Genomic DNA, 54021 nt, shown 5'->3' with positions numbered 1-54021 from the left:
AATAGAAAATTCAACATCTGACTTCCTGTGGCCGGGCACAATCTAAAAACAGGCGCACTGTATTAGTGCACCTAGCTTCAGACTGTGTGTGTATAAGGAGTACAGGAACCATCACCACAATATCTTTATCTAAATGGAAGCAATTCAAAACCTGACACACTCTGGTCCTGAACATGTCTTAGATGAGGGATGTTCAAACTTGAATTCAGGAGGGTATTTTGCAAGACTGGAAAGATAAAGCCAGAATTAATGTATTTTGTTTGAAATATCACCAGCCACTTCCTGGAGTGTGGGTATCCCGGGCAATGTAACAAACACTTGTACCAACAAGAGATTTTTGAATGTTAAAAGCAACAATTCCTAGTACAGCTACAACTTTGGGGTGTGTAACTAATGCATCACAAGAAGAGAGTTTTATAGAGAAGATCCAGAATGTGCAAAGAGACTGATAAAAGCACCCTAAGCATAGGGAAACTGAACCCACTACTTTAGAACAAGACAGACCAAGCAGACATAAAAATAAAGAGATAATAATATATAAATAAAAATATAGATAATCAGAGGACACAATAACTTTAAAAGTTTTTATCAGTATACATGAAATAATAAACATACCAGATATTCACTTAAAAAAAAGCAGGAAAAGAGTAAGCCACAAATATAGAAATTCATCAGGTCAATATTACATAAATAATAAATAAAATTAACAAATCTAAATCCTGGTGCAGACATTGTGGTGTCGCAGGTGAAGCCGAAGCCTGCAACATGAGCATTCCTATAGGGACATCAGTTCAAGGGCCAGATGTTCCATGTCCTATCCAACTCCCTGCTAATGTTCCTGAAAAAGCAGCAGACGATGACCCAAGGATGGGCTCCTGCCACCCATTTGGGAGCTCTGAAAGAAAATCCTGGCTCCCAGCTTCAGTGTGGCCTAGCCCTGGCCATTATAACCTTTTAGGGAGTGAATCAGAGGATAGAAGACTTCTGTCTGTCTCTGTCTCCCACTTTCTTAAACTCTGCCTTTTAAATACATAAACATTATATACATATATATGTATATGTATGTATATATATGTGTGTGTGTGTATCCTATTACCAGAAAATTACAAAATGGAAAATGTGGTTGCTGCTGCAATCAAGATAACAAGGAATATAGCCACATAATATAAAGGCAAATGAATGTAGCTTTAAAATGCTTTTATTTATATATTTTTTATATTGTGTGGAACACAGATTGAAAGAGAGAGAGAGATTTTTTCCAGCTGCCAGTTCACTTACCAAATGTCTGTAATAGTCAGAACTAGTTCAGGCCAAAGCCAGGAGCCCATAACTCCATCCTGGTGTCCCACACAGGTATCGATCTTCACAATTTTTCCAAGAACATTAAGGAGAGCTGGATGGGAAGTGGGGCAGCTGGAACTAGAACCACTGCTCCGATAGGGGATGTTGGTGTCACAATCAGTGGCTTAATCTGGTGTGCCACAACACCAGCCCCACTTTTGCAAATCTTGAGCCCCTTTCCTATGTCATTTGTTCACTGGGTTAGACAAAGTATTCCTTCTTTGATCCATAAATAAGTTCAACATAATCAAATCCTTTCTTTCACCTATTATTTAGGGTTAGAGCAATACTGGTATTTTCTCAAAAGAAGTGAGGGGATTAGTTTTAACTTTTTAAAGATTTATTTATTTTTATTGGAAAGGCAGATTTACAGAGAGAAGGAGAGACAGAAAGATCTTCCATTCACTGATTCACTCCCTAAATGGCTGCACTAGCCAGAGCTGAGTTGATCTGAAGTCAGGAGCCAGGAGCTTCTTCTGGATTTCCCACATGGGTGCAGGGTGTCAAGGTTGTCCTCAGCTGCTTTTCCAGACCACAGGCAGGAATATGAAAGGGAAGTAGAGCAGCTGGAACATGAACCGGTGCCCATATGAGATCTTGGTGCATGCAAAACAAGGATTTAGCCACTGAGCCATTGTGCCAGGCCCAGTAGTTTTCATTTTAATTCAAGATGTTTTCTGCTTAATCTAATAGGGCCTATGCCTGAGGAAAACAATTAGAGCCCTTGGGAAAACACTAAAGCTGCACAGCTCTCGAGTCTTACATTTGTTGCAAAAGAAACAAAGGTTGTCCTTTCCCCTCAAGTAGATTGGGAACTGAGGTTGAAAGAATGATGCCACAGCAGAGCTGCTGTCCATGGTTCTGAATGTGTGCAGAGGGGTGGGTGGGATACGCTCCTCTTCTCTACCCGCCAGGCCCCAGTCTTCATGCGCCAGTGTAAAGGAGTACTCAAGACGTTCCACAGTTGTGGAAAAGTGCATTTTTACACAACATGTAAATATCTCTCAATAGATTTAGAATTTCATGAGTGGTGGCAAATATTCCTCCCAACCAGTTGGAGTGGTAAAGGTTTAACATTAACATAGGCCTTGTTTCCTTAGTTTAGGTGAATCTTCCCCGTGAATTCCAGCCTGCATTACTTCTGCAGAATAATGCATTGGTGCTGCTAGTGGAGTTCCTTCTGTAAGACACATTGCATGGTCTTACTGTGTTCACAATTCTCTGTGGCTGTTGTCCTCGACAGTTCACTGAAATGTATTGAAGTGTGGAGCTCTTTGTGCTTGTTCTACCCTGAGATAGGTTGTGTAGATGTGTGTCTTTCATCCAGTTGGACAGTTAGGAGAATTTTATTTTTCCAAATATTTTCTACTCATTTGTCTTTTACGTTTCCTTCCCTAACTCTCATTATGTGTAATTTTGTATTCATGGTAATAGCTCACAGGTTCATGGGGCTTTTTTTTTTCAGTTCTATTTTGGTTTTTGCTCTTCATGTGGAATATGGCCAATTGGTTTATCTTCATTTTTTCTGCTAGGTCCTCTGTGTGAGCAGATAAGTGACTGCATTCTTATACTGAATTTCCTGTTTCAGTGATAGACCTTATCATCTCCACAATGTCCATATAATTCTATCATCTTGACCTCTAAGTTACTATTTTTACTACATGAATCATGCACAGATTTTAACTCCCTGTTTATTCAGACAAGACCCAAAGACCCATCAAAGCTGACCTTATAGGGAGAAATGTCTTCATTTGCTAATTTCTAATAAACAGGCATTTCCTAAATGTCTAACAGGCCTTGCCTCATATTAGATCCTGGGGTACAGAGATGATTAAAATGGAAACACATTCACAAAGGAAGATGTAAGGCAGGTCTTCAGCATCGACAGACATGGGAAGAAAAAGGAACTTCTAGGTCACATTTGAATATAGAACCTGAGGGAATACATGATTCACAGTTTCATCAAAAAGTAGAAATCAGGAATAGACGTTTGATATGGTGGCTAAGATGCCTCTTGGGATGTGGTATCCCATATCGGAGTGCATAGGCTCTAGTCCTGGCTTCGTTCACAATTCCAGCTTTCTGCTGACATGTTCCTAGAAGGCAGTAAGTGACGATTTTGAGTAGTTGGGTAACACTATTGGGATTCAATGAATCCAAACAAGACTCTGAGGTGAGTGAAATGATTTTGATTCCTAGCCCAGGGGGCAACCTCTTGCCATAAGCAACAAGCACCCTGAACAAATTAACCATGGGGTTTTTATAGTAAGAGATTCAAAAACTACGTGACAGTGAGTAAGTACATATTGTGGCTAACAATGACACAGAACAGAAAGTATGTGATAGAAATTGACAATGTATAGGTTGGGGATCCTGATCATATCACTTCAATGTAGACAGTAATAAAGCAGCATGCCTCGAAGGCAGCTGTCTTTCCCGTAAATCTAAACCTCCAAGATTCTCCCTATCTCCTGCCTGCCTGCTGGAGTTTCAGGAAGCAGGAGCTTTTTCTCGTTACAGCATGCAGGTGTCTCTGGAGATTCCAGACTTCCAGGAACACAGCCACCTTTATAATTAACCCTTTTGGGTACCTATTACCAGTGTGGGAGACCTGTACTGAGTTCTTGGTTCCTGACTCGTACAGTAGATAAGCATTCTTGAAAGGAGGAATACTGAAATGTTAGCAATGCACATGTAATAGGGTTAAAGCCATTCTGATCTATTGCCTTTGCTGCTCCTGCTGTGTGGCCCATGGCCCCTCCCCAAGGGTCTTCACATTCCCCCAAGTATCTCAGCCACCGCCTCTGCACCCCAAAGTCACTCCAGTAGCTACTTCCACAAGCAAAGTAGCCATGGGGCACCACATAGCTGCTACATGTGTACCCACAAACAGCCCCTTCCATCCACTTTACATCTGAAGGAAAAGGCTCTCCTAACCAGTTTCCCATCATTCCCTCCAACTCCGTTCACCCTCAATGAATATAGAAGCAGTAGGGACACAGAGAGAAATGTGCTCATTAATTTATTCATGAGTTGATCAGCATTTCCTTTGCCAGAGCATGTTGTGTGTCAAGTCATTGTGAGGATGTGCTGGGTGGAACCAAGTCCTCACTATCAAAGTCCCAAAATGAAAACCTGGAAACAGAGGTGTTGCCAATCTGTGAAGAGCGGGAAGTCAGAGCTGCTTCCACGTGGCAGGAATCAGGCTGGGGGAGAAAAAAAAAATCAGGAAAGATATTCAGTGTGGGATCTCCCCTCCCCAAAAACCCCCATGACAGAGATTTTTTAAAATGGGCAAAATGGTTGTCCAAGTCTTGGTATCAGTAGAGGAAGTTCAACTGCTGGGCTCCCTGTGAAATCCCAAACTCAGAGCATGGAATCCTGAAACCACGCTGACCCTTTGGGTGGTGACCCTCATCAACATCATGGAACCAACCAAAAGAAGAAGTACTTGGGACACAAGGTCATTTGTCCAGGGCCCTCACACAGAGAGGCTGGTGTATAATCTGAGCCATAAGTGGGCCTGTGGGAGTCTTCACCCTGAGACCCAGACAGCAGGGATCTCATAGCACAAGGAAGCCAGTCAGATGCCCTGCTCTAGGTAAGGTCTGCCCACCCCGCAGGTTGCATCCCCCTTACCTAATACGGGGGAGAGGCAGGCTTTCCCACAGCTGCCTTTGCAGCACTTGAGATTACCATCGCACTGGCTGTCTGTCTCACACTGATTGGGCGGATTTAGCATCAAACATTCTAATTCCACCACTGGGCACTTCCCAGCCTTCTCCACTGCTGAAAACAGAGCCACGGATCAGAGACCTTGTCCTTGAACCCCACCCCTGCTGCAGCCTGCAGCCTGAGCAGGAAGAATCATCCCCTCCCCTCCTTTTCCCTCCCCTCCCCTCCCCTCCACCATCAAAACCACCACCTCCTTAAGAAGTCCTCTGGAGTGGCACCTGCCCTCCCCCACCATTAGTCCCCCAGTCAGTGCAAGTGACCAGCTCTGTCCAATGCTGACTGCATGACAAGTCTCCAAGAGCCCAGCTTTGCTGACTGCTCAGGGGGTCACCTGGGTACACTCCCAACAGGCTAGCTGCTTTGCTAGCCACATGCTAACTTCCTTTCTACCTGGAGCAGCTGACTCCTGAGCTAAGTTGCCAGCTGGGCATAGCTACCCTCAGGGCGCTGCCCAATGGGATCCCATTGCCCTGTCATGTTCCCTGAGTGCTGTGTCCTTAGACTCACCCCCACTTCACCCAGCTCCCCAGTTGGTTTACCTGGCTCCACGGCGTCAACAGGATCCACACATTTGACACTGCAAACGTCAGAGCAGCATTTCTGCTTCCCCGGACAGTCCCCATCACTCTGGCAGTCGGGTATCACAATTCTAAGGCACTTGACCTGGCTTTGAGCAGGGCAGGCTCCAGCTTTTGAAACTTCTAAAGAGGGAGTCAAGAGGTCAGGCAGGTGCTGGTGCTTTGCAGCCTGGTGATTCCACAGCAAGGCACCACTTTCCAGGAGGTAAGTCCCTCACCCCAGTGGCCTCAAGAGAAAGCCTGCCTGACCACCAAGAAGAATGACTTAAACCAGACATGTGAGCAGCAGAAGTCATAGATTCTGAAAGAAGACAGGCTCCCAGTCGTGACCCCCCCCTCCATCCAAGAACAAAATTAAATAAAGACAGAGGGGAGACAGGGAATGAGCAAGCGAGAGAAGTAAAGGTGAACAGAATAAATGAGAGAGCCATTGAGACCCAAATCAAGAGCAGAAACAGACAAAGGAGAGCCAGGAAGAGTCAGAGACAGTGTTTGGAAAGTCACAGAATTAGAGAATGTAGGAGGCGACTGGGGCAGTCAGTGGAGGTAGAGAGAGGGAAACCCTGGGCCACCAGAGCATTTCCAGGTGCTCAGGACTCCTTCCAGAGACCTGGGAGCCCAGTCGGCCCCATAGCCGACTCTCCATAGCTCAGGGAGCTCTCCCAGGCATCATTGAGAGAGGAGAGAAAACATGTCCACACCACTGGGCTCCCATCTTCCACCCTGCAGCCAAGATTCAACAGGATGCCAACTCCAACTCACCATTTTCTGCACCTTCCGCAGCCCAAGGTGCCAGGGTTCCCAGAGCAACAAGGACCACAACGGGGAAGAGGCTGCTGGACTTCATGGTACAGGCAGAGTGGCTCTGCCAGTCAGTGTCAGACCTTACTACTTATACCTTCCATGGTGGGTGTGGTCCCACTAGAATTTTTGGCCTCTCCCAGTTGCTAGTGCATAGGCAGGAAGCTTGGCCAGAGATTTAAAAAAAAAAAAGAATTCTGGTGCCAAGGAGTCAAAAGCTACTTCCTGTTCCAGGTCACACTGCACACGCACCGTGAGGCCAGCAGATTTGGGGCCAAGAGGAGGGACTGGCCTGGAAGGTGTCATTGACTGATCAGACCATCTTGGCTGGCACCTGAGTGCTGAGCGCTCTTGGCCTTGTATGTGGAGACGAGAAGACATCAATTACAAATGTGCTGCCTGGGCTCAGAGCTGAAACCAAAGACAGTCTGCTGAGGCTGTGTGTCGCACAGCCCTAATTCTCGCATTCCTGGACTCTCAGGGATGGTGCAACAATACCACTGTGCAACACAGTTCCCTTCTCAGACATTCAGATGACAGGTCACTCCAACAAATACGTATTGCCCTATACTAGTTGCACCGTTACACATACAGTGCTAAGGCAAATGTCTGGCAGTTAAGATGCTCCCTAGAGACTCGGTGTTGTGGCACAGAATGTTAAGCATCTCAAACGAATGCCAGTTCAAGTCCCAGTTGCTCCACTTCTGATCAAGCTCCCTGGAAAACAGCAGGGAAAGCAGTAGAATGTGGTATTTGAGCCCCTGCCATCCATGAGAGAGACATAGATGGAGTTGGCTGCTGGCTTTGTCCCGATCCAGTCCTACTTGTTGCAGCCATTTGGGCAGTGAATCAGTAAATGGAAGATCTCTTTCTCTCTGTCTTTGCCCCTTTCTCTGAAACTCAACTTTCCAAATAAACAACTGCATCTTAAAAAGTAAGATACCGTTTGGGATGCCCACGACACGTGATGGGGTGTCAGTGTTTGAGTCTTGGCCTGACTTCTGATTCCAGCCTCCTGCTAATGCATACCCTGTGGGGCAGCACGTGGTGGTGCAAGCACTTTGGATCCTTGCTACCCACAAGTGAGTTCCAGACATATGAGGAATGAAATGCAGATGAAAGCTCTCAAGCAGTCTCTCTCAAATATGAAAAAAAAAAAAAGTTTGAAATGTCCTCAGTGTCTCGTCCATTTCTAAAAAATGCAAAATAGCCATTGACAAGTGAAAAATGCAGAAGAGGGGGTTCTGTCCTCAGTCTTCCCAACTGTGAAATGGGGATGATGGTGACAAGCCAACCCTTCTCAGATGGTTGTGAGTTTCAAGATGCAAAAGGGCTCAGAAAAGAATTATTGAATGTAGCCCTTCCCAGGGAAGGGAGCTGAGAGGAACAAGAACAAAGCAGCTTACTGGCCACTGTGATGAACACCCAGCTGTGCTATAGTCTGAGATGTTAAAGGATTGCGTCCTACCCAAGTCTTCTGTACATATTTTGTAATTTTAAAAGTGTGATTGCAATAGATTAAGCTCATTCTGTGCGCTGCCCAGTCTCTGTAGGTTTCTTGTAATTATCTGTAGGATTCGACTCCTCAGACCACCACACCACGTCTCCACGCTGACTTTGCCATCACTTGGCCTCTGTTCCACACTCAAGAGAGTATCTGGAGTTTTCTAAATACCTGTTTTAATGACCAAAAAAGAGAGTGTAGCAGCTAAAGGCTTTTTTTTTAATCTACGACTGATAAAAGCCACTTTTCATTAGAAAAGAGCTCCGGTGACCCATTAGCAGAGGGTAATGGAGTGTGATGAGAAATCTTCAAGTCCTAGAATGTGAAGGTTAAAGGGACCTTGAAGGTCAAAAATGACAGTCTGTGACCCAAATCTAGATGGCTGCCTGTTTGTGAAAGTAAGATTTTACAGAAACATAGCCATATAGTCACTTGTGATGTGATTTCTGTGACTGCTTCTCAGTGCCCTGTGACAGTGATCAAAGCATTTACCACAAAGTCTGAAATACTTACCATCTGCTCCTCTGCAGAAAATGCTTGCTGACCAAACCCTGGTCTAGACCAAACTCCTAGCTTTCAGGAAAGAAACCGAGTGTCTCGTGAGAAGACACCCCCAAGTTGCCCCAAGAACTCATTGCACAGCACAAGCTGGAGCTTTCCTAAAACTGGTTCCTAACCTGCTGGTCCCCAGAACCGGTTTGGTTCCTCTCCTGACAGGCTCATTAACCAGAAATTGATTCATTAGTCCACCTCACACACCCTAGGTTGCTTTCAACTAAATCCTATAGTTACTCAATTCATTCCTTACGTGTATCAGGTTTTGTGTTAGGCCTTGAGGCCACAGCAGAGAAGACAGATGGAGCCAATGCCGTGAGGTCTCATGAGCCTGGCCTTGATCCAGCCTCCTTTCTGCACCTGGGAAGCAGCAGAGGAGGGTGCAAGCGCTCTGGCCCTTGCTGCCCACGTGAGAGGCCGTAATCTCTGCCATGGAGTAAGAGTGTTGCCTTTTCCTGTGTCACACAGTCCCTCACAAGCATTTGGCACGAAGTCTGATCTACTCAATTCGATACACATTGTTTTTATTTTACTCACGTTCCTGCACACATTAGGCACACAAGAAGTTGTCAGTCTTGAACTGCAGGCTTAATCTTTGGGTCTGGACTCATCTTTCTCTAAACGGACTCCTACTTCACGAAGCCTGTTGGTGAATGTCTATACACATACCATTTCCTTAGGTTCGTGTGGCTCCCCCCTTCTAACTAGCAGTGTGTCAGCAGGAAGGGGGCGCTTGGCAGTCAGTGGGACCTACACATACAGCATAAGCAGGTAGGGATTCTGGACTGCAAAAAGAACCTGACGTCTTTTGAGTTCTCACAATGACTGAAAAGGGCATAACATGAAATAATTGTCTAAAAGTCTCCATGACTGCTCTAGTGAGAGACAATGGAAGAAAAGGGGGTAAAATTAACATCTTCAGTAGTATATTTGTTTTGTTTATGAACAAGGGACTTTACATTTCACTTTGCTCAGGGTCCTGGAAATCACAGGGCCAGTCCTGTAGGGGTCAGGGTGGGGTGGGCGAATCTCTCACTCACACTAGACATCTCCATTCCCCATGGGTCGTTGCTCAAGGCAGGCCCAGGAAAGCATAGATCAGCTAGAGGAACACACACACACACACACATCAAAAAGACCTGCTGAGGAGATAGGACAAGCCATTCATCTCCACCAGAAGCCTGCAGAGAGGGGTGAAGTGACAGTGACAGAGGAGGAGTGAAGGATAGGTGAGTGCCCCAATAAGGAGAAAAGGAGACCAGGATCCATGCAGGCCTCAATCGGGGCAGTGGGGTGGGATGGAGTGGGGGTGCTGGTGGGCCTCAGGCATTGGAAGGGAGCAGGCAATGTTTTCTTTATTTAAAAGGTAGAGTTACAGACAGAGGGAGATGGATAGAGAACCCAGAAATAAATGTGTGCGTGAGAAGCATTTCCAAAATGGGCATCAGGAAAAGGAGAGTGCCTTCAGTCAGTGGGGTTAGGGAAGCTGGACATCCAGTGGAGAAGGCTGAAGCCTACCGACCATCATTCCAGTCCCTTACCGCTCACCCTGTACAAAACCACCTCAAGGAGAGTCAAAGACCAAAATGTAAGACCTTTGGAAGAAAATGTAGGGGAACCACTTTAAGACATTGGTTTGACATTGGTGTTCTGATGAGCCCCCCAAAACACTGTCAGCAGAGAACAAAACCGGATGAAGTCATAAAAAAACAACTAAGAAGCAAAGAACAACAAATGCTGGTGAGGATTCAGAGAAAGGGGAAGCTTTAACACGTTTGGTGGGGATGGACGTTAGTATAGCCAGTATGAAAGTTCCTCAAAAACTGAAAATTAGAAGCACTTTATGATCCAACTATCCCACTGCTGGCTGTGTATACCAAAGAGAGAACTGCATGGCCATGTTATTGCAGGCCTATGTACAATAACCAATATATGGAATCAATATTGTCCATCAATGAACAATGGGTACAGAAAACTAGTATATATATAAAATTTGGTATTATTCATACATTCAACAGTATAACATCCTGTCATTGGCACAATACAAATAAAACTGTAAGATACTATTCGGAATAAAAAGAAAGGCACAGAAAGACAGGTGCCATCCATTCTCATACATATGTAGAAGCTAAACAAGTTGGCTTCACTGAAGGACAGAGCGGTGGTAACCAGGTGTTAGGAAAAATAGGGGCGACACTAGAGGGAGGCTTGATAATGGGCAAAATACAGTTACTTTACAGGAATAAGTTCTAGTGTTCTCCAGCACTATAGTTCACAATCTTATATACATTTTATAGAGCACTTAGCACAATGAGCTGATTGTAATGCATAGTTTAATGTACATTTTTATAGAGAACAAGGAGAGGAATTCAAAGTTTCCCACCCCAAAGAGAAGATAAGCATTCAAGGTGAAAATGTAATTGCCATGATTGAATACACATTGCAGTCATGCATCAAAGTGCCTCATTGTACCCTATAATCATATGTAATTATTATAGTCAACTAAACATGAAATAAAAAGCAGACCAAGATGGGAAGGCCATCGGTTCATGTCTGGAGCACCAGCCTGGAGGGGAGGCGGATGGCCTAACCACTTCCTTCTTAGTATTTCCCCACCCAGGACAGTTGCAACTTTATAAGATTTGCACTTGCTTCCCACCCATTCATATTCCTCATAAAACTGGGAAAGGTAAATTGTCCTTTCAGACTCAAATATTAGTGGGTATGGGATGCTGGCAAAGCAGAAGCTGGCCAAAGGTTTTAAACCACACACACAAAGCAGAAGAAGTGCCCAATCAGGGTCGGGCTTGGGTGTCTCTGAAAGGTAGTTGGTGTGTAATTCAGCTTCTACATTCCCTCAAAAGCTTGTTCCTCAAAAGTCTGTTTCCCTAGAAGGTATCTAAATATGCTCAGGTTGATGAAACAGGCATTAAGTCCTGAGGCAATGCCTCCAGGGTCTAGTCAGACAAAAGGAATGCAGGTGTTGGGCAGGAGGAACCTGTGAAAGAAAATGGGGAGGGTGAAACGAAATGCTCAAACTCCAGGACAAAGGTAGAAACGGCCTAGGCAAAGACTCCCCCAAAATCTCTAGGCTCCAATTCTTTATGCCTGGATCACTGACAGTGATTTTGCAATAAATAAATAAATAAATAAATAAATAAAAGTAACCAGAAAGTGCAAAAACTCGTTGAAATCCATGTACATGAATGGTATTCCAAGAGTCCATAAAAAAAAAAATAAGGTTGATAGGCATCTTCAATATCTCCCTCTTCCTTTAGTGATTTTGGCCTGACCATGTCTGAGTACAAAGTTCTGTTCGGTTCCTTTTCTAGTTAGAGCTGTTTATTTACCATGTTGATTCCTGTAACTCATGTTTACCTGTCCGGCTGCTTGGAGCCTGGTGAATGTTTCCCCTGATCCCTTGCGATCTATTGTTGAAGTAGTTTGCATACCATTGTTCAGTTAACTTATTTAAGTTTTACCAACCTGTTTGTCCTGCAAAAAATTGGTATAAGAAGCCCAGAAAAGTTCAATAAATTGTGTATTGGTTTGTCTCACTTATGCATCCCCTGGATGTCACAGTCCCCACTAGAGGGGGATCCCAAGGCTTTGGGCTGTCCTTGGCTGCTCCCAGGCCACAAGCAGGGAGATTCACATTTATAATATGATAGGCATCTACTCCCATCCTCTCAAATGCAAATCCAGGAGGGGGTTCCTTCTTGGTCATTCAACTGACTAGAATTAAACCTTTGACCCAATGAATGGGGCCAAAGAAATGGATGTCCTGATTGACTTAAGACAGTGTCCCCCAGCTATAGTACAGTTCTCAGCAAAAGAAGAGGCGATTGTCCGGGAGTGAGCTAGGATAGTGAAAGAACGCTCAGTGGTGAAGATGAGAGAGGAGTTAGAGTGGGTAGTAGGCAGTTAGGGTATTCTGGGTCCCCGAGCAAAAGAGAATTTCCCCACCATGTCTTGAACTCACTCTCCCAGGGACAGGGGTGCTATTAGCATATCAATTCCCCACCAGAAGTATCGGCCATTACCTCCGGCCATTGTGGGAGGGTCTCAGGCCGATCTCTTTATCATTGAAAGGAGAGCAGGAAGAAGTAATACACATCTGCCTAAGGCCTGGAATGTCCTAGGTCTGGCACCTCTGTGGCCTTTTGTCCCAAGGCCAGGTACCATGGAAACCAGGAATTTTCTTTGTTCATGGAGAAACATCTTTGAGGGAAACCTTTAAAAGGTGCATTCCCCACCATTAATACGGGTTTTTCTTCTTTGCCTCCTGCCACTATGGCAGAGGACTAGGGTTCTTATTTTCCTGCCACTATGGCAGAGCACTGAGGTCCTTTTCCTCCTGCCACTATGGCAGGAGGTAAGGGTCTTTTCTATCTCAAAACCCCCTCCCGTCACTAGGACGGGAGTCTTCTCTTCTCAACTTTTCTAATAAATCTTGCTTTAAAACTAAACTGTGTCCGCATGAAAATTCTTCTTTCCTGCGAGACAAGAATTTGAGGTTGCTGCCATACTCGGAGTCAAAATTCCTGCAACAAAGACAGTGTCTCCTAAAGCTACCCCTTTGGGCTGAAATCCACATAATCATGAATTCTCCCTGAAACATTTCCCAAAACACCAGTACCTGCGGAAAACACACACAGGTTGTCTCCCAAGGAAAGCCGACCCAGTGTTTCCCGTGGGACAGAAGTCATGTGCAGGGGGAGAAGCTGATGCTACCTCTTCTTGCTGTTCAGTACACACAAGTCTCTTTGTAGTCTTTCCAGCTTTAGTATGAGTAAGTTTAATCACTTTGAATGTACCCAATATAAAATGATAGAATGAAGAAAGAAAAACTATCAATAAACCTCCTGTTTACAAAAGAGAGGTATAAATAGCCACGCACAGGTGGCTACCAGCCCTTGATGGACAATCTGTATCCCATGAGGCAAGGGTGTGAAGATGTCCTGCTGGGTGATGTCGTGGCCTCCTTGTTCAGCAAGCATGGACCATCCCACCCTGCTCTCTGGAGACCTCTCCCCACCTGCTACCCTCCGCAGCCCCAGTCTCTCAGCGGAGCATCACAGAGCTGTCCAGAGGGGAGGAAGTATGCACCAACTCAGGATCTCACTTCAGATGATCGCACGGGGACCCGGGGATTGACGCGAGCAGTCACTGGCTGGGGTAGGTGAGGCTTAGGCTTACTTCTGCTTGGTTCCTGGTCTGTTTGCTTCAAATAAGAGCATGAACTAGGGCCCGGCAGCATAGCCTAGTGGCTAAAGTCCTTGCCTTGAACGCCGGGATCCCATATGGGCTCCCGTTCTAATCCCGGCAGCTCCACTTCCCATCCAACTCCCTGCTTGTGGCCCGGGAAAGCAATCGAGGATGGCCCAAAGTCTTGGGACCCTGCACCCATGTGGGAGACCCAGAGGAGGCTCCAGGCTCCAGGCTCCTGGCTTTAGATTGGCTCAGCTCCAGCCATTGCAGTCACTTGGGGAGTGAATCATCTGATGGAAGATCCTCCTCTCTGTCTCTCCTCTCTGTATATCTGACTTTGTAATAAAAATAAATAAATATATTTTTTAAAAAGCACATGAGCTAGTAGCCATGTTCAGAAACCCTTACAAATCACAGCGGTCTTTTTTTCATTCCGTTTGATCTTAGTGTACACTTTTAATCCTAAAATTCACCTTTCTTAGATTCTGGAAAATATCCTCTCTTGATCTCTGAGTGCTGCATCTCTGCCATTGACTCCATTTTCTTTTTGGGAATTTTGCCTTGACATTTTGGGAATTCTACTGGGTATTTACTAAGCCTTCTGTCTCTGTTTTTTTTTTTTTTTTTTTCCCTCTCCTGTTTTTCTCTTCTTCATTTCTCTGTGCTGTGTTCTGGGTGAATTATTCAGTAATAGCTTCCAATTCACTAAAATTCCTTTCAACTGCATTCAGTCAAGACCCTGTTTTGATGGAATTTTTCATTGCAGCTGTCATTTATTTCCAGGACTCCTACCTGTTTCTCTTATAACATGTCCATCTGATAAATGTAAACGTTGCACATTTTTCTGCTACTCTTTTTTTTTATAAATTGAACTTTATTCAATCGCTGGATATCTTCATACTCTGAAGATTCAGATTTTTTATGCTTTTTTCACTTTTTTTTTTTCAAAAAGTAAAAAGAGATTGGGGTCAGAGCCACGGCATAGAAGCTGAAACCTTCGCCTACAGGAAAAGGAGATCATAGGTCATGACTGAGACTGTCTTCCTGGGTTGGCAGATGATAATGTGGATGTAAAAGAGGGTCAGACAGACGCATGGATTTGAGGGACAGAGTTTTAGGGCCAAGAGTCCAGAGTGGAGGAACAGCAGCCTCCCTTTCTTACGAGCCAACCCCACTCTTCCCTCTGTTGCCCCTTTCCCTCTCTGGACCTTGGACAACCAGCCTAGGGATAGAACCAAGACAGACCGTGGAGAGCAGGATGGCCCACTAGCTTCACCTTGTGTTGGTGTTGGGAGAGGGGAGAGTTTGAGCTCTAAGATTCCCTGTGTGAGTTAGATGCCTTTCCTCTATACCTCACATTACCCAACTTTCTGTTGACTATGTCTCCACACTGGCTGATCTCCTTGAGGGGGAAACTGCATATCAAGTCTGGGTTTTTGTCAACACTGGGAAAATGATAAATCCTAGTAACTATAGGTCATAAATTCTGTGAGTTAACAAAGCATGTCTATTTGATTCTTTATTGTAGCCTAGGAGCTTAGTCTAAAGCCTGATGCATAAAAGCAATAGAGTGAGTGAAGCAAGGCAGGAAGGAAAGAAGGACAGACTTCGAGAACGAACCCAGGAAGACAGTCTCAGTCATGATCTATGATCTCCTTTTCCTGTAGTGAGAACCTAAGGACTCAGATATCTGGGCTCTTGAATCAATGGCTGCAGGTGTCTGAACCTGAAGCTGAAGTGAGGGACACTGAGTGATAGCATGTCCAAGACCTCCTCACCCGAGAACTTATTTGCGACCATGTAAAACTTAAGACCAGAATGTTCCTCGCTCCAGGGTCTGTGTGTCTCTGCAAGGAAAGACATCTGTTTATGACCGACAGAAGGGCTATCACCTATCAATAAGGAAGTCGTCTGATAAGACATCATAAAACCAATGTGGCTTCTGTAGAGGAGGAGCATATGTTTGCTTTGTAATTATTTGCTAAGTTTTATTTTATGTGCTTCTGCAGATGCATGTTTTATTTTATAATTTTAAAGTGTTGGGGAGGTTTGGCCATTGTCAGCCACATATACTAGGGTTTGTGAAAGGGACCAAGAGGAGAGAGAAAGAGATGAACTGTCACACTCCAGAATGAAGAATACACAGGCCCCAAGCCCCACAACCAGGGAAAACATTTCCCCACATCCTGGGCTCGTAACTTATTTCAGTGATATCCATGAGAAGATAACACTTTGGGAATAGATTGGCCTGGTTTCAAATCTTATTTTATCCACTTGATAAGTGTACTACTTTAGATAATTCTGATCACTATGACTTAGCTATGAGCATTTATTAGGTGTCATGCACTGCATTAAATGTTGTGCATGGTTTGTCACATTCAGACCCCGACATGGTAGCCTAGCGGCTAAAGTCCTAGCCTTGAATGTGCCGGGAACCCATATGGGCGCTGGTTTTAGTCCCAGTGGCCCCATTTCCCATCCAGCTCCCTGCTTGTGACCTGGGAAAACAGTTGGGAAAAGTCTCGGGACCCTGCACCCATGTGGGAGAGCCAGAGGAGGCTCCAGGCTCCAGGCTCCTGGCTTTAGATTGGCTCAGCTCCAGCCATTGCAGCCACTTGGGGAGTGAATCATCAGATGGAAAATCTTTCTTTCTGTCTCTCCTCTCTGTATATCTGACTTTCCAATAAAAAAAAAACATAAAGAATATGTTAAGTGGGTGCTATGGTCAATCTCTTTTATAAATATGAAAAAAGAAGACTCAGAGTCGGCTTCCCATACAAACATGGGAATGTTTGGACCAGGAACTGGATGTCTAAGAACCTAGGCAACCTGCACAGGTCCAGCAAGCAGCCAGGAAAGCAGCAGAGGATATTAAGTCCTTGGTATCCTGAACCCCTGAGGGAGACGTGGAGGAAGCTCCTGGCTTTGGATTGGCACAGCTGCAGCTGTTGTGGCCATTTGAAGAGTGAACCAGCAAATGAAAGATTTTTAATTTTTTGAAAGGATTTATTTATTTATTTAAAAGACAGATTTTACAAAGAGACAGAGAGACATACACAGAAAGAGAAAGATTTTTCATTCACTGATGAACTCCCCCAGTAGCCAAGGCCAAGTCAGGACAATGACAGGAACCAGAAACTCAAGCCATGTTTCCCATTGGGTTGTAAGGACCCAAGCACTTGAGCTATCACCTGCTGCCTCCTTTATTAATTACACATTAATAAGATGCTAGCTTGGGAGCAGAAACAGGACTTACTTCCTGGGGCTCTGATATGGAATACAAGTGTCCCACGTTCAGTGCACTACACCACAGTGCTCACCCCTATTATGGATGAACATGAAACAACATAGAATGATTTTTTAAAAGATTTAATTTTTTATTGGAAAATCAGATTTACAAAGAGAAGGAGAGACAGAAAAAAAGACCTTCCATTTGCTGATTCACTCCCCAAGTGGCTGCAATGGCCGGAGCTGAGCTGATTTGAACCCAGGAGCCAGGAACTTCTTTCCGGTCTCCCATATAGGTGTAGGGTCCCAAAATTTGGGGCCATCCTCTACTGCTTTCCCAGGTCACAAGCAGGGAACTGGAAGGGAAGTGGAACAGCCAGGATATGAACTGGCACCCGTGTGGGATCCTGGTGCATGCAAGGTGAGGACTTTAACCACTAAGCTACCACATCAGCCCCATAGAATGATTTTTTTTAGGAATCTATTTGAAGTTTCACTTGGGTGTTTTTTAAGCTTCTTATTTATTTGAGCACATTGATAGATGTTCTGTTATTGAATTGCGGGTGCATTCTTTTTTCATGCACTTTGAGATACATTCTATTTATGAGATTTTTTTTAACTTACTGAGGAATTCTATATCCTATCACTTGTTATAGCTGCTATTGGAACAATATCAAGGATTTAGAAACATTTTGAAGAACATGGTAAAAAAAAAACAAAAAAAAAACTTCCTTCCCTGTCCTCAGGTTCCCTAAATGTTAACATGTCACCACATTTGTGCTGTTCTTCCTGCTTCCTTGTGCCTGGAGGAATGAATACAATGCTTCATTCTGACTGTGGCGGGCAGTTGTAGAGGTCACGTCAGTATAGGAGTGCTTGTTTACACATCCACAGCACACATATATCAACTCCAGGAAGTTCAGTTAACATTTACACTACCTTAACATTTTTTTAAAGATTTATTTATTTTTATTGGAAAGTCAGATATACAAAGAGAAAGATCTTCCATCCGCTGATTTTCTCCCCAAGCAGCTGCAACGGCCAAAGCTGAGTTGATCTGAAGCCAGGAGCCTGGAGCTTCTTCCAGGTTTCCCACATGCGTGCAGGATCCCAAGGCTTTGGGCCGTCCTCGACTGCTTTCCCGGGCCACAGGCAGGGAGCTGGAAGGGAAGCGGGGCCGCTGGGATTAGAACCAGCACCCATATGGGATCCCGGGCGTGCAAGGCGAGGACCTTAACCACTGCACCATCGCGCCGGGCCCCAAATTATTATTTTTTTAAATACAGAAGGATCAAACACGTGTGTGTGCTGCCTTAATTTCTGCAGCGTGCCCACTGTGGCATGCTAAAGCCAGCCACAATGAACATTCCCAACTGGAAGGAGAGAGGGCACTGGTGCCAGGAAAACCCTGGAGCTCATTCCATCGGAAAAGAAATACTTGAAATCTTCCACTCAGGGAAAAAAAAAGGAGCCAGGCCTGGTCTTTTGATAAGGAGGTTGATTCTTTGGAGAATTTTATCTGAAGGAGCAGAAGAGAGAGGGGAACTTGAGGTTAGAATACCCCGAGTCTTCCTGTGTATCGGGTGTCAAGGCAATGTACAATACTTAATTTTAGATCTTGGTGTCACATGACCTTGAGAAAAACTGTCAAGGTGACAGAAGCAAGTGTTGAAGGTGGACATGCTGGGCAGATGCTCCTCTGAGGGATAAACAGGCAGGTGCCTTCCTACTGAGCGCCCAGAGTCCGGAGGCAGGGTTGGACATGTTAGGTTCATTTGTTCATCTAAGACTCAAAGCATAGCACCTGATACAAAAGTCAGTACTCAGTAACCTTTTGGTGGTTTGTAGAATCAGTGAGAGAATGAATCCCCCAGAAAGGAACCCTTCTTACTCTCCATCTCTGCCCATCCCTCGGCCCACTAGACTAAGGCTTTCCTCGTTCTTTTTTAGGGGTTGTTTTAGATGCTAATTTGTGCAAAGTTGGTCTAAAGGGATTGGTGGGCCTCCTAAGCTTAAGTCATGAGATTGGGTAAGTGGCCAGAAAAACAAAGCCTGGAAGAGGATATGAAAACCAGATTTCAGTCATTCAGATCCTCCCACAGGTGCGCCTGTGACATCATCTCCTCCCACAGGGGAGAGCCAGCCGTTCTCCCCTGGGATTGCCCCATCTAAGTTACTGCTGACTCGCACTTCTGCTGTGTTTTCTTACATGGTAGACTTCCTGGGATTCTGTTCCTGGAAGGCGGAGAAGGGTGCTTCTCCTAGAAGACGAAATCCTTACAGATAGGCCTGAGGAAGGATGAGACTCAGACCCAGGGCTGAGGCAAGAAAGCTCCCCAACTGTAAGAGATGGGGAAACAGCACCGAGGAGCCACCCCAACAATGGGCGGCTGCCAACAGCCATCCCAGAAATGACTTACGATGGTGTCAGAACTCAACTGAGCGTTTCAGGAAATTCCTCAAAGCCTTGGAGGAAGGCGTCCCATTGACCGGGGATAGCTGCCATCTGTCATGGTGAGCATTTGATCTTGGAGCCTTGTCAAGGCTTGGAGAAAACATCCTTGGAAGTCAAGCAGAGTTGAACACTGTCCACAGACAGTGGAGGGTGGGGGTGGGGCAGTCAGAGGGGGCTTCGTAGGACTGTTAGAGGAAACAAATTGTAATCCCTTTATGGGTATGATTGACATTAAATGACATGTACAGATTTCAACAATGTGTGCACACACGTAATCCCTGTCCAACAAGATATAGAATGTTTCCCTCCTGGTCATTTACCATTAGCCTTCCTGCCCCGCCTCCCATCCCCGCCATAGTTAGCCACTGGTCTCATTTCATTCTCGATTTGTTTCATTTGTTCTAGAACTTCAGCTGTGTGGAATCATATTACTCACAGTCTTGTGTGTTTCAGTGTTATGTTTTAGAGATTCACCCCCTGCCGTGGCCTAGGTTGACAGCCTGTTCCTTATTGCAACATCGTACTCTACTGTATGAGTGGACCACAGTCTCTACCTGCTCTCCTGGTGACGGGCACTTTGACTGTTTCTCTGTCGAGGTTATTTTATGAACATTCGTCTCAAGTACTTGCCTGGACACAGACTCTCATTTCTTTTGAATAAACACCTAGGAGTAGAAATGCTGGTCAAAAAGTACGAATAGATGTCGTTTTATTGTAAACTTCCAAGCATTATTCTGAGGTGGTATACTATTTTGAATTTTCCCCAGCAGCATATCAGAATTCCAGCCATTCCACATCCTCACCACCAGTTGATATTGTCAGTCTTTTTGTCTTAGTCATTTTAATGGATACGGAGGGATTTCCACCTCATTTTGAATTACTTTAGCATTTTCTGGGGATCAGCAGTTACAAGCAGCATTTCATGGTATTAGCCAATCATTATTCTTTGTGGAATATCTGTTCAAGGTTTTGGTCATTTATAAAAAGGACTTGTATATGTTTCTTTGTGATTTTTTGTTTGTTTATTTTAAAAGGCTGAGAGATAGTTCACACTGCTAGTTTTCTCCCTAGATGCTGGGCCAGGCTGACATCAGGAGTCCAAAACTCCATCTGGATTTCCCAGATGGGCGGCAGGGACCCAAGTCTTTGAGCTCTCTCTCAGAATGAGCTTCGGCAGGAAGCAGAGTTGAAAGTGAGGAGTCAGAACTGAAACTCAGCACTCCAATACAAGATGCAGGCAACCCAAACAGCTGTTCACCCACAGGCCCAGTTTGGCCATTTTGTGTCGTGTCTTTCTCTGCCCGAGTTACAGCAGCTTATGTAGTCCATGAGGACGTGGGCATCCTCCATCAGATGCTAGCATCCGTTGCCCACGTACATGATTGTGAACATTTTCTGCAAGTCCTAGTGCCTGATAACTTCTTTTGAAACACAGAAGTTTTAAATATAGAAATCATGTGTAAGTCTCCATTGCAGGCTGGAGAATAACAGCTCCTGAGCATCTCACTGGTTGCCCTGCACAAGGAGGACGGGCTTTAGGATCAGACCAGGTTTCAATTATACATGCGATCTCATTTGATCCTCATAGTGGTCATTCGAATTCGTGTCTGTGAATCAGGCGCCTCTGTGGTCTGATTCAGAGATCAGATGTGTTGCCACACCACATGCAAGCTCAGACCGGGAAGAAGTAAAAGGTTGTGTGGTCACATGTGTGGTCAGGGGAGAGGAGGAGGCAGTGGCGCTGGTTCTAATCCCGGTGGGTGCTGGTTCTAATAGCATCGGCCGTTGTGCTCACTTGGGGAGTGAATCATCAGATGGAAGATCTTCCTCTCTGTCTCTCTTCTCTGTATATCCGCCTTTCCAATAAAAATAAAAAATAAATCTTTAAAAAAAAAGATTTCATTTAGGAAAATCAAAGGAAACATTTGATTTATTGACGTAAAATAAACGACGTGGGACATAATGTGAGAATTCAGTGTATGTCTGCCAAGTATAATGACCAGATCTCAGCAGCTGACAGTGCCCTCTCTCTAAACAGTTACTGCTCCTTCACATTGGGGATCTTTGAACCCCTCTCTTCTCGTTCTTTATGAAATATGCAATGAATTGTTGTGAACTCGTTTTTCCTGTGTAACTGCGTTTTGGTGCATCATCCGGTCTCCCGTCCCCACTCCCTCCTGCACTTCATAACCTCCACTTACTGCTATCCTACTCACGTCCAGGAATCGACGTTTTCTAGCTTTCACATATAAGCAAAATATATGTGATATCTGTGCTTGATTGATTTCATTTATTACATCCATTTTGTTACATCCTCCAGTTCCATCCATGTTGCCTCAAATGACAGAGTCTTAATCATTTTATGGTTAAATAGTAATATTCCCAAATGCACCATTTCTTACACTCATACAATCTAGAAAATGCATACAGTCCCTTATAAGCTCTTTCCAAGGCTGTTTTGAGCTCTTCATAAACCTTACTCTACAACCACATGACATTGCCACCAGTGAAATCAGTGTCACAGTTTAGTCAGTCTCCTCCCATAAGATGTTCATGTTGTTTCCATCCTCCTATGATAAATAGCCTTGACATGAATATAACCTCATCATGCACAGAATTTCCCATATTTCCTCCAGTGGGTGTTCAAAGTGAAATCATCATCTCGGTGAATACTGACATTTGTCATTTTCTCAGTGTTTGTTGCAAAATTATGTGCCAGGAAAACTGCACTAATTTCCACTCCCTTCCGCATGTCTCTGTGACTAACTGGGTTTTCATGGCAGGAAGGGCAGAGAGCAGGTTCCCCTGCTCAAGGACAGGGAATGCTGTGTGTGGAGTAACTCACTGGCATCAACTACTGGGCTGGTTCCAGAGGGAGAGCTCACTGCTGGGGTGGCGAGAACCTTGGGCTGGCTTCCATGTGCTGTGCTGTCATTTACTGGTTATGTGTCCCTTGGAAAGTCACTTCCTGATTTAATTTACTTACAAAACAGACAGCAGGAAGTGGCAGTTGCTGAAGGGGATGGTGAAGCTCAAATGAAGTCACATATATTCTCATCGCCCTAGAAACACTAAGCTCCAGTGCTGAGTCCGCTGGTCTTCTCTGTGTTCTGTTGGCAAACTCAGTTCCTAGAGCCTAAATATAAATCACGAAGCCAGTAAGATCAAATGGAGGAGACTCAACCCCAGACCCAAGAGGGATCGCCACAAAGGCCCAACGTGTTTGAGAGGAAATATTACAAAAGCCTTGGATTTCCACCCTCTTTCTGTGTGTGAGACCCCTGAGCACTGCCCACCCACCCCATGCAGGATACTGCACCCACAGGCTCCAGGTTTCCAAGTTAGGGACTTTTTTCTTTTCTTATTTTTTTTTTTAAGATTTTTTTTTATTGGAAAATGCAGATATACAGAGAGGAAGATCTTTTGTCCGACGGTTTACTCCCCAAGTGGCTGTAACAGCTGGAGCTGAGCCAATCCGAAGCCAGGAGCCAGGAGCCTCTTCTGGATCTCCCACATAGGCACAGGGTCCCAAGGCTTTGGGCCATCTTCGACTGCTTTCCCAGGCCACAAGCAGGGAGCTGGATGGGAAGCGAGTCGCCAGGATTAGAACCAGCATGTAGGATTCTGGCATGGGATTCTGACATGTGCAAGATGAGGATTTTAGCCACACCAGGCCCAGTTAGTGATTTTCAAATGGAGATGTGAGACAAGGCCCGCTGTGAAGCCTTTTCCTAACAGTTGCTTCCTTAGCCCAACCAAAACCAAACTCAGTGGTTCAAGGCTACCTCTTTCAGTGGCAGTTTTTCTCCACAGTCATTCTCCCCAAAGCTGATAACCCCAGGAACAAACAACAGATGAGCCCAGTCTAGGTGCAGCCGCAAAACACCTATTTCTCCTCTCTGGAACTACCTTTCAGATAAAGATGAATAAATCGTCAACACACCAACACAAACCTGACCTCAGCCGGAGATGTTATCAGCCCACAACGTGGAGAGGAGGGCTCCACTTTGCCTTTCTCTCTGATATTGGGATCTAGCACAGCCCGGAGTCCTTCCCAGCTAAGTAGGACATCGCCTGTTCCGAGCACATGGCTTCCGAGCCTCCAAGGCTCTGGATTGCTACCTCTGCCCCACCTAGTTCCATTCCCATGCTCCTGCCCCCGTCTAAGCTCCCTTTTGCCCTCCTGCCATTCTCACCCTCACTTTTTCCTTTGGCCTCCTATCTCTTCCTCTGGTGGACAGAGTATGCCACAGCTGACCCTTGACCCAGATCATCCATCCATCTAGAGGCGCCTCCTTGACTAATTCCCCATTGCCACACCCTAGATAATCCCTTCTTAAACTCTAAAAGCCAAGGCCAGCATTGTGGTCCAGCAGGCTTAACCTCAACCTGCACTACCAGCATACCGTATCAGAGCACTGAGGTGCGCCCTGGCTGCCCTGCTTCCAATCCAGCTCCCTGCTAACGTGCCTGGGAAAGCATTAGAAGTTGGCCCTCGTACTGGTGATTCCTCCACCCATGTGGGAACTCCAGGCTCCAGCCTTCAGGCTTGGGCCTGACCCAGCCCCAGGCCGTTGTAGCCACTGGAGAATGAACCAATGCATGGAGGATCTCTCTCTCTCTCTGTATCTGCTCATGAAATAAACAAATCTTTTTATAAAGGACTCTAAAAGTCAGGGCATCCCCAGCTTCTGCACGTCACTATCATTTATCGAAGAAGCAGGAAGAAGTGGCTTCAGGTCCTACCTTCACCTTTCCTGCTTGCTTAGTTGGGGGGGAAATGCCATCTACTCCCTGAGCTGGTTTTGGGGATTGAATAAAATGACTCCTGCCTAGGGCCTGGCACATAGCAGCCTCCCAGTGCCATTCCTGTCACCCTGGGGACAATGCTGCAACACGCAGGCTCACCTAACCCCTGCGTTTGGGGTTGAGAATTCTGGGTGTGGAGTGTTGCCAAAGATTGTTTCAACCCTGGTGCCCAGCGCGATGGCCTAGCGGTTCAAGTCCTCTCCTTGAGCATGCCAGGATCCCATATGGGTGCCAGTTCTAATCCCGGCAGCTCCATTTCCCATCCAGCTCCCTGCTTTGTGGCAGAAGATGGCCCAAAGCCTTGGGACCCTGCACCCAAGTGGGAAACCCAAAAGAAACTCCAGGCTCCAGTCTTGGAATTGGCTCAGCTCCGGCCATTGTGGCCATTGTGGCCACTTGGGGAGTGAACGAGCAGATGGAGGATCTTTGACCCTCCTTCTCTCTGTAAATCTGACTTTCCAACACAAAAGTAAAGAAATATTTAAAAGAAAAATAAAATGTAAATTGAAAAGGAGAGGACAAGAATGATAAGCGTTTTGTGTGCTGTTGCACTGGGTTGCCCAATGTTCATTTGAAAGATGGGCATGGGAAGGGCACGGAGATAGTTGAAGGGAAAACCATAGAGGGGCAAGTTCTAATACCGACCCCTGGTGTGGCTTCCTTGGTGATGAAGGCTTTTCCTTCTCTTAATCTTTATTCGTTTGTTTAATTATATGCACACAGGATGGAGAAAAGCAGATCCTGGCTTGGGCTCAGTCCATGCTTGCTTCTTGTCAAGTCCACCCTTTCCCCCAGTGCCCTGCTTTCACCCAGCGTTCTCCCCATTTCTGAGTCTCCTAATGAGGTAGGAAGAACCTGGGACACAGAAGCGCCCACTGCACAGCGTGGAGCACGTCCCTTCCCCCTCATCCTCAGTTGTCAAATGGGAGAGATGAGACAGAGTTGCACAGGGTCATGCAGGATGTGGAGCTCCCAGCAGCCCCCGGACCTTCAGCCAGTCTGAGTCCACCCGAGGGGCATCGGCTGGCAGCCCGTCGTTAGCAGTGTTCTCGCTTGTGCTCTCTGCTTCCTGGTTTGGCTTATTTTTCCCCCCATTTTTATTTGTTTACTTGCATTTCATTTGAAAGGCAGAGATCAAGTTCTTCCATGTGTTGGTTCGTTGCCTAAACGTGCACAACAGCCAGAGGAGGGTCAAGGCTGAGTCAGGGAGACAGGGACCCCATCTGAGTCTCCTACTTGAGTTGGCAGGGACCCAAGGACTTGGGCTGCACCTGCTGCCATCCCAGAGTGCACATTCACAGGAAACTGGGTCTGCGCATTCACGGGAAAAGGAGCCCAGGACCTGAAGCAGGCATGCTCATATGGGATGTAGATGTTCCGAAGCAACAACTCAACTGCTATTCCAGACCCTGCCTCCCTTAGCCCCGCCCCTCTTCCTTGAACGTGCAAGTACCAGGGCCCCGTGCTCTGGCTTAGTGCGATAAGCTGTAGCCTACAGTGCTGGCACCCCATGTGGGCACTGATTTGACTCCCAGCTGCTCTACTTCTGATCCAGCTCCCTGTTAAAGTGCACCTGGGAAAGCATCAGAAGATGCTCCAAGTGCTTGAACCCCTGCAGCCACATGGGAGACGTGGATGGAATTCCCATGGGAATGGCTTGATCCATCCCTGGCTGTTGTGGCCATTTGAGGAGTGAACACGTGAATGGACGATCTCTCTCTCTTTGTAAAGTAAACCTTTAAAAAATAAGAACCAATGATCTGAAACCAAGTATGCCAGCCAAGGCCACCACTATTGGGATTCAATGAATCTGAACAAGATTCCAAGGCGAGTGAATGATTTTGATTCCTAGCCCAGGGGGCAACCTCTTGCCATAAGCAACAAGCACCCTGAACAAATTAACCATGGGGTTTTTATAGTAAGAGATTCAAAAACTTCGTGACAGTGAGTAAGTACATCATTAGGAGCTAACAATGACACAGAACAGAAAGTATGTGATAGAAATTGACAATGTATAGGTTGGGGATCCTGATCATATCACTTCAATGTAGACAGTAATAAAGCAGCATGCCTCGAAGGCAGCTGTCTTTCCCGTAAATCTAAACCTCCAAGATTCTCCCTATCTCCTGCCTGCCTGCTGGAGTTTCAGGAAGCTGGAGCTTTTTCTCGTAACAGCATGCAGGTGTCTCTGGAGATTCCAGACTTTCAGGAACACAGTCACCTTTACAATTAGCCCTTTTAACCACCAATGATTCATCTGGCTGGGGTCCAGCCAGTGTCCCCTCGACACCATCCAGTCATAATTCACATTCTCCCAAAACCCAGGTCCCCAAGAGGGTTAGCACAGAGCTAGTGACACCCTGGCCACACTCTGATAAACACTCATGTCCTGCGTCCCAAGAACCCCACGCAACAGGTTCTCTCATCCCCACAATAACCCAGACTGTGAGTGTCTTCATTTCGCAGATAAGAAAACTGAGTCCCCGTTTGGCAGGGACGTAGAGGAGTTTGGAGGTTTCCTATGGTCACCCACCAAGTTCCGATGCAATCAGCCTGCTGACATGTCTGTGCTCGCCGCAGCTGCCCTGCTGCCACGCGACAGCCGACCCTCCGAGTGGAGGAGAAAGGCTGCTGGTCCCTGTCTCCTCCCCCAAGAGAACAGGGTCTCCTGTGAGGACCAGGAGCTGGGTGTGCTCAGCCGCAGCGTGCGCACTGAACAGTAAGACGCCCTCTGCAGGCAGATGCGCGCATCGCTTCCCACAGAAAGGCTCAGGCCACCAATGGGTAAGGCATAACCCCATCCTTAAAACACTGGTAGGATGCATCTTGACACCGCTCCAGGTGTCCTTAACTTAACTTCGCAGCCCTGCGAGGCTACTGCTAATCATTCACTTAGAAAGCTGACAACCTTTCCAACTGACTTGGCAAATAGGAGGCACACCTACCCGGCAGGCCTGAGGCATGGGGTCACTGCACCAGCGGCCTCTCTGCACACTGAAGCCTCTGGAGGTACCACAAGGAGCCTCTTGTTCTGTGGTTACCCCCAGGGGACGCAAAGAAAGGAGCCACCTGATACCCTCTAAGCCAGATGCCTTTCCTGATTAAACAAAACCTTTCTAATACAAAGGTCTTATGTAAACGTGTGTGTGTGTGTGTGTGTGTGTGTGTGTGTGTGTGTGTGTGTGTGTGTGAGTGTGTGTGAGTGAGTGTGTGTGTGTGTGTGAGTGTGTGAGTGTGTGTGTGTGTGTGTGTGTGTGTGTGTGTGTGTGTGTGTGTGAAGCCAGCCCTGAGGGGGCGGAGGGCATAGAGAGAGTTCAGGAACTCTTTGCTGCCGCACCAGCCATCGGGGAGACCCGCCCAGGGGACTGTGGGAGGACTTGGAAGCTGAGAAGGAAATGAGGAGGACGAGTTTCCACCACCCCTTCTACAGTTGGTGGCTGGGAGGGTCGAGCATGCAGCAGCGTCCCTGGGGAGCCTCAGGGAGACACGGCCCCAGCCCTTGGGAGTGGTGGGCGGAGGAGGACACCGAGAACTTGCATTCCCAGCAAGTCCCCAGCATGCTGCTGGCCATGGCCATACCCACACCCACAGCCCTGTGCTTCACCTGCAGGCAGTGCTGAGCGATTTACCACCCCATGACCTAGCCTCATCCGATGCCCCCTCCTTTACCCCCAAAACAAGTGGCCAGGCACCAGAGGGGCACTACACCCCTTTATCACTGGGGGAAAATGCAATAACTTAAGTGGCTTAGGGAGCAGGAAGAGGGGTACACCAGTATCAACTTCCCCTACACACCCCACGAACCCTAGCCCAGCCCCCCTCCTGGCTGCCTCACCCACCAAAATTCAGCCACACAGGACTTCTTCCCACCCTGGGAACACCAAGCCCGTTCCCAGCCAAAGCCCCTACAATTACACTCTGCCCCTGGCTCCTCCTCAGATTTCTGGTGTGGGTTCAAACAGCAGAGACCCCCACTTGGCCACTGCATCTGCAGCAATCGCTGCTCCCCACCCGTATTGACCCACCCAGCAGCCACTAACTACCAGGGCCAATGTTTAGGTCAGTTAGGTGCTAAGATCCACAGCATGTGATCAATAATCACACACCATTGGTTATGCACTGGGCAGGGGGCACGTGGAACATTCCTACCATCAGAGCTGTGGACTGCAGGGCAGCCTTCCCACCCTCGCTCAAGGCCATGTCGTGTGTGTGTGTGTGTGTGTGTGTGTGTGTGTGTGTCTCCGGAAGCAACATCTCTGCGTGTCTCATCTTTTGATTCATCCTCCAGGAAACCAAAAGGGTTGAGAGCACACAGTTCTCCCCAGCAGACCTGGGTCCCAGGCATCCCCAAAATGCAAGTGCCCCGTGCCTCCTGGTCTTGCCACACTCCACAAACCCTGAAACCCAGGGGCTTGCCAGGGAATCAGGAGGCCCAGGCCAGTGTCTGCCCCCTCCTGCCTCCAGCATGCTTGCCAGTGTTGCTCTCCCGCCACTCTTACGTGAGTTTGCACTCTTCTGTTCTTGTTGGAGGGTGTTTGTTGGATTGCACTGGTGATGGAGAGTTGTCTTCTAGTCTTGGAAGCAGAAGGTGATATAAAGAAAAAAGCAAGTGATAAGGAAAACGAGTGAGGGAGTGAGCAAGGAACCCAGGAGGGCTGGCCTTCGACCCAGGAGAGTGCAGCCAATGCCTGGAAAAAGAAGTAGTGGAATGGGTCTAGGGGGAGGGGATGGCCTATGGTTCAGCCATGGCAAGCGCTTGCTAGGGCTCTGGAACCCGGCTCCAACACAGAGTGCCGGACGCCATCCAGTGGCCACTATGGAGATTGCAGGAGAAGGGAGCAGGTGCCAGAACTCCAGAGGAGACAACGGTGGCCAGTGCCCCAGGGCAGGGCAGGAGGGCTCTCTGTGCCCCCATCAACTGAAAATGCTATCCTAGTATCAGCCTCCACAGGTCTCTGCCTTCCTGGTCCAGCTGGCACTTCCTCACTCTGAGGTTTTGGGGAGGCAATTCTATCCCCCAGACCTCAGGTCCCCCAAAACGCAAAAGAGAAGGGTCAGGCAATGGTGCCCAACAGCTGATGTGATTCTTACACCCAGGTAACAGCCAGACAACCCAGTCACTCCTGAGCACATACACGTGTGCATCACTCACCTGTGAAATCCCAGCCTTGACCTCTTTCCCAGTATCTGCCTTACACCCCCCCCCCACACACACACACACCCCTGCCCTTTGCTCCACCCTCCCCTATCATGCTCCCTCCTGCACCTGCTGCTTCAGCCCCTCCAGCTCAGCCCCAGGAATTTCTTTCCCTTCACCAAGCCTCGCAAGGCACACAGATGTGTCTAACAGCTCGGAAGCTGGCCCCCAAGAGCCCCACATCTTAAGCCCCTGGAACCTGTGAGGGCATTACCTTACATGACAACAAAATGTGGTTTTGCACGTGTTGCTAACATGGGGAAGCTTTACATGGGAGAGATTGCTCAACATGGTTCAGTCTTAAGATCGCAAGTGTCTTCACCAGTCACATATAAGAGAGCTGGAGACAGACAGGGGCAGGCGGGAGTGGTGTGGGACCACAGGCTCAGGAACTCTGGCAGGCTCACGTCGCTGCGACAGGGCAGGGCACAGAAGCCCCCAGCACATGGCAGTGCCAAGACCTGCACTGCTGACCTTCAGAACTGTGTGGTCATGGACAAGGATTGTCTAAGCCACTCGATTCAGGGGAAGCCTTCGCAGTAACCACATCTGGTGCAATTTCCCGCGAATACCACGGGTTTGAGAAACTGACTCAAACCTGGCTAAGTAAGGTGACAAAGGTACTAATTCTCACCTCCCAGGGTTGTGGTAAAAAGGTGAAAATAGGTCTGAATAACTTGGAAGACTGTCCCAGACTAAATAGAATAGTTGGTGAAAATGACAGACAACTAGCATCAGCCAGGCCCAGACAGCTCCAAGGTAGCCCTGAGTGGCTGACAAGGATGTCTGTGATATCCCCCATCATCCCGGGTGGGTACAGGTCGGCAGAGGAGCTGCTAACTTTCTCCATTCCGTACACGAGAAAGCCCGAGCTGCAGCCATGCACGTTGTCTGCCCTGGGCTGAGGGAGGAGTGGATGGGGGGGAGTGGTCTGGGATGCGGTGGGAGTGAGCGGCAGAGCTGCGGCCACAGGCTGAGCAGAGAGACATCCAGCCAGACATCCCAGCTATTCTAGTCCAGGTGCATTCCGTCTACTTGTCTCCCCAGCCCCCAACTGCATCTGCTTAGAGGCCAGGCTACCGCTTCCCACCCCCTTGGCAGCTCCGGAGCCAGTCTGGGGGCACCACGAGGGGAGAGGACCGGCGCTCAGACCCCTAGGGGCTCGCTCAGACCCCCGTAGTTCCCGGCTGAGCCCCCTCCCTTCCGCGACTCGTATAAGGAGATGTCTGTTCTCGCTTGGGTAAACAAGGGGCGGGAGGCCACACAGCATCCCAGCTCCCCACCCTGGCGCGACCCCCGGCACAATGCGCCTTTCTGCGCCCAGACGCCACCGGAGGCGCCGCCGGCGCGCTCGCTACGTCTAACCTCCCGTCCCCCTAGCGGCACAGCAAGATCCATAAACCAGCTTGGTTTTGTTTTGTTTTTAAAGAAAATGAAAACAAACAAAAAAAGTAAGCCCAACAAAGTACTGGCCACAGCACGTGCCCCCCACCCTCCCCACCCCTACCCTTGGCGCCAGCCGGGCGAGGCCAGACCCGAGCGCAACGCCGGGACCCCGCCGGCGCTTCCTGCCGGGCACTCCATGCCCAGGGACCCGGGTTCGGCCTCGCGCTGCTGCCCCGATGGCGCGCAAGAGGCACCGTTGGCGGACATGTGCCTCCTCCCCCGGCGGCCCTCACTTCTGGCTGCCCATCACGTTCTCCAGGTTCTCCAGGCGCACGGAGAGCTGGGCCAGTGAACGTATTAAGGAAACCACAGGTGGCGTGGGGAACCCTTCCCTTCCCTCCCGCTGCTGTCCACGCCCACCCACTCCCCAGCACTGCCCCAAAGGATATACTTCTGTGTCAGGCTGTCTAGTGTCCCCAGCGTGCGACCCTGGAACTCCACCAGGCTTTCACAGTCACAGGGACTCCGAAGCTCTGTCCCGGCACCGATGCCCTCCTCTGTAAGCCGTGCGCAAGGTCAGGGGAACAGAGAAGCCGGGAGGGCGGGGCTAGCCCTGACCTTAACCCTCCGAGTCACCTCCACCAGGGCCTGTGCTAGGCTGGGAGAGTTTTGGGTTCCAGCTGAGTTCCAGCCTAGTAGGTGTGAGGTACTGGAAAGCCACTTTAACGTGGCTAAACTTGTTTGCTCATCTGTGAAGTGGGTAAAATGAGAAGCTGTCCTCATGGGTGTGTTCAAGGATTTGGTAATTGTGCGTGGGTGCATGCGTTCACAGCCCACAGAACTGCCTGGCAAGCCTGCGTTTCCCCTGGGGTCATCATGAGGGCTTGTTAACAGGGCAGTAGTGATGGAGAATGGAGAGGAATGGAGCGGCGTTCCTAATGTCCTCCCAGGGGACGCTGTTGCTGCTGCCCAGGACGGTCAGGGCTCCTCACAGGAAACCACCTGTCCTCACGCAGGAGCTGTGAGCCACGCGTGGCTGTTAACACTTGAAACGTGGCTGGGCTGGCTGAAGAACTTTTTTTTTTGTTCCATTTTTATTTTAATGAAGCAGGTGCAGGTGGCCACGACTACCTGGTTGGATAGCACAGCCCTTGAACACTGCCCAGCACGGGTGTGTTTCAAGGAGATCAGTGGCTCTCGGAGTGTGGCCCCTGGACCAGCAACAGCAGCAACAAGGCACTTAGCAGAAATGTGGATTATCAGACAGCACCCCAGACCTACTAGCTCAGAGAGGATGGGGCTGGAACCGATAATCTAGACTTCTACAACCCTCCCTCCAGCTGTGGGCATCAGGCCTCATGACTGAGCTGCTAACTGGGATGCCAAAGACCCATGTCCACATGCCTGGGGCCAGTGCCTGGCTCCAGGTCCTGATTCCAACTTCCTGCTAGTGAAGATCCTGAAAGGCAGCATTCTCTCTCTCTCTCTCTCTCTCTCTCTCTCTCTCCCTCCCACATAAAATATTGACAAATTTAGCACCCTGCAAATGACTGATGCCTACCACTGTTTAAACCACTGCTTTAAGGCTACATCCCCACCCATTTCAACATGGCACGGGTGGGGTGGGAGGAACCTAACAAACTTGGCACTGTCTAAATTAGTGGGGAATGTTATAGTCGGCAGTCTCCTATAGTCAAACGTTCTCTAAGAGTGTGCCGTTGCTGAGTGTAGGTGGTGAAGGATAAGCAACTGGCCTTCAGTAAGGAGAGAACCATGTACTATAAAGGTTACCTGGTGGTCTGACATGCACCCTGAGCAAGCTGGCATTCACATGGTATTTGGGGTGTGGCGTTGCTAACACTTGCCCAACTTCACAGGTGGGGGAGCCAGGAGTCAGTGACTAGGGGGAGTCTGCCCAGGGTCATGCGCTCAGCTGCTGAGATGCCTCAGTCACAGGAACCAGGCCTCCTCCAGCAGCCAGCACGATCCCCACCGACAGAAGAGAGTCGGTGAAGGGGAGGGTTCTGTGACTTGGCTGAGGTCACGCCATGAGGGGTATCAGAGTTAGAATGGGAAGGACTTTACTGTATCCTGGCTGATCGTTAGAGTCAGCTTGAGTAGAACAGTGTGTGTGAGAGAGAGAGAGAAATTCTGCAGAACCTGGTATTCCCAAAAGAAGAGTCACATCTTACTCCTGGCTTACAGTGGTAAAAATGCCAACCCCTGCCACCCCCAGTCGGTGGGTGCACATGGCTCGCAGGCCCCTTTCCCTCAGCTGAGCCCCACGTGAAGGCGACAGCTTGTATTGATGACCCACATGCTCATCAAAGCTCATCAAAGCTGCCTGTGTGTGTGCTTATGCTCGGCTCAGCCCACTTTGCCCTGTCGGCACACTGAATGAATTCCAGCAAGCTGAAGGGGCACAGGCTGCCTCTCGCTCACAGTCACTGACTTTGGGGAGATCTGCCCGGATTATGACTCACTGCTCTGGGGTCCTAGGAGCCTGGTCTAACCTTCTGAAGCATTCCTGTGTGCACGAATCACCTGCAGCCTGCAGATGCTCATGCGTTAGGCCTGGGCAGGCTGGGAACGCTGTATCCGCTTTCCGCACTAAAGAGGGCGCCCTGGTAACTGGGTTGTGGCTTGCGAGCCCGGTCCCTGGCTGTAACCCTAGGAGGTGCTGGGGAGGCGGGGCATACAGAGAGGAGAAAGGGGCGGGCAGCCAGAGCCTCTAGAGGGATGTGCTCACCCGGGCAGATGCTGCCTTTGAGATTCTCCAACAGGTGCGTCATGGTGTTGAAGTCGGGCGAGTACGACACGTGCAGCTCAGCGGGCTCCGAGGCGATGGTGCGCAGCTCCTCCTCCACCGCCTTGCCCACGCCCACCGCGTACATGACGATGCCTGCGAGGAGGGCGGGGAGGCTAGGGTGCTCAGATGGCGCCCCCAAAGCCCGAGAAAGCCGCAGCCACGGTTCCAACCCAAGTCCTTGTGCCAAACCTACCTTCCTCCTTGGCGCGCGCTGCCCACACCGAGATGTCATCCTGGGAGCGGCCGTCGGTGAAGACCAGGCCCACGCGAGGCACGTGGAGAGCGCGGGGGCGCGCGCCCTGCGCCTCGGAGAAGCTGTGCTCCACCATGTGTCGCAGCGCCAACCCGGTCATGGTCCCTCGCTCCATGTACTCCACGGCCAGGACCGCCTGCTTGATCTCGGCCGCGGTGCCGTAGCGGCCCAGCGGAAACTCAGTGCGCACGCGGCTGGAGAACTGTACCAGCCCCACGCGCGTGCCCTCGGGAGACACGTCCAGGAAGTCAACGATCTGGTTCACGAAGCGCTTCACCAGCTCAAAGTTCTGCGGGCGCACGCTCTTGGAGCCATCCACAAGCAGAACCAGGTCCACGTGACCTTCGTGGCACCCTGCGGGGCGAGAAGCGCCTGGTGGAGGGAGGAGAAGCGCCTGGATGAGACCCTTGGGCGGCAGCAGCCATCTCCATACCTAAGTCGTTCATTGTCATTCACGTTTATCCCGGAGGGATGTGGCTCCTGGAATCCCTGCCTATCAGGAAGGATGCTAAATCGCCATCCACCACCATCATCATCATCACCTTAGCCTTTGACGGTTACCTAGTGCTGAACACAAACCGGACACTGTAATGAAAGCATCTTTTTGAAAAATAGTGACAGTGGCTGACACTGTGGCAGCGTAAGTTAAGCATCCACCTGCAATGAGGGACCCCATTTGAGTCCCAGCTACCCCACTTCCCATCCAGCTCTCTGTTAATGGCCTGGGAAAACAGTGAGAATGGTCCAAGTACTTGGGTCCCTACACCCACGTGGGAGACCCATAAGAAGCTTCTTGCTCCTGGCTTCAAACTGGCCTAGTTCTGGGCCATTGTGGCCAGATCTACCTCAATATCTCTTCTCTCTAAATCTACTCTTCAAATATAAATAAGTAAATCTTTTTTAAAATAATCATCAACATGGTAGCTACCATTCACTCAGCATCTACTGTGTATCCAGCATGGTCCTAAGCCCTGGGCCTGTGTGTTAGTGATAGTCATAAGGCCCTAGGCTCTGCCCCTGGGGGGGGGGGGCGCTCAGGAGTTAAGGTGTCACTTGCACCCCTTCAGTACCTGGGTTCAAGTCCCAGCTCTGCCTCCTGGTCCAGCTCTCTGCTAATGCACACTCTGGGAGACAAAAAGTGCTGGCTCTGGTACTTGAACCCCCTGCCACCCATGTGGCCGACCAAGATTTCATTCTGGGCCCCTGCTTTGACTCGGCCCCACCTTCGCAGGTGCATTTAAGGAATGAACCAACCAATAGACCATTTTACTCCATCTATGTCTGTCTTTCTGCCTTTCTTTTGTTTCTTCTTTTTTTTTCAGATTTACTCTTTTTTTTTTTTATTGGAAAGGCATATCTACAGAGAGAGACAGAAAGATTTTCTTTCTGTTGGTTCATTCCCCACGTGGACGCAACAGCTGGAGCTGAACCCATCCAAAGCCAGGGGCCAGGGGCCTCTTCCGGGTTTCCCACATGGGTGCAGGGTCCCAAGGCATTGTGCCATCTTCTACTGCTTTCCCAGAGCACAAGCAGGAAGCTGGAAAGGAAGTGGAGCAGCCGGGACATGAACTGGCACCCATATGGGATCTCAGCACATGCAAGGTGAGAATTTAGCCACTGAGCCACCACACCAGGCCCATGTCCGACTACCTTTCAGACAAATGGGAACATGTCCATCCCTATCAGAAATAAGCGGCTGCAGGTGCCGCTGGGATGCAGCTTCTTTAGGGTAAATCTGATGAGGTGCGTCTCTGCACGCAGAGTCTTTGGCGGCAGGTTAAAGAAGCTGCTTCCTGCAGAAGTGCAGGGGGTGCCATTCATGAGGACACTGCACCTGTCAGCACCAGGACCTTGGCCAAGCTGACCTCCAGAACCGTGAGCCACAAATGTTATAGAAGCCACTTGGCCTGTACTATTTTGCTGCAGGAGCCCGAGTAGACCGGGACAATCTTGAAGGCTGACCAGGTGCTTGGCACAAAGAACATTCTAGAAAGGGGGGCAGCATGTGCAGAGATGGGGGCTGGGAAGCTAGTGACCAGAAGGAGGAGAGCATGTACTACAATGTGCACGTGTGACAGGTGACAGACCGATGGCATGGCCGAAGTTAGACTGTGATGAGCTAAGGTGCTGGTTTCAAAATCTTGACCACAACTCACAGCTAAACACATTAAGATGACAACATGATCCACCTCAGCTGGCCACCTGGAATTAAATTTAACTTTTTATTTTTAATTTAACTTTCACAAAGCAATGTTTATCCTAAGGACCACTTGCATTCTGTTTGTAACCAACACTCCTGTGTTATCACTAACGCCCTTGTGTTATCACTAATGTGATTGTGTCGGCCACGCACTTGAAAAGCGCAAGGGGGCAGTATCTGACTTCTACCCCTTGGGCTCTGGGGAGTCACTGAGCAACTCTGAGCAAAGGAGGAGTGCTAGGAAACGTGGATTAAAAAAAAAAAAAAAAAAAGCGTTGGAAGCAGAAAAATTGAAGGGAAAGAGATGGAGGGAGAGCACACAGCACACCCCCAGCCTTCCCCCACACCCACATTCACACCATGTCCTTGGGCCAAGGCAAGGACAAAGTCAAGGGTGCCCAGTGTGTGGCCAGCTGAACCGCCTCCCCTACCCCGGGCATGACTCACGGGTGCAGCTCTTGCCATCCGCCTGGAGCTGCCAGCCCTCGGGACACAGGCAGCGATAGGTGAGGCCCTCGCTCACACACTCAAACTCACAGCCATGGTCCACGCCATTGCAAAGGTCACGGACTGGGAGAAGAGAAGGGTCAGAGTGAGTGAGTTGACCCTCCCTATGGGGAGCCCCTGTTCCTCCCCCATACATGCAGGAGACCCCTCCTCACTGCGGCAGCTCCTCCCATCGGGCAGCAGGTCATGCCCCTCTCTGCAGTGGCATCGAGGCCCCTGGAGGGTACTGACACACTCGTGCTGGCAGCTATGGTTCCCCCAGCTGCAGTGGTCAACAGCTGGTGGGAGGAAAGAGATTGCAAGAAATATTATCTTGGGCCCAGCACAGTAGCCTAGTGCCGGAATCCCATATGGGCACTGGTTCTAATCCCAGCTGCTCCACTAACCATGCAGCTTCCTGCTTGTGACCTGAGAAAGCAGTCAAAGATAGCCCAAAGCCTTGGGACCCTGCACCCATGCAGGAGACCTGGAAGAGGCTCCTGGCTCCTGGCTTTGGATGGGCTCAGCTGTGGCCATTGCGACCACTTGGGGAATGAACCAACAAATGGGTCTATGGCCATACCACCTTTTTAAAAAAAAAAAAAAAAAAAGAATTATTTATTTTTATTGGAAAGGCAAATATACAGAAAGGAGGAGAGACAGAGAGGAAGATCTTCCATCCGATGGTTCACTCCCCAAGCGACCGCAACGGCTGGAACTGAGCCAATCTGAAGCCAGGAGCCAGGAGCTCTTCCAGATCTCCCACAGAGGTGCAGGGTCCCAAGGCTTTGGGCTATCCTCGACTGCTTTCCCAGGCCACAAACAAGGAGCTAGATGGGAAGTGGGGCCACCGGGATTAGAACCAGTGCCCATATGGGATCCCATTGCAAGGCAAGGACCTTAACCACTACACCATTGCGCCAGGCCGGGCCTCGCTATACCACCTTGAACGCACCCAATCTGGTCTGAACCAACAGATGGAAGATCTTTCTCTCTGTCTCTCCTCTCTTTGTACATCTGCCCTTCCAATGAAAATAAATAAATTTTAAAAAGAAAAAGAGAGGGCCCAGCTAGGTGGCCTAGCAGCTAAAGTCCTTGCCTTGAATGCACCAGGATCCCATATGGTTCTAATCCTGGCGGCTCCACTTCCCATCCAGCTCCCTGCTGGTGGCCTGGGAAAGCAGTCGAGGACAGCCAAAAGCCTTGGGTTCCTGCACCCACATGGGAGATCTGGAGCAAGTTCCTGGCTCAAGTTGACCTCCAGGGGAGAGACCACGCTCAACCTTGTCCAAGTCTACACTTCGGCACCGCCTGCCAAGTGGAGTGTAAGGGAAGAGAGCAGGTGCTTTCTGAGCGAGTCGAGCATCGGGACGGCTGAGGGAGCTGGGGTGCTGGCCCTGCAGGGAGGAGGCCTGTCCTGAATGAGGACATTGTAGAACTGAGGGCTCCTGGGAAAGAGCCAAGGGAGGTGACCAGACAGTGAGTGAGCTGTGGGGCTGAGGATGCCTGGGGGCTGACAATCCCCGCTGCTAGCTGACAGCTTTTTATCACACATGTGGAGTTCACTGCTCTGTGTGCATGTGTGTGTTCTTAACCTAGGTGTCACTCACACCCATATTCAGTACAACACACTCATGCCCTGCTGCACATAAGCACATCAACGAGACTCTGATTGACACCCGTGGTCCAGGACAGCACTGCGGCACTGCGAAGGGTGTATTCTGCAGAAGATCTTGACCAAGGGTGACGAACAGAACTCGAACCCACTCCCTCCCCTCCCCCCAAACGCTGGGGGTAACTCCAAGCCTCCTCCTGGGGGGGGTTCCTGAAGGCTCAGTCACCACAGGGGGCATCCAGCGAACCTCTGTGAGTGTTTAGAAACAAGACAAACCCAGGGACCATCTGGGCTGTTGAGATCTCACGACCTTGCCCTGCAGGTGGGTTTGAGAGAGTGGCTGTGAAGCTGGTAGCTCAGGGCCTGTCTCGGCCTTGGCCTTCAGCAGCTGGTGACTGTAAGTAGGGCCACAAGAGGAGACACACACACATCCCAACTAGCAAACCATGACTAGGCATGCAAGGTGTCCTGTGCCTTAGCTTTTCAGAAGACAAAATGGTCCAAGTCTTGCAAGTTATGCATTGGCAGAGGGGAGGGGCCCAATGGGCAGCACAGAGGGCAGGGGTGGAGTGAGGAGTAGGTAGGTGGGCAGATGAGAGCTCACCTCACTGCAGAACCTTCCAGAATGTTAAGTAACAGAACCCAGAAGCAAGTGCCTGGGTGGAGCCAGAACCAAGTCTGGGTGAGAGGTAGCTTGGAGCCAAGGAGTGGCCCGACCTGACACTGGGGCTTTCCCTCCCAAAGAACCTTCCAGACACACTCGTGGGTCTGGAGCAGGGACTCCAGGGAGCCAAAGAAGGCCCAGAGCAGACATTCCTTCCACAGAGCAGCGGTAACTCTCACCCACACAGCTCCGGTTGTCTGCCGCCAGCTCGTAACCAGGGTTGCAGGTGCAGTGGAACGTGCCTCGGGCGTTGACACACTGGTGCTGGCAGCTGTGTCTCCCCTCAGCACACGGGTCTGTCCCTGAAAACACACAGGGCCAGGATCAGCCAGGGGACACACAGATGGCCACCTGCAAGGCAGGAAGCTGCAGGATGGGCTGGGATCAGGTGCACGCAACAGCCCCCAGCAGGGCCCTGGCTGGGCTATGACTCATTGGAGAACAGTCAGAAGGGAAGAATGGGGCTTGAGCAGCCCCTGTGAGCAGGGTCAGCAGCGGGAGCATAGACCAGATGGTCAGTGGGACAAGGCACGCGCATGCAGGGGCTGGGGCGGCAGGTGCGCTGATTCTACAGAGGTAAGACAGGCCAACGTGTGAAGCCACTGTCTGGGATGCCCACATCCACTATGGGCTCTGGTTTGAGCTCGGCTGCTCCACTTCCAACCCAGCTCCCTGCTAATGCACTTGGGAAAGCAGTGGAAGATGGTCCAAGTGCTTGGACCCCTGCACCCATGTGAGCGACCCAGCTCCAGGCTCCTGGCTTGGACTCTGTCACTGCGGCCATTTGGGAGGGAAGATGCCTGTTGTGTGTCTCTAAATCTACCTGGGGCGGCTCTTGTAGCGTGTGTGGGAGGAGCTAATAGGAGAGTGGGAGGGGTCATATGCAAGTAGGCAGGGCATGACTCCGGCACTAGCGACCACCTTACAGGGGCCAAACATCTCCTTCCTGTCTGAAGCCCCTCCTGCACTGTACCAGCTCCACCCTGATGCCCTAGCCCGAGCCCACAGCCCAGGCCAAGGTGGCCAGAGCTGAAATTTGGCAGCGCTCCGGGTGGGCGGTAGTGCTTGGAGCCTGACCGCGGAATGGTTGGTGCCTCAGCCCCATACCCCCCTCACTTACCGCACAGGCGGCCATGGAGCTGCCTGCCGAACTCCTGGATGAGGTCAAAGGACTCCACGAGGAAGACGTGTTCCTCCAGCGGCGGGGACGCCATGGCGCGCAGGGAGCCCACATCCGCGCGCTGCACCCCAACCGCGTAAATCTCGATGCCGCGGGCACGGGCCTGGGCTGCCACCTCGGACACGCGGTCCTGGGGCCGCCCGTCGGTCACGATGACTGCGATGCGCGGCACGCGCTGCTCCGGGGGGCGAGCGCCCTCGGCCACGCTGAAGGCCACGTTCATGGCGTATTGGATGGCCAGCCCGGTCATGGTGCCCTGGGCCAGCGGCACCAGGGCGCGGAGGGCCCGTTCCATGTCCTCACGGTGCGAGAAGGCTCCCAGGGGGAAGACGCTCTGCACCTGACTTGAGTACTGGATGACGCCAACGCGCGTGGCGTTGAGCCCCACGTCCAAGCTGCGGAGGAGGCCCACCAGGAACTGCCGCACCGTCTCAAACTCGAAGGGACGCACGCTGCGGGAACTGTCAATCACGAACACCAAATCCAGGGGGCCCGTATGGCACTTGGGACCTGCAGGGAGGACTTTGCTAGGTCAGCACCACTTTGCCTGCAAGAGGGTGACGTCTCAGGGTGGGCCCTGCTCTCCCTGCGCAGTCTCAGTAAGCAAAGGCGCGCACACACACACACACACACACACACACACACACACACACACGCTGCTAGCACTTCCTGGGGGACCTGGGCTAGAAGGGGTCACCCACCTCGCCTGCAGCTCCAAGGGAGCTGGGTAGGCAGCATGGCTGCCAGAACCGCCTGGAACCTGACCGCGGATGTGCCTGGCTACCTCGTAAGATGGGCATCCCCCACTAGACGTGCCCGCTCGGAGCTGGATCTGAGCAGACCCTTCCTGGTGTGTGATTTCCCCCACCCAAGAGAAGTTGCACATTGCAATTTTTAAGAGAAACCTGATGTTTCTTCAATATTTTTATTAGCTTCTGTAATATTATACGCATGAAATGGGTGATTGTGCACAGGTCCCAAAGAAGTCCCAAACTAAATCATGTCCCCCAAATGAAAAAACAGGAAACTCAACTCTGAAACCCTGGCTCCCACCTCCCCCAGAAGGCGTTGGCGTGGCTGCTGGAGAGCTGGGTTCCTGGGCCTCCTCCCCATCCGCCAGGGGTGGGGACTGGGCCCAGCTCACCTGCCGCCTGGGGCTGGCTTTCCCAGACCTGGAGCAGCAGCAGCAGCGCGAGCAGTGGGCAGGCAGCAAGGACCCTCATGGCGCGCACTCGACAGAGAACGGGGTGTCAGGGGCTGCAGGGAGGAAGGGAAGTCGTAAATCAGACGTGTATAGAGCTCTGATTCTGCATGACCGACACGTGGCGCTGGAGGTTTATTTTGCTGATCTATTTCTGTGTATGTCTAAAAGGTTCTTGGTAAAATTCATAGCCGTGGGATTGCTGGGAAACACAAGACTCTTTGTAGAGCTGAAGAAAGTTTCACTTTGTGGAACCGTGGAGCAATAAATAAAAGATAAAATGAAAATAGACCCCCCCCCAAAAAAAAGCAGCAAGCAAGCTTTGCTGAACGCCAGGTAGAGTTCGGTGCTTGTCAAGCACTGTGGCTCTGAATGATTGCTAGCATTATTGTCCCCATTGTACAGGTGAGCAAACTGAGGCCCAGAGAAATTAACCCCTGGCATCCAAAGTCTTTTGGCAAGGAAGTCCTGCCCTGGGGATAGAATCTTCTGCCTAGCCCATAGACCCTGCGTATTCACAGGGTACCCGTTGCACTCTGCTCCCGGGAGCAGGAACTCTGCAGACAGAAGTTGTCACCCTCGTGCGCCCACACACCGCTCAATGGCCGGCTGAGCGTAAAGCTGCGCGGCTGAGCGTGGGGCCAACGGGCCAGGAATGCGCCCAAACCCACCAAACCTAACTCCAGGCTTGCGTTCTCCTGAAAGGCCGCCAGGGGACGCCCGCTAGGCCTGACCGTGACCGCTCAGTGGCCGTGGGAAGCCCACATCTGCCCAACAGGTGTCCCTGCCCAAAGCAAACAGGGGGACCGGGAGCCCCGGGACCTTGGAGATAAGGCCTGAACAGGATATACGTGGCGCGAGGACCGCGGGGCAGGGCTGTGCACGACGGTTCCAGAGACTGCACCCCCTGAGACCCTTTCGGAAGGCGACGGCCTGAGCGGTCATGGACTCTCTGGGGACGACAGGTGAGCGACCCTCGCTGTGCATCATCCATGGCGCGGAGAGAAACACAGAGGCCCGGGAAGACAGCCCACCCAGCCGCGGAGGCAGGACTGGAACCTGGCTGCCAGGCTCGCTCCTGGCTGCAGGGCAATACTCCTGGGAGCCACCGCGCGCCCCCTGCTCCCCGCGCCAGCGGTCAGGCCGCCGCAGTTCGTGCTCCGCTGCGGTTCCTCCGCAGAGGGGCCCGCGCCCCTGACGCGCCGCAGCCCCGCCCTCAGCGGCCCTGAATGCGCCTATTCTGCTGCTCGCTGCAGGCCGCCTTCCTGCCCCGGATTCTTCTCCCCCTTTGCCTTCCAGGCCTGGTGCAGGAACAAAAAAAAAAAACCTCTGGCAGGGCCTTTGGTGGGAGTGTGACTGAGCCCGACGTGCCAGCGACTGGCGGAGGTGGGAGGACGGGAGGCCTTCTCCAGCCCGGGGCGCAGGACTGTCTGCACAGCCCAACCTCTCCCAGCCACCCCGCGTCCCCCGTCCCGATGAAGTCCCCACGAAGTCCCCACGTTGCTGCCCCAGGCCTGAACCCACCTCGCTTCCAGCCCAGAAGCCCTCTCCCCTTTCCACAGAGGAAGGGACGGGGTCCCCACCCAGACCACACGGCTGACTTCTAGCCCCGGCTTCTCCTCCCGGAGCTGGCCTTTGTGTGAAAGACACAAACCTGGCGTCGCCCTGCGCGAAGGGGCGGCGGGCTGGCCCGGGGACGACGGGGCAGTGAGCAACTGTCCTGGCACCGGCCAAGAAGCCCACACCTTGGGGGTGTCCTGGGGCGCTGCTGGGGTGGGTGGGAACGAGGCGAGGGAGGGAAGGGTTTTCTAATGTGCGGGTGCACGTGGAAGCGACTTGAGGGATCTAGATGGAGGACACTGCGGGTCAGATCGGGGTCACTGTGAGCAGCTACAAATCCGGCCCCCGCAGGTCCCCCGGCGACCCCGAGCTCTCTGACTCACCTGAGCCTGCGGGACAGCTCCGAGGCGCGGCCGCAGAACCGGGCCGACGGGCGGAGCCTCGCGGGCGGCTGGAGCAGGTAACGGCGCGGGCAGCGGGCCCGAGGTGGGAACTGCCAGGCGGCTGGGGCGGGCCGAGGCGGCGGGCGCATTTAACCCAGGCGGCCGCGACCCCTCCCACTGGCAGGGGGCGAGCCCCCCTCGCCTTCCTCCGTGGGCCGGGGCGGAGCCCGCGCTGCGCCCCCAACGCCCAGCACCCTCGGAGCAGCCGCGGGAGCCGGGCGGCGACGCTCTCGGCGCCTGGAATGCGCTGGAAGGCGGCGAGGCTCTTCCCTGCGGAGAGCCCCAAGAGGCGGAGCGGCCCTGCAGCTGGCAGCCGCCCGCCTGGACCGGCTTCGGAGGGCGCGGCACGCTGGTCCTCGTGCTCCCTTCCAGGAGCTAGGAGAGGTCGGGCCGAGAGGGCACGGGGCGCCAAGGTTAGCCTCAAGGGTCCCGGCCCTGTCCGTGACCTGGCTCCCTCCACTGGGCCAATGCAATCGCTCTCCCGCTCTGAACCTAGGGGAGGGTGAGTGGACCCAGCAAGGGATTCGAAGACCCCCTCCCTTCCCCTCCACCCTAATTCTCGGGCTGTCCAGGGTGGCCGGCATCTCTCTGCCACCTATACTCCTATAGGCCAGGCCCGTCCTGCGTTCCCAACCTGTGTGTGCACCACGCAGCCAGCACTCACATCCCGGGCTCCTTGGGTGCCTGCACAAACGCGGCCTTTGAGTAGCACTGCAGTTTTGCAAGGCTCGGGACTGCAAAGGGTGGGACCTTGGTGGCCCGGTGACTTCTGTGCGGTTCTCTGTGCATACCGCAACACAAGCATCTAACCCACGCCTCGGGATCACGCCCCCACTCCACCAAGCTCCCTTTCTTTTCCTGACCTTGAGGGTGCCTCCATTTGCTGCCCCCAGCCCGAGCTGCTGGGATCCACAGCACGTGGTCCCCTGCCTACCACCCGCGGGCGTAGCACCAGTGGCCTCTCGCACTTCCCCACCCCTCCAGGTCGTCCCCGGAGCACGGCTCCGTCCTGAAGGCAGGTGTGCGCACATGCCTGCAGCAGCCGTGCCAGCAAACGGTGCGGATCCTGCACGCCAAGGTGGCCCAGAAATCCTACGGAAACGAGAAGCGGTAGGTGGAGCTGCAGCTCTAGGGTCCCTGCGTGGGGGGGGGGGGGTCGGGGGACCGCAGGGAAAGCCTAGGGCTCCGGGCGCCCACCACCACCACCCAGGGGCCCTCGGCTGTGCTGCTGCTGTAGGCATTCATTCAGCAGAACAGGTGACTGGTGGAAAGCAAACTAGAGAGCTCAGGGAGGTGGGACGCCTTTTAGGAGGTGTCATCTGATTGAGAAGAGAATGCAGACCCCTGGGGCAAGGCTGGCTAGGTCTGCTCAGCTACAAAAGAACTCAGAGTAGCTGGTGTGAGAACCCGAGGAAGGAGGAGGAGGGGATCCATGGAAGAAGTAAGCAGGGAGTATATCATGGAGGATGGGAGGGGGTGGCAGGGACACCCCACACCCCAGCTGGCCGGGGCAAAGATAACGGGCTGGAACTAAGGCCAAACTGGCTTGGTGGGGCGCACGGGACTCCCTGGGGGTTTGAATGGTGTCCCCTGCTCCCCCCAAAAAACACTAAAAAGGCTTGGATGCCAATGAGGTTCCCGGCCACGGAGAGAGGAGGAGAAAGGGGTGTCTGGGGTCTGTGGCCCTGGAGACGCGTGCAGGTGGATGCAGGAACCTGGCGCCCACGTGTCTCCGCAGCTTCTTCTGCCCCCCTCCCTGTGTCTACCTCGCCGGACCCGGCTGGAGGGTGAAGCCAGTGCCAGGCCAAGGTGAGGCTCGCGTGCGCCGGGCGGACGGGTGCCCTCGGGAAGGTGGGTAAGCGCACTCCGCCTGCGCCCTCTGCCGTCCCGGCACGCGCCCCGAGCGCTCTCCCAGGCCCTGGTCGCGCGCCTTTGCAGCCCACCCGGCGGCGGAGACCGGGCCGAGCGTCTGCGGCTACATGGGGCTGGACGGCGCGGCAGGCAGCGCGGCCGAGACGCAGCGGCTGAATTTCGAGGAGCAGCCGGATTCCAGGGTAAGGGCGCACGGGGCGGGGTACCCCCTGCTCCCCATCCCTGCCTGTCCCTGGAGGGGAGGGTGGCCGCCTCGAGGGTCGCCCCCACCTCTCGGGGCGGGGAGCCTGTGACCGTGGCAATGGCAGGGGCCCCGGGGGGAGACAGCCGCCTCCCCACCAATCCTCCAGGAGTTCGGCTGCGCCAAGACCCTGTACATCTCGGACGCGGACAAGAGGAAGCACTTCCGGCTGGTGCTGCGGCTGGTGCTGCGAGGGGGCCGGGAACTGGGCACCTTCCACAGCCGCCTCATCAAGGTCATCTCCAAGCCCTCGCAGAAGAAACAGTCGCTGAAAAACACCGACTGTGAGAGCAGCGCGGCCGAGGCGGGGAACAGGCTGGACCGGCGAGGGGCGGGGCCCGAGGGCCGGGGAGGGGCTTCGGCGGGGTGGGCGTGGTCGGAGCCGGAGGGCGGGGCCTCGGGCGAGAAAGGGGCGGGTCTGCCGATGGGTGTGGCTCAGGCCGGGAACCGAGGGACTGCAGCAGAGGACCCAGAGACAGGGTAGTGGTGAGGGGGTCTCCTTAAAGGTCGGAGTTGGGGACGCAGAACGGGCAGAAAAGATCAGCATGTGCTGACCTAGGGACGGAGTGAGATTGGAGATACAGGGGTGGAGGAAATCCGATTGGAAACATTTGTGGAGTTCCTGCAGCGGCTTGGTTCTGCCCTGGGCATGGGGGTCCCCCAAGGCCTCTAGAGGGAGATACACGCAGCAGGTGCAAAAAGCGACTGGAGACCAGCACGGCTGTGCACGCCTCAGGGCTGGCGGCTCTGCGAATCGATTTTTGTGAAAGCCAGGACGACCAAGCCAGCACTACCTCTGGCTTGCAGGGGGAGTAGAAAGGGGCGCATCCCTGGAGGACACTTACTTGCTCTGTGCTACTTGATGCTTCCCCGTCCCAGTCCCAGTTATTGTAGGCAGGAACCACCAGGCTTGCCACATTTATCCCTATGGCCCCCCAGACTTGCCTGGGGCTACCCTGACTAGCCTGTGGCTCAGGTAGCAAGTGACCTGGAGTCCGCGTGGCTGTGGGACCACACTAAAATCCTTCAGATGGCTCCGGCTGGACCTAGGTACAGAAAAGGGCCAGGCAATGGCTTGGTGTGATGCCTCGGGGTGCAGACTCTGGAGCCCAGTGCCATGGGTTTGAATCCTGGCTGTGTCACTTGGTAGCAGCCCACTCTTGATCAAGTCACTGTCTTGATAGCAGAGAACAGTCCGGGAAGGCTGTGAAAAATGGAATGAAAGTAGAAGTCTACTTGGGATAAAAAAAAAATGAAACCCATGTGTACATGGGTCTTCAACACTTTCAAGGGAAAAAATGCATGGATTTCAAAACTTCCTTGCATCCAAGTAAATACAGAATTTTTGGAGTGCTCCCCTATGTTTGCCTTGCAGGGCTGTTTATTGGAAAAAATCAAATGAGCCAAGATGCTTAAGGCTTTGCAAGGTGCACAGTGAATGCCACCTCTTAGCAAATGGGTAGGGGACTGGCATTGCACATGCATGGCACACCTACAGTGCATCCAGATAAGCTGAGAGAACTGGAATTACCACCTCATGGATGAAGGCCAGGCAGAAATCAGATCTGTGACTCTGAACTCAGCAGAGAGCACTGCCTCCTCTGGGAAGGCCTCCTTGGATGTACCATCTGACCCTTGCTAGCCCCATCTTCCTTCCCTCCAAAACTGTGATGTCCCATGGCAAAGCCTTTGGTGCCCAGTGCCCAGCCCAGAGTAGACACTCAGAGACTGTTTGTCTCCCTCTGTCACACTGAAGGACACCCAGGCAGCCCAGACCTAGGCCGACAGTAGGCCCTAGGCCAGAGGACCGCAGTGTGTCTAGGCTGGCAGGCACACCTGCCAGGCTGGCCCAGAGGATTGGATGTCATCAGTGTGTGTGTCCAGTGCCAGGCTGGTCTGGGGCACTGACCCCCCTCCCTTTGCAGTGTGCATCTCCTCGGGCTCCAAGGTCTCGCTCTTCAACCGCCTGCGTTCCCAGACGGTGTCTACGCGTTACCTCTCTGTGGAGGACGGGGCCTTCGTGGCCAGCGCGAGACAGTGGGCCGCCTTCACGCTGCATCTGGGTAAGCTCATCCGCAGAGCTGGGTACTCCTGCAGTGCCCACCGCTGGGGCTCTGAGATGCAAGATGCCACCCTTAGTCCCATGGCGGGTGCTGGTGCCTGAGCCCAGCTACCCTGACTCCAATGCCCATGTTTTTCCCTCATGCTAGCTGAGCTGCCTCCCCCCAGCCCCTGTCCCAAAGGACGCATGTCTTCCACATTGGCCACGAAGGACGGCTGTGGCCTGGGAAACAGTAGCCTTAGTACTGCTGCCCTGCATGCTGACCCTCCCCACAAGGTCCGGGGGTGTCATGAGGCGGGGCCAGAGGCAGGGCAGGACTTCGAAGCCTTTGATCCTCTCTCGCTGGCTTGCTGTGCCCCCAGCTGATGAGCACTGCACCCAAGGAGACTTCCCGCCTCGAGAGGGCTACGTGCGCTACGGCTCCCAGGTGCAGCTGGTGTGCACGGTAACCGGCATCACGCTGCCCCCCATGGTATGATGAGGGAGGACCCTTCCCCGGCTGTGCAAAAGGGGTGGCATGTATGGGCAGAGTTGTAGGTTGAGCCCCAAGCCACACAGACGCCATTTCCCACTCAGAGCTCTGTGGGACTATGGGGAAGTCAGGAAGGAAGTTGCAGGTGCTCACGTGGCTGGTGCAGTGGCAGAGTTGGTGTCACCAATCCCACCATTCTCCCCCATCTGTGGCAGATCATCCGCAAAGTAGCCAAGCAGTGTGCACTCCTGGACGTGGATGAGCCCATCTCACAGCTGCACAAGTGTGCCTTCCAGTTCCCCGGCGGGTCCCCGGGAGGAGGTGGCACTTACCTGTGCCTTGCCACGGAGAAGGTGGTACAGTTCCAGGTGAGACACCCATGATGTCAGCCCTGGAGAGACTGCCGAGAACCTAAGATTCTCTGCGTGCCCAGCATGGTCGCTCCCTCACCGAGCAGGACTGCCTTCCAGGGGCGCTGGGGCCCCAGCCCACCCAGGGCAGAGCCCACAGGAGGTGGGGAAGCAGTCGCAAGGGGTACTCTCCAGCAACGCCACTCCTTTCCCACACATGCCAGGGCCGTGTAAATCTGGCTTGAATCGTCAAACGGAATAAGAATGACAATACTGAATGGGTCAAGACGGTTGGAAGGATTGGATATTAACACAGAATCACAGAATGCCGGAAACAATGAGGCTGATTAAGCCAGAGAACTCCCAAGGGAAAGGATTCATAGAATGTTAGGAGACAAGATTATAATTCGTAGGAATTAGCTATCATTGTTGTTGAGAAATGATTTCCTTCCCAAAGAATGTGAAGGTGGTGAAATGTCAGGGCAGTTGAATTGCATGATGTTGTGAAATAGCGTTCTGGAGTCCTTGAGGAATGAGGACGTGGAAGCATGACTGACTCACCGAGATTCCCTAGGGCTGAGTGGGTCGTGCCCAAGCTCAGGGCAGGTGGAAGTGAAGTGCGGGTACTTGCTGGCACCCCATCCCTGTGCTCTCCCCCCAAGGCCTCTGCCTGCCCCAAGGAGGCGAACAAGACACTGCTCAACGACAGCTCCTGCTGGACCATCATTGGCACCGAGTCGGTGGAGTTCTCCTTCAACACCAGCCTGGCGTGCCCACGGGAGCCGGTTACCCCCGTGCCTCTCATCAGCGCTCTGGAGGTGAATTCCGGCCCAGAAGGGACACGCGGGGCGGGGGAGGGGGCACTCGCACCAGAGGGAGGCTCATAGCTTCGGATCCCTCTCTGTCCTCCCAGCTCAGTGGCGGGGGAGACGTGGCCACCCTGGAGCTCCACGGGGAGAACTTCCACACAGGGCTCAAGGTGTGGTTTGGGGACGTGGAAGCAGAAACCATGTACAGGTAGGGGTTATGAGGAAGTGGGTGTGGCGGGGGGCAGCTAACGGGCTTGTCCAGGTTCCAGCAGCCCTAAGCCCCGGTGCTGCAACACCCACAGGAGCCCGCGGTCCCTGATGTGCGTGGTACCCGACGTGGCCGCCTTTGGCAGCGACTGGCGCTGGCTGCGCATGCCCATCACGGTGCCCGTGAGCCTGGTGCGCACCGACGGCCTCTTCTACCCTAGCGACTTCTCCTTCACTTACACCCCCGAGTACGGCGGGGGGCCCCAAGCCCCCGGACTCCCCGAGCCTGCAGCCGACGCCGACGCGCTACTGGAGAGCATCCACTATGAGTTCACTCGCACCAACTTCCACCTCTTTGTCCATACCTAGGGCTCCACCAGCTCCCCAGCGCTTCGCTGCGGGAGCCAGGGCTGCAGAAGGCTTGCCTGTGTCCTGGCACTACCTGCCCCGGGTCTCGTTTAGTGCTCCTCCGTGCTCGGCCCTTCTCACTTGGTCTCTAAAGCCTTCTGCTGGGGCCTCTGTCAGCTCACGCAGTACTCCCTCCCTGAGTCTGCCCCAATGCCCCTGGGGGTTCCATCTCTCTCCCTTCTCTGGGCTGTCCCTGTGTGTCACTCAGTTTCCCACTCTGAGCGACCTGTGTGTCCCTATGAAGAAGCAACACGTGGTTTTGTACACCCAGGCAGGGGACGTAGGTTCCCAGGACAATGTCCTGGCACGCCAAGCCCTGCTTGGAGTCCTGGGCTCCCTCTGGAGCATGAGGTCTCCCCTGGAAGGTTCTGGAACACCAAGTGCCCCTCCAGCTTTGTAGCTGGAACAGCAGCCAGTGCTTCTGGTTCAGTTGCCAACTCCCCTCCCCCCAAACCCTGTCCCTTCTGCAGGCCCAGTAAGTTTAATTCTGAGACGGGATTCCTATGCTGTGCTAGAATCAACCCCCTCCCAAGGCAGGATCTCAACTGCGCTCTATCTCCCCAAGGAAGAGGGCGCCCCACTGGACCCCCACCCATCCACAGAAGAGGACACCAGTTTTAGAGGGCTTCCTTGGGGCCTTCTCCCTGTCCTGGGGTCACTCAGTAGCTCTGAGAATGATCCCGTTATCCTCATTCCAGCCATGGATACCCCCACATTCCAGAGGCTGAGTGGATGGGAGCACAGGACCCCTTCAAGCCAGCTTTCCCAGGCTAATGTGGAGTGCAAGTTCTGGACCAACTGGGCAAAAGCACAGCTGAGAGAGGGGACGTGGCTGGGGGGAGGAGGGCTCTTCTATAGGGACCTACAGGCTGGTCACAACCCTGTCCCCATCATCTACGCACGATGGAGAATGAAGTGGGCAAAGCCAGCAGGTCCAGGCTCAGGCGATGGGATTCAAGATGCCAGCTCCCTGCCCAGCCCCTGTGGGTCCCCAGCAGTCAGGAATGAAGACCCCAAGCCCCTGGGCCTCCCCTGCCTTCTGAGGAAAAGCTCTTTTTCTGTATTAGTTGGCCCCAGCACGTGGAAAGTCCCCTAAGAAAGCACTAGCTGGCATTCCCCAGAAGAAAGGAAATGGGGTTTGCTCCCTGAACTCCCCAGAGTTCATGTTGTTATCTGCCTGAAGCATGAGGCTGGGGGGAGGGGTACAGCCTGGAGAACAATACAGGGAGCAGGTGAGACAGAAGTGTGCCCCCGAAGTGAGTGCCTGCCCCCAAGCATGGGCCTCACTGTCCTTGCAGAGCAAGACACCACGGGGGATTGGCACGGGGAGCTGGGCTGCCTCTGCCACTTGCTGAGGCAGAAGCCTGGCAACCTCACTTGAAGCCCAGGTTTGGCCAGGCAGCGGTAGCTTTCTCACTGCTCCAGAGGACCCTGCTACCTTGGTCCCACCTACAAGGCCTCTGGGAAGACCTGAACCTCCTAGGAACCTGAATGCATCTGACACGAACTGCCTCCCCTCTCCTCCTCACAGCACTCCCCTCCCGCCATCCACTCCGCGCCCCTGGCACCCTAGAGGCTATTTCCCAAGCCTCGCACTGGTGTGGGTGTTCTAGGAACTGCGATGCCTTGGAAAATACTTGGAAATTGCAATGTGAAACCACCAGGTGGCAATGTTCCCTTGTCTAGCGGTGCATTTTCCCTCTTCCATTCATTTCGTTCACTCATTCATATAAGTCATCTTAAAACAAAGATTTGAAGTTCTTTTTATGCTCACAGTCTCCTTTGTAGGTTTCTACAAACAATTCTCCCCACTTCTAGGTGGAGCTTTAAGTGTGTCCCTGTTCCTGTTTTTCCACACTGCTGGGTGTAGGTGGGGTGGGAGGGGAGCCGTTCACCTGCTGTGATCATGAGGCCACTGCCGGTCTCCACGTCTCCCAGCTGTCCTGGTGCCTTGGGGTCCCATGCACACGCTGCTGTCCCAGCTTTAAGCCCTGAACCTAGGGTTTCTCTTTCCCTTCGGTTTCTGCCAATTGGGTTTTTCTACAAGGGAAACCGAGTCCAGCCAGTGTGGGGGTGACATTCTGAGATCTCTCCCTGGGGAGGATGCGGTTTGCTGAGGACACGCACTATGAAGGCGGCAAGGAAGTGACTTGAAAGGAAGTGAAACCTCAAGACCTCAGCTGCCCTCAGGCAGGCAAGGACAGCGGTGGGCAAAGTGGTGCACACACATCTGCCACAGCTGGCCGAGGCAGGATGTGTGTGCTGTCACGAGGGGGCACGGAAGGACAAGCAAATTTCCTGGGAAGGTATGGCTTTGTGACCAAGTTCACGGTAGGCTCATCCTGTTAAAGAGTATGGGGAGCGGACCCAGGCCCCCGGACTTCTCACCCTGTCTGGTCCTAAGCTTAGACCCCCAACTATAAGCTGTCACCTTCAATACCTCACTCTCGCAGGGCAGTCACACTTCTTGCCTATACCTGTGAGGTGTTGCAAAATGCCTGTGGGAAATGAAATTCAGAGTTCATTTGGAGGGGCTGAAAAATCGTGGGAGCTCGCCCAGGCCTGTGTGCGCCATGAACGGTACCAAGAGCTCTGTGCCCCGGCCTTCACAATGCCTTTGCACCCGGAGTGAGTGTTTGACACCTAAGGGTGAAGGTACCACCTGGGACATGCAGGTCCTGTGTCAGACTGCCTGGGTTCAAGTCCCGGCTCTGCCTGTGATCCAGCTTCCTGCTAGGGAGACTGACTGCTAGCTGATGGCTCATGTCCTTGGGTCCCGCCACCTCCCATGCAGGAGACCTGGAATAAATTCAGCTTCTGGCTTCAGCCTGGCCCAGCCTGGGATCTGTAGGCATTTGGAAGGCAAACCAGTGAACAGAAGATTCTGCTCTTTCATACTCTTCTTTAAAATAAGTGTTTCACAACTCTTTTGCACAAAAATTAATTTTTAAAATTTTCCTTTTCCCTTGAGGTCCCTTCATGTTTTCAAAGGAATCGTTTAAGATTTATTTATTTGAAAGACGGAGTGAGAGGGAGATCTTCCAGCAACTGACTCACTCCACAAATGACTGCAATGGCTGGGGCTGGGCAGGGTGGAAGCCAGGAGCTTCTTCCAGGCCTCCCACGTGGGTCCAGGAGCTCAAACACCTGGACCTTCTTCTGCTGCTTTCTCAGACACATCGGCAGGGAGCTGGCTCAGAAGTGGAGCAGCAAGAACACAAGCCAGCACCCATACAGGCTGCTGGAGTTGCAGGTGGTGGCTTAACCTCCTACGCCACCATGGGAGCTCTGAAGGGATCATCCCGACATGAAACAGTGAGGCCGGAGGGACCAAGAGGGTGAGTGAGCACAGCAGCCAGTGAGGCTCTTGTGTTTCAGTTTCCTTTCCTGAAAGTGGAGACAACTGTACTAGTTTCACAAGCTGTCACGGGGTATGGATATGGAAAGCTTCACCAAGGATACGGGCTGTCTGCTGCCATGGTTACCGCAGAGGTACTTCCAGGCACGATTCAGATCTGGAAGGTTCCCTCCATCTCAGCGAGGTCACAGACCTCTTTGTATCTTCAGGCTGCTGTGTGACCAATGGCCGCCGCCACAGCAGCAACAGGCCACGACCACAGGCATCTACCGGCCCGAGACTCCACGGGTCAGAGGTACGAGGGCAGCACCGCCAGTCCCCTGCTCAGGGTCTGCACCAAGACATCAGGCAGGTCAGGAGTGCTGAGCCCCAAACCATGCCTTGCTAGCAAACTTCAAAACGAGAGACAGGCGATCTAGAAAGTACCAGGTTTATTAGCCTTTTTATAAAAAAAAAAAAAAATCAGTAACAGACAACAGTGTGAGGAGTGGCTACACAAGAGGGGCTTGCTCCAACACAGCACGAGGAAGTGGGCCCTGGGTGTAGAAGGGGTCTCAGCCAGCTGGGACCCCGGGTGCGGTGGGGATGAGAACTAAAAGCTACTGGGGTACAGTGGCAAGGGAAGCTGAGTGTCCCTACCCCAGCCAGTGGGGTCGGAAGTGGTGGTCTGCCCAGACCAAGCCACCAAGCCTCTCCTCTCAGGAGATGAGAGGCCCCGAGCTAGGACTGCTCAGTTTTCTCCAGCAGCTGCCTTCCCAGGAGCCCTCAATGCAGCAGCGGCAGCCACAGGTGGTGACCAAGCGCTGAGAGCATAGGGAGGGCTACTGAGCGGTGGCTTTCTCGCGTACTGGGACTGGAAGTGACCTACAACCCGAACGGCCGTGTGTGGCTCCTGTGTTGGACAGCGTGGCCCCAGAGCTTGGAAGAAATAAATCAAGGGAGCCCAGCTGGCAGCCTCCCCTGCCAGCAGAAGGCCGAAAGAGAGGCCCACCACAAGGCACCAGAATGGGACAAGAGAAAGAGGTAAAAGA

General features: G+C 52.0%; 3 protein-coding genes across 7 annotated transcripts; 1 reads left to right on the top strand and 2 right to left on the bottom strand.

Annotated features, from left to right (window-relative positions):
• Window positions 1-4346: 4346 nt before the first annotated feature.
• Window positions 4347-6511, bottom strand: LOC121157080 (antileukoproteinase-like). Of its 3 annotated transcripts, none has more exons than XM_040981078.1 (4): window positions 6417-6511; window positions 5616-5777; window positions 4981-5130; window positions 4347-4547 (listed from the first exon to the last, which is right to left on the bottom strand). In XM_040981078.1, the coding sequence occupies exons 1-4, from the start codon at window positions 6499-6501 to the stop codon at window positions 4543-4545; spliced, it is 402 nt and encodes a 133-aa protein (XP_040837012.1). In that variant the 5' UTR covers window positions 6502-6511; the 3' UTR covers window positions 4347-4542. The 3 variants fall into 3 exon arrangements, with proteins under 3 accessions (XP_040837012.1, XP_040837013.1, XP_040837014.1); XM_040981079.1 differs by having other exon boundaries at window positions 4981-5127; XM_040981080.1 differs by having other exon boundaries at window positions 5616-5774; window positions 6417-6501.
• A 24436-nt stretch (window positions 6512-30947) lies between these two features.
• On the bottom strand, window positions 30948-41230 carry MATN4 (matrilin 4). Of its 3 annotated transcripts, XM_040981421.1 has the most exons (9): window positions 41152-41230; window positions 39948-40517; window positions 39007-39129; window positions 36725-36847; window positions 36510-36632; window positions 33803-34216; window positions 33550-33702; window positions 31250-31357; window positions 30948-31148 (listed from the first exon to the last, which is right to left on the bottom strand). In XM_040981421.1, exons 1-9 carry the CDS (start codon window positions 41228-41230, stop codon window positions 31090-31092), a joined length of 1752 nt encoding a protein of 583 aa, XP_040837355.1. In that variant the 3' UTR covers window positions 30948-31089. The 3 variants fall into 3 exon arrangements, with proteins under 3 accessions (XP_040837355.1, XP_040837356.1, XP_040837357.1); XM_040981422.1 differs by lacking the exon at window positions 39007-39129; XM_040981423.1 differs by lacking the exons at window positions 36725-36847; window positions 39007-39129.
• Window positions 41231-42151: 921 nt separating this feature from the next.
• Window positions 42152-49593, top strand: RBPJL (recombination signal binding protein for immunoglobulin kappa J region like). Its single transcript, XM_040981239.1, has 12 exons — window positions 42152-42173; window positions 43120-43228; window positions 44196-44321; window positions 44950-45020; window positions 45150-45265; window positions 45434-45608; window positions 47250-47387; window positions 47749-47858; window positions 48074-48226; window positions 48871-49026; window positions 49122-49225; window positions 49323-49593. Exons 1-12 carry the CDS (start codon window positions 42152-42154, stop codon window positions 49591-49593), a joined length of 1551 nt encoding a protein of 516 aa, XP_040837173.1.
• The last annotated feature ends 4428 nt before the right edge of the window (window positions 49594-54021 follow it).

The sequence above is a fragment of the Ochotona curzoniae genome, unplaced genomic scaffold, assembly GCF_017591425.1.
Source record: "Ochotona curzoniae isolate NIBS_2020 unplaced genomic scaffold, NIBS_Ocur_1.0 contig_3520, whole genome shotgun sequence".
NCBI classification, from domain to species: domain Eukaryota; kingdom Metazoa; phylum Chordata; class Mammalia; order Lagomorpha; family Ochotonidae; genus Ochotona; species Ochotona curzoniae.
This window is presented reverse-complemented; position numbering and strand designations above follow the sequence as displayed.

Bases quoted from the DNA above. Each gene is read 5' to 3' on its own strand.
- MATN4 (XM_040981421.1), bottom strand. From the start codon at position 41,230: ATGAGGGTCCTTGCTGCCTGCCCACTGCTCGCGCTGCTGCTGCTGCTC. The intron at 40,518-41,151 runs GTGAGCTGGGCC...TCCTCCCTGCAG, and splicing joins AAGCCAGCCCCAGGCGGCAG to GTCCCAAGTGCCATACGGGC. The intron at 31,358-33,549 runs GTGAGCACATCC...CACGGCTTACAG, and splicing joins CAAAGGCAGCATCTGCCCGG to AGGAGGGCATCGGTGCCGGG.
- RBPJL (XM_040981239.1), top strand. From the start codon at position 42,152: ATGGACTCTCTGGGGACGACAG. The intron at 47,388-47,748 runs GTAAGCTCATCC...CTGTGCCCCCAG, and splicing joins CGCCTTCACGCTGCATCTGG to CTGATGAGCACTGCACCCAA. The intron at 48,227-48,870 runs GTGAGACACCCA...TCTCCCCCCAAG, and splicing joins AGAAGGTGGTACAGTTCCAG to GCCTCTGCCTGCCCCAAGGA.
- LOC121157080 (XM_040981078.1), bottom strand. From the start codon at position 6,501: ATGAAGTCCAGCAGCCTCTTCCCCGTTGTGGTCCTTGTTGCTCTGGGA. The intron at 5,778-6,416 runs GTGAGTTGGAGT...CTCCCTCTTTAG, and splicing joins TGCGGAAGGTGCAGAAAATG to AAGTTTCAAAAGCTGGAGCC. The intron at 5,131-5,615 runs GTAAACCAACTG...CTCTGTTTTCAG, and splicing joins TGTTGACGCCGTGGAGCCAG to CAGTGGAGAAGGCTGGGAAG.